Source organism: Drosophila ficusphila, unplaced genomic scaffold, assembly GCF_018152265.1.
Source record: "Drosophila ficusphila isolate 14025-0441.05 unplaced genomic scaffold, ASM1815226v1 contig_414, whole genome shotgun sequence".
Taxonomy (NCBI): domain Eukaryota; kingdom Metazoa; phylum Arthropoda; class Insecta; order Diptera; family Drosophilidae; genus Drosophila; species Drosophila ficusphila.
Window position 1 is genome coordinate 4,934,720 of NW_025064328.1, and position 56,198 is coordinate 4,990,917.

Here is a 56,198-nt window from a genome sequence, read left to right on the forward strand (position 1 = left end):
TTTTGTTGCTTAAGTAAACTTGAAAAGTTTCAAGACATAAAAGTTTGTTGTGAAAGTCACACGAAAGTTGAATGCAATAAATCTGCACGTTGCTGCCACCAAAGCGAACCGAAAAAGGCATCTCTCTAAAATTGTGCAATGCGCTGGCTGTTCGTCGTCGCTCTCTGTTCGCTGCTCCCGGGCCAAATCCGTTAAAACCCGTTAGCATTTGCCCACCAAAAAGTGCAGAAAAAAAATAATAAAAACGGACAAAAAACCATAAAAAAGAATTCACTGAGAGCTGGGCAGGCAAAAAAAAAAAAGAAGAGATGAAAATGGCAAAGGGATGAGGAAAACTTTCAGCGCATTCTTGGCTGATAAATGGCCAGCGAAATCTTGAAACACAGGCGCAGATTTTCAGCAGTCCGAATACGAGTACTATATGGTATATATAATACATTCCGTGCCACGTCGCCGGCAGAACTGCAATGCAGGATGGCTCTTGACCACTTCAGAATGCCAAATGGCCAGCGGTGTTGGCCGTGTGTATGTGCTAATTATTATTAAGGCCAGGCCAGAATGGCCCAGGTGCGTGGGAATTGAGAATTGCCCGGCGAGATTCTGTTGTGCCAGCAAGCGGGAAACCGGGCTGCTTATTAAAAGTTATCCGGCACACATGTTAGCGGCAACTGCAACTGCCACAAACTTGGGGCGCTGCAAGGCAATCAAAAGTTGGCAACACTGCCGTTATATGGCTGACAATTGAGTCGGGGCATTTAAGCAGCCACCATGGAATGGCTTTAATTTTCACGGGCCATAACGATGGCGGTAACCCAGTTAGAAAGCCAAAAGTGTCCTTGTGCCACATGCAAAATAAAAAGAAAATAAAGCCCGGCTAACGTACGACTGCAAAATCTTGGCCGTAACTAGTGAAAGAGTGGATTCGTTGGGGCAGGCTTAAAATGCAGTCGAGCCCCAACACCCCCGAAACTTCCCCTCGTCCCCAGTCAGGACTCCTTTATGCCAGGACTCTCTTTTTATCATTATGTGGCAGTTGCGGCTTAATTGCAATGAAAGCGCACGGCTTCCTTCAGCAATTTGCGGTGCGGCCGAGACTTAATCACATGAACGACACGGCGCCACATAAACTTAATCTCAGCGAAAGGTGAGCGATGCAGGACGAAACAGGAAGGACCTTTTTTCCCTCCCTGGCCTCCCATTATAAATGCCATGCCGAGCACATATTTCCCTTGATTATTATTTTCACCATCGATGCACGATGCAGGATGCACTTTTCCCCTCCGTTTTTCTACGAGAGTTTCTGCCGCAAGCTTAAAGCTCGCTTCTTCAACTAATTAGCCTCGTTTAAGTTACAGTTTTCAAAAGTTAAACACGCTCACAGACGCAATTAGCAAGCTTACCGAGTTTATGAAAGTTTTGCCAACACTCCTGCCGCCTTTTTGCAGCTAATTAATTTGCCTCGCCGACAGGCGCTTCACGTTGACGCGAAAAGTGATTGTGACAGTGACAGTGCCAGTGAGAGTGGCAGTCGGTCACAGTGAAGCGGTCACGGGGTAAATGTGCTGCCGAATTATGCATTATACACAGAAATTAAAAACACAGCTCTTGCATTGATAATTTTTATGCGGTCCGCCCGTAATTGGAAAAGTTTTCCCATTTTAATTAAAACATTTGACTTAATGCAAAATGCAGCACAACAAAAACGACGAACAGCAGCACGACCACCACGAAAACGAAAACAGCCAAACAATGGGAAAAGTTGCGCCTGGCGAAAATGTGCTGGACATTTTGAATGACTTTGCTTGGCTGGCCAAGTGCAACGCATCGCTCATACGCCCTGTGTGCGCTTGCCCGCCCGATGGTTAATTATGAATTGCCTGTAAGAGCGGAGTGCGCCAACAGTGGCAACCATAAACATTTAACACATTGCTCATACGCAACACATAACACTAGCAACACTCGCAACACTCACATTACCCATACGCCCTGTGTGACACTCAATATGTTTGCCATCAGGAGGAAAACAGATCTCTGCTCGACTTCAGCTATGTTGGCCACATTCCGGCTTTCGGATTCCGCTCGCAGCTTATGCGATTTAGCCGACAAGACAAATAGTTCCATGTAATTTGCTTGTATGTCAAACGACTCGCATATGTCAAATGTCAAACGCTGTCCCACAGCCATTTTTCTCCATCTCGGCCCGGCTTTTCCCCCCCTTCCCCCATTTCTCCTTGCCTCGTTTTGGGTGCCGACATGTGCGAGTTTTGCTGGCGAAGTTTTGCAAACAATAAATTACTATTACAATGACAATTCCACCCGCAGTTCGCAGTCGAGCATTTTTCACGCTTCGGTTACATTTCCGCTTTCGCTGCGAAACATATTTCACTCCTCGCCACTTGCAGCACTGATCAATGCGAGATCACGTTCAGATTCTTTGGCATTAGCTGGCTAAGGCCAGTGCAAAAAGAGCTGGCTGAAAACAAAAACAGAGTCCAGCCAGCTGGCTGGATTAACACTTGAGTTCCTGCCACTGAAACAAAAAAAAAAAAAAAAAGAAACGAGGAAAAATCCAAGGCAAATAAAGCAGCAGCCCAGACACATCGACTTGCGCTAGACTGGGCAAAGAAAATATTGTTCCTGGACCCCTGAACTCCATCCATCCTGTGGATAATGCCGAAATGTCAAAGCTTAAAGTCGGACCGGAGTTGAGTCTGTGGGCCTCCGGTAATGCTGTGTTTTCTGGCCGGGCTGTGTTTTAATCAGTCAGCAGACGTCAGAAGTAATTAAGTGAGGCTGGAGGAGCAGGAGCTGCTAGTTGCTAATTGAATGAGCTTACCTCGGACTGGTTCCTGCTGGCCCGGCGTTTATTTGATTTATTAATTTGGACCCGGCTCCACTGCCACAATCGATTACCCAAAACGAACTCGGACCTTCTCCTTCGATTGCGGTCTTCCTCAGCCGAAAGGAAAGGAAGTTTGCGTCAGCTTTTATTTACGCAAACCGAAACATATTAAAAATTTACGGCTCGTTTACTGCGATTTGTTCAATTAAGTCGATACGTTTCCGGAACTTCCCCCTCCTCCGAAAGCCGGAATCTGGAAGCCCGGAATCCCAGAATCCCGGAATCCAGCCCTCCGTCAAAGTTGGATGGCGATGGCAACTTCAGTGTGCTTCGTCTGCTTCTCTCTTGGCTGCCACTTTTAATTTTCTTCAAGTTTATTTGCCGCTTTCCTGTGATTGCTTCATCCCTTTCATTCTGTAAGTCTTCCCCCTCATTTTGCGAGTCCCCGCGCCAAAGCTTTCCTTTTTAATTTTTATTGAATTGGCTCTTGTTACTGCTTAGACTTTGGATTGAAATTAAACGAGCGTGGTTTATGGCTGCAGTCGGCGGGAAGGAGTGAAATTTAATCAAGTTATGCACTGCTCTGCTGCCGGGGTGGCTGCCAACAAAGAAAACAAGTCTCAAGTGGCCGGCCATTGTTTAAGCCAAGGCGAAACTTTGCCAACTCGAAACTTAATTAAAAAACAAAAAAAAAAAATAAAATAAAAAACATAACGAACAGAATGAGTCGTCGTCGCACATTCGCCGGCCTCTTGGATCATTCCCTTGGGCCAATATACATCCGCTGGATAAGCACATATTTGGTGGCACTGAGCCTGCTGCACTGCTGCACAAAGCTAATGAAAGCCGCGACCGCGAAATTGCGCGTAACTTGGCATAATATTGACCAATATGGCTAATTGTGTATACGCCACGTTGTGCTCGACTGCTCGACTGCTCGACTACTCGAGTGCTCGAAGTGCGGCAAACTGACTGCCGACCGCAAACAGGCAAACAGGCAAACACACGTGAGCCAAAGCCGCCGCACAAAGTGAAGCCGTGCACATCAACGTAATAATTGTAATAATACAAATGCCGACACTTGCGGCCAACAAGCGAGTCCTGGCAAGGAGCCAGGTCAACAAGGATGTACGTGTATGCAGCGAGTACACAAGTGCAACATCTCCATCGCCATCATCTCCATCATCAGCATCATCGTCATCGCCGGAGGTTGCAAATTCGGAGATGGAAGCTCAGAGTTCGGAGGTCGGAGGTCGCCAGTCCTGCGCTTGATAATGCTGTTGCGTCAGGAAACTTGAAATGAATTTGCATAAACTTCGGGCCTCGTTGCGAGTCCCAAATTGAAATATGCCAGCCTGCCAAAACAAAAGCCTGGCGAACGGCAGCAGGTGAACTAAGGCATCCCCATCCTCATACCCATCCCCATCCTTCATCCTTCGTTCTTCGTCCTTTTGGTCTGTCGACAAGGGTTAAGAAATAGGTTTTAGGGTTGCCACGTTGGCAAGCTGACTTTATTTGCAATATGGAAATATTTTTCATTACCTTGTCTTCCATCTGAAGCTCCGCTTTTTCCTCCCTTTTTCATGTCAATCGCTGGCTGTCAAGACGCTGGAACTCGTATCTGCACTGCTTGTGGTTCTGCATGCGGATGCGGATGCGGATGGGGATGGGGATGCGGATGTGGATGCGGAGGGAGGAGCACTGCGACGCTTGTCTTGGCATATTTTATGGCAATATTTTTGATATTCCCTGTTAGTCGCTCAGCCACTTATATGCCAATTTTGCAGCCAAACTCGGGTGAAGTGAAGCGTTTTTGGGCTTTAACTTTGGCAAACAAAGAACTGATTTTAATGGAAGTTTAATCTACTCTCAAAGCTGAACAGCACTTTAAAAAAATTCTAAAAATGTTTATTGCCCTTTAAATATTTGAGAAGATTTTATAAATTAATTTAAAAAATATTTTGGATCATTTTTAGTAGCTACTCAAAACGACTCCCTAAAAATGTTTTAAAATGAAAAGTAATAAACTAGTTTTCAATTCACAACTAAGGGGATTACCATCCCGATATATATATCAACTGAAAATGATATTTCCCAATTTAAATGCATTTTCCTTTTGGTACCCACCATATGGGTTAACACCTCTCTTCAGATTGCGGCACTTGAAACTAGCGTGACCATATGCCAACCCATCGATCCCAGTTAATAGGCACTCGACCCGAACTGGCTGCACTTGAAGTGCCCATTCTGTTTACTCTCGCCTTTTCACTTCCAACAGATGCGGATGTATGCGGGTATGTTGATGTGCGGATATGCGGATGTGCGGATGTACGGATATACGGATATATGTCGAGAGCTCAACACTAAGAGCGAAAGTCACGGGAGCTGGTCGAACAATTGAGCAATTGGCGATGAAGTCATTTGCAGAGCATATATGCACTAAACTCCGAACCTCAGATACGTGTGGCATTAGCGTTGGGCGTTGAGCGTTGAGCGTTGAGTCGCAGTTGGCCAGATTGTGCTTATGCCACTCGCTTAAATTGAATTGCCACGGCGCTGAGCCAGCGACTTTTAATGCGTTCCATGCAAATAGAGGCGCTCGCTGGCTCCTTCAGCGCCAACTGCCGCGCACGGACAACAATTACGCGCATTATCCTTTCGACTGGACTCGGACACGGACACGGACACGAATCCGGACCTGGATCCGGATCCGGACGATAACACGGCATTTGCTTAAACAAGCATAAATGCGAAACGCTAAAAGGACACTAAAAGCGGAACGGAAACTAAACGTTTGATTTTTTTGATTCGAAAAAGGAATGCTCTAAAAAATGATATATTTCACTTTTCATTAAGGAATTTTAAAAATATTAGATTAATTTTTACTATTCATTGTTAGGACTTTAATTTAATAAAGATAATTTAAATGCAACATTTCGCAAATCAGAATAGCATAATCTAAATGGATTGCAAAAATGTAACTTTTGTTTTTTTTTTCAACTAACAACCTTTAAGATTAAATACATTTTGGACTACGGGTAGCATTAGTATTAATTTTTCTAATCTTCCCACCATCTTCTACTTAAAGTACCTACAACCCTCTGTTAGAGTATCAAAAGTGTTCTGCAATTTTAATTTGGCTAAGTAGCAGCCAGTGACAGGCAGCGCCACCAGGATGCGAATACCTTGTTAGCCGGACAATATCCGGATTCGACCTGGAGATACCCTGCATTCCCCAGGGAATCCGCTGCCCTTGGACCCAAATCGGTGGCCCAGAATGACCGAACTTCACATAGCCCTGCTACCCTGCGGAGCCAGAAAAAAACGCTAATTTAATTTTAACTTTGTGCATCCTTTTCCCGGACCTTCTGTCGCTCCTTCTCCGCCATTCCGTCGTATATTTAGCTCCCCTCTCCCTGAAGCTTGTGTTTGATTTCGCTGTCAGCGTCTTTGGCACACTTTTGCAGCGCATTAGAGAGCTCAACTTTTGGGCGAGCGAAGGACGAAAAGTTAAAGCCGGGAATGGAGACGCGGCGGCAAAAAAGAAATCTCGCAGCGGACGCGAAAGAGTAAAAGTAAAATATTTGTCCTGCCACGGCCATTGCAAGTGAACAGCGCTGATTGCGGCACTAAAACGAAACGGGCTCTTGGCGATAAGAGTTCCGCCAGTACCACCTCCCCACTCCTCCTCACTCCTTGCTTCACACTCTCCACTCCCAAGTTAATCGGTCCGAAGTTTGGCGGCCATCTCCACCCAGCATCTAATGTGCTCTGGCCAAAGTTTTGGGCACGGCTCAAAAGGCAGTTGGCACCTCGGACCGCTTTCAGTTATTTACGCAACGACGCCTGAACCTGACAATCAGCAGCAATTTGCCGCAGCTCCTGAAATCCGCACTGGCATCCACATCCACATCCGCATCCTCAACCGAATCCGCTTTCGCATCCCAATTCGTATTCAGAAAGCATCCGATAAGCATAACAGTTGTCGTCGTGCCGCCGGCTCGCACCTTTTGGCAGGATTTTCGGGGTTGCTTCGAAGGACCCCAGTGATGAGCAACAAAAAAGGACTTCAAATTACTTATAACACAAAGTAGGGCAATCTAATTTGATTTTATTTATTTTAGTTTATTGAAAGGATAATAGCACTTGCTGTCGCTTGTTTTCTTTCCAAAGAGTTTTTTTAAACAACAATTAAGATTTAATTATGCAGTTGATTTATTATCAGCCTGCAGAAACAATTATTGCTAAATTACCAACAAAAAATTGTTTCATCTAGATTTAAATATTTAAGTGAAATATTTTTTTGCAGAGTCCTTTAAAAAAGCAAACAATATGCCGACAAATTGTCACCTCTGGTGGATTCTGTTTTTTTTAGTGGGTGGTTGGGCGACTTGATGGCGGTGAGCTGCTGCCAACAAATCGTCGCCAGCTGGCGGCGACAATAAAACGTTTTACAATGTAACCAAGGCGACGACAAGGAGCAGGATCCGTGTGGCCATGTGTGGGCAACAATGTGCAACAAAGTTCATAATTGTTTATGGCTACGGCTTCGATTTGATTTTTATGTCTTCAAGGGTTTGAGGTCAGTGATTGAGTGTCGGTCCAGCGATAATGGGAGGTTGTACACTCGTATGCCACATACCCTTTTTAAGTCATGAAACGGTTTCATTTCCGAGGTCTCCAGCCTTTAACATATTTAATAAAGCTCCCTTACGTAACACATTAAAAAAAACGGACAAAACATTTAATTAAAATCACAAAACCGCTTAGTGTTTTTAGGTCAATTTAAATTAAACTCTTTTTTGTAGCTTACATATTTGCTGCATAGAAAAAATTAGTTCATTTACACAACATAAATTATTTTGGCTTACATGTAAAATCTATTATCAGTTAAAAATATTAAAAAAGTCCTGCATGCGTTTAAATTAGAAAAAAGTTAAAGTTAATACCACCAACCATTAGCATTTGTGTATGTAGCATTTTCGGGGTCTTACATTTTCAAACCTTAATTCCCTTCAACTTCTTGTTTGTTCTTATTTGACTTAATGGCACATGGGCATTGGGGATGAAATTTCAGACTATATTAATCCCCATCCTGCTGGCTCCACCACCATCCTGTTAGCTTCATTATATTGAAACTTTGACGTCGTTATTTTGCATAATTTACAGCACGCTTGAATGCAGCAAGTATATTTCTATAACTACGCAGGGGTTTTGGGCGGGGGGAAAATGTGAAGAAAATGCTGGGGAAAAACTGTGCGTGTCGGTTGTCAACGTTACCTTGGCACATGCGAAACGTGAACTTCGAGACATCGAGTTAATGATTCGCATTTGTTCGCCCCCGATTTCGCTACGCCCGTAATGAAGTTGATTTATTGCATTACAAGACGGCATTCCGGGCCCTTCGATTTCCTCAGCTTGGAAAACCCGAGGAGGAGCATTGAACCCTGCGAAGGAAATAAAGACGAAAATAGATGCATTGTGGCTGTAGGAGGAGGGGAGCCAGCTGAACTGCATCTGTTCCTCTAGTTCCGCTGGATCGAAGCATTTCCTAGACACCTATAAATAGAAGGTACTGCTCCCCACCTCCGAAGTGAGACACGCGTCGACTAAATTTAGAATATGGAGAAGTGGGGCTGTGTCAGCCACCCGAAAACGGAAAAGTCTGGAGCTGCAACTTTAGTTTCCCGAGAAGCGCGATGGAGTGCAGAGCTGTTTCAATTCTTCCCACCTACTCACAAGCCTGGTTCGTAGTGCTCTATGTCCCGGGAAATTTCAAATATTCAATTCAGTTTCAACAGCGGTACTTCCCTGCCTCGAAAACCTTCCCTCTGTCGGACCCTCTTCGATTACGGACCTCTTAACGATCCAGTAATTATACTCATAACACTAGCTGTGGTTGTGGGATCATTTTGCCTGCTCAGCGGGTTTATTTTGCTCTGTGTGGTCTCGAAAGCCTGGCAGGACGAGACCTCTGAGGCTATTTTGCTGATGGGTGAGTGGAAGTACTGTAACTTAGCCTCCAGTTAGTTAATATTTCCTTTCCTAGCGATTGGATTCTTCATAACTGCCCTATCTTGTGTGTCCTGGAAATTGACGAGAGCCCAAAGAATCACTCAGCTGGTGGACGTCCTCAGCGTTGAGACACAAACGATCTAAAGTGACAATACTTCTTTAAACCATGTTACCAATTCCAAAGTGCCGGCAAGATAAGCAAAAAAGTACAAAAATAAAAACTAGTTTTTAAAAATGATAGTGTAATTAACAATGTATTGATTTTCAAAGTGTAAGTATATGCATTTTATTATCAGTTTTAAGTGATACAAAAAATTGTGACGTATTTTAATATAAAATAAATACAAAAAGATATAGTGCCACTGATCTTGAAAAAAGTTAGTCCTGCTTTTTGATCCGCTAGATCTCAATGTTCTGGGTAATCCAGGGCACAAATCGAGTGACATCCGAATAGATGGCAGTGGATCCAGTACCGCAGTTCTTGGGTCCTTTGCTGACGATCCCCGTCTGCACGAATCGCTGTTGTCCCTGGTACAAATACGAGTAGAGAAGAGGTCCTCCGGAGTCTCCTTGGCAGCTGTCCTGGACGAAGGCACTCACACACAGCTGGTTGTCCATTAGAGTTCGTCCCGGGGCACATTCACTGAGACTTTTGCGGATAACATCTGCTTCCTTCGGCACATCGGATGGCAGGGAGTTGTCTGTGATTCCCCAACCGGTTACCTTCTGATGCTGGTTCTTGTTTCCCCAAATGCTCCTCTTCACTTCCTCGTAGATTGGCAAGCAGATCGGTTTGACGAAGCCTGCGATGGATACATTTTAGCAATAATATTGGATAGTGAATGCTGAACTCACTTGTGATCGTCACAGATCGATCCAGTCGAAGTAGAGCTATATCGTAGAAAAGTGTGAAAGCATGAAAGCCTTCGTGAACTATAAACTTCTCCACCGGAACATCTTGGTAAGGAGGCAGGCAGGTTTCTATCGAGCCATAGGTATCGCAGTCCTGCTCCGTGGAGATCCTGTGTTCCCCCAGGCGAACTGAAAGCCTAAGAAAGGAATAAAGTTTGTGAATATTCATTTGCAGTTACATTGTTTTATATTTAAAACAGAATAACTTACAAGTTTGGCCTTATGCAGTGGGCGGCTGTCAGTACGTAACCTGCAAAACAAGGAAATCATTTTATATTTTACCAAAGAATTAATGATCAAAGCGTTACTTACGCGAAGTAATTAGTGTACCACCGCACAGGAAAGAGGTCCTTTGAGACACGTCGGTGATATTGTATTTGAGCAGAGCCATCCAAGGTCTAGATCCCATTTTGATCTCCCTTCCTCCCGTCACCTTGGAATCGCCGAACTCTCCACATATAGGATCATAAGCCTTCAATAGCTCCCATCCCGCATCATTGTTAAATTCCTCGCAGCACACAACTTTCTGTGGAGCACTAAGTTATCACTCCATAATCACTAAAATTAAAATTACCTACTTGATTGTTTGCAGAACAAAGAGAGTTTGCCATTATTTCATGATCCCTTTCAGAGAGCTGCTTCTTCGCCTTCAGTCTTGTAATAACCTCCGCGATATACGGACATTTTTTGTAGTGTATGCATTTCCCTGGTTTCTCTTCAAAGGTGGTGCAGTAGGTGGGATCTGTCGAGGAAGAGGGTTACTGTAGGGTAAACCTTACCTACTATCACTTACAGGGCCTCTCCGTTCCATTTCCCGAAATATCTGCCAGTCCCAGCTTCAATCCCACAATCAGGCAAAAAGCCAGAAGCAATGATTGCATATCCGTCATTGCTCCACCCAAACCAGATTGCATCTGAACTTACAAAGACGTCTGGCCAGCTTCTTGATGTTCTATATGCTATATGCTCTGTTTCGATTGTTGTGTTGTCAATTGAAAATAAGAATGTATTTACAGCAATGAATATATTAATATACAATAATAAGTAAAAACGAATGGAGTAAATACTTAGCAAGATGCAAAATAAATGAAAACGTTATCATCCCTGTTAAATTATTACAGATCGATTGCACTTTGACATGCAAATAAAAACCAAAACAAGTTTAAAGAAAATAGTCAAGCAATCAATCAATCAATATTCTATAGACAGCTATTAAGCTGATAAGATTAATACTTCGTTATTAATGCTTTGACATTCAGTTTCAAACAAGATTTTAATGGAATAAGGAACAATATTCTGAGAATGCCATATAGGAAGATATTTTATGCGTTGCAACTTATACAGTACTCATAAGTTTTTCTCAGTGTACATTTTCTTTGGATGATTTTTTTTTTTTGTGCTGCAAATTATGCATTCTAGGTAACTAGAGCTAATTCTGTCCCGTTCACACAAAAATCCCTTGCATCTTTGGCGGGAAAGCAGCAGCTGCTTTTGCCTACCTGAGAATATTACTTCCTCACTCGTCAGTCAGTCGTGAAGAAGACCTCATCGAAGGATGCCGCACTTGCAGAATATACAGCTGGATTTTCCATTGAATCCCTTCCATATTCCAAAATCTCTTTCTGCGAATACCATTTCCCTCTATCGAAAGATCTCGCACAAAATGTGGCGCTGCTGCACTCAACTCTGCCAAAGTCCCAAGTTCCGGCGATATGTAAGGTGAGTCCAGAAGAAATCAACTTGAGAGGGGTTCCGACTTAAGCCGATTATTGCAGGTTTCTCGAGTCGAGTCTGTGCCAGATCTGAAGAGCAATGAGCTAACAAATTACGCAGCTGCCCCATCTTAAAAAACTGATTACATTCGCTTTGCAATCGTCGCACGTAGATCATCCCGAAAAAGTGTTAGCTGAATTCATTAAGGCCCAGTTCAGAGAGCCAGTCAACGATCCCGGCGGCCGGGGCGTTATTCGATTTGTTCCGACTCCCCGAGTGCAGTAACACATTCTTTTGTGGCAATGTAAAGACCGGGGCATTACCAAGCCGGCCACTGGGAAACTACCTGAGTCGCCTTGGGGAAAATACGTCGTTTGGAGCTGCAATAAATTCCCGGCGCTATCGGCTCGAGAGCTCAGTCTCATTTCAAAACCAGACGCGGTAGCACTGCTAATTGTTTACGCCTCGAGTCGCACAAATCAAGCAACAGAACATGGAGAACTTCCGATTCGTTGGCCCCTTCGTCAGAGCTCTGATCGCCGGCAGCCTGATGATCCTGATGTCCGTGATAGCCCGGGAGGATAACTACTCCGGATCCCACTATATCCATCCCAGACACGCCATGCAGTGATTTAGCCAAACTCTCCGGACTCAGAGTTAGATTTACCCTAGTCCGCTGCGATCGAGTAAACAGAACAACCGGTTGTGTTTATTGCCGGTTCGACGACACAGCGTAAAAACACTGCAAAAATAACGCCAATCGCATTCTCATCGAAAGCAGCATAATGAAAAGTTATTACTTCAACTCAACCCCTCGATTCTTAGTGTACTCTGTATATATTAATTAAGTTTTAACCCCTACAAATAAACTATATAAATATTATTGTATCAAAAAATGAGAGTTTCGAAAATATTGAGGTGCCTTTGGCTATATTGCCAATTCACGGCTGACGGCTGACTCAAATGCCATATGTTCTCGAATCGGGAGGGGCTCGCAAAAAACGATTAGCAAGTTTGCCGCCCTCCCCTCAAACGGGTTGCAAAATCAAGCGATCAGCGGTTGTTTATAAAAAATACATTTATTATAAGCACGTGTAATCGAACATGACTTCGTCACAATAATTTCTTTTTTACCCGTGACCCGATTTGGAAGCTGACCTTTGCTAATAATCGCAATTGGGTTTTGTTTGTTGGCACAAGTGTGGGTCTAGCGCTTTGTTTTTCCTGCTAACTGTTTTGCAGTAGATTAACTTTTTTGATTTTTGTTAAACTCGACTTTAATTGACTATACTGAGATCAGTTTAACAGGGTTTATGCCACTGATAACTCGAAGACTTATAATTATATGCGTACTGGTTTATGGAGTTTTTTTTAATTAAAAAAAATTATTTTAAAATTAAAATACATACATAAAATATATATGAAAATGTATTCAATTTATTTTTGCTTTCATAGACGTAAGCCATCAGCTCATTTTACTTTTCAACATTCTACATTTTACATGCACTAATCTAGGTTCTCAACCAACTTCAGACATGTAACAACGAACATAATAAACTGTTATAATATTGTTATACATTTTCTGTTTATATATTTTTTGTTTCAAAACGAGACCGAAACTCTTATCAGTTTTAATCTGTTGAGAAATGTGTTCTTTTATGAATCACATGACGTACAATTTTTGAAATGAAAACAAAGTTTTGTAGCATTTAAGCAAAATGTTTAGAGAATTAATCTTCTTCATTCTTGGATTGGAGATTGCTAGTCTGTATTTCAAAAAAGCGATAAGCTTTTAGTTATAATTAAAAAATGAACTAAGGCGAAGTAGATTGCTTGCTTTCATTTTTGGTTTTTCCTTATGTTTGCAAAAACAAGAAAATAGAAAAAAGAAAAACGTAGACATCCATTTCGCACCCATTGGAGTATAATTTGTTCACTGGCAGACAGACATGCCTACAAAGGCTTATAAAAACCGGATACATAGTCAATCCATACACTCGGCTCCGAAAGACTCTGGGTTTCCTCAACGTGTCCATACAGGTGAACCACTCTTTTAATCCAGTCACCGTAGCCCACGACATCCGTGAGAATGCTTGCCTTCTCGCACTCGCTGTTCATCCCGCTGGCGATTCCCAGTTGGACGGAGCGCTTACGCCGGTTGTGCCACATTAGCCGAACCTGAGCAGCACCTAAATCGCCTTCACAAAGGCCACCCTTGTCGTATTCTTTTCCGGCGCAGATCTCGTCGAAGGTGAGGCCCCTGCCGTATATATTGGAGCACTCCTCCTTCGGAAGGCGTTGGAGTTTCAGCTCCTTGAGAACGTCGCCCCAACTGGTGGCCGTAAGCCAAGTGAGCTGAGCCACCCTATTCTGCATAGCGGTGTTCACAAAAACGCAAATTGGGCTGACATGATCTGAAGACAGGAGATGAATTAGGGGAAAGTTTCCCAACTCGGAATCTCACTACCCACTTTCGTACTCCACCCTTTCAGCGAGGCGCAAGAGTCCGATATTGTCGGTGTGCTGATCCGGATCGTACTGATCATGTTTGAAGGCCATGTCCACTTGGTACTCCTTGGTGGCTCCTTGGCAAGAGCGTCCCACACAGTCCTCCTTGGTCCTTCTGTTATACTCGCCCAACCGAACGATTCTGGAAGAAATAAACTATCAGTTTTACAAACCAACTGCATGATACATTACTTTCTCTATTTTAAACTAAATCAAATTAACTTACATGTTCAGGTCATCGGGAATGCAGTGGGCAGTGGTCAAGACGAACCCTAAAAAGATATTAGTTACTATCTCTCTCACAAATCCTAATTAGCCAACGTACAGTGATTGATTAGCGATCCGGAGCACTGGAATTCAGTGGGTGTGTACAAGTAAGCCATGTATGGATGAGTAGCTATTTTCGCATTTTCGGCGTTATCCATTCTTCCAACAATAGGGGAAAAATCTCCGCATTCTTCCTCCAGGAGCCACTGAGCTCCTTGGCAGCGGAGCAAAAGGCTGGCAACTACCAAAATCCCCGCGATTAAGCTTCTCATTTCGCGACGACTCTTCGGTTGGCACTGACGATGGAAGGCCTCGATCGCCAGCTTAAGTCTTTTATGCGAGCTCTTATCGCTATTATTATTCTGCTGAACAATTATTTGAGGGGACTTCCAATAATTCTGCGTATCTGAATGCGTAGGAAATTTCCCGGTTTCGTACACCACATAAAAAATTAACATAGGAGTAAATGTTTATTGCCGCAAATTCAAGAGGATAGTTAGTACAGTGGGGAGTAAATCTAGTCGGGAGTAAGTTCAGTAACAAAGTTTAATGATTGATTAGTGTAAAAATAACATTTCATTAATTATGTTAAGTTATATGTAACAGAAAAAACGTTAATTTCTGTACGGAAATTTTTATTTAGCAACTTTATTAAACAGTGAGGAATAAAATGGTTTCAACGATAATATATGTATTTATTTACTGCACTTATCCCATATAAACCAATTTCTCCGCTGCTCCCAGGGTGTATAGGCTTGGACCACATCCTGGATCCATTCACCGTAGCTCACGACATCCGTAAGGATGCTCACATCTTTGCAGCCTTCTTTCGTGTAGCTGGCGATTCCAAGCTGGAAGTAGCGCACCTTATCTTCGTACACCAACTGTCGGAACTGTGGACCTCCGGAGTCGCCATTGCAGAGATTACTGTTCGTGTTGCCGACACAGATCTGTTCGGGAGTCAAGTTCTGGGCAAACTCCCTGATGCAATCTTCCTTCGGTCGGCGGTTGATCTTCAGTTCCTGGAGAACGCGGCTCGTCAGGCTGCCCTCTTCTCCGGAAGTCCGTCCCCAGCCGGCGGCCATGAACCAGGTCATCCCGTCCACAGTCGACTTCATTTGGCTGGACGTGAAAATGCAGATGGGCTGTATGTGAGCTTGAATAAAAACAAAGTTAATTAAATAATATTTCCCAAAAGGGTGCTCACTTGACCCACCATGGAACTCCACCTTCCTCGCAAGCCTCAGTAATCCGATGTCGAACACCTGGTTTATTTTATTGTAGTACTTGTGTTGGAAGGACATGTCCACATTGTACTCCTCGTAGTTCTGGCACCTGTCATTCCAGCAGTCCACTGGGCTGTCCCTGTCGTGCTCGCCCAGGCGAACAACACTAAAAGAACAACCATTAGTTAATACACTATAAGTTATATTTTTCAAGCGGCATACTTACTAAGTCAATGGATCATGTTCGAAGCAATGTGCGGCAGTCAGAACAAACCCTAAAATGTAGGTATTTATTATTAGTTAATAATTTTAAATAATAAATATGTAAAATTCAAACAAACAGTGACTGATGAGGGATCCAGCGCAAATGAAGTGGGTTTTCGTGCTCACGAGGGCCATCCAGGGATATTTGCCAAGTTTCGCAGTGGTGCCATCCACGATTCTAAAGGATATCTTGGGTACACCTGTGCAATTCTGTTCTAAGAGCTGGGCTTGACAACCCGGGACTTGGAACGAAAAGAATCCGATCACTGCGATCGCAGCCAAGACAGCCTTCATCGCACCACAAGTCATTTTAACGAACTGATGATTAAAAGTCTAATGCTCAGAGTTAAAGCTTCTTATCTTGGCTTTTTTGGGTTTTTTTTTATTTAAATGAGTATGCCAAAATGCTAAAAAATATACATATTTTCGATCGTGTTAGTGGGTTTTCCAGTTCAGCATTCATTATGGAATAACTTTTATAAGTGCTTTTATTCTATAGCTAACAAATCACATATGTGCCCATATGAACTCCATAATCAAGTCAAAAATTCTTGGCGATGAATACGCGTACGTACGTATGTGCTATCGGTACAAATATACTAAATTTTTTTGTTTCCTAGCGTTTTGCATAACCTTATCTTTTTTTATTCCATTTTTGGACGGGTATAAAAACCTCCGTTTGCCATTTATGTTTTTAAGAGAAATATGTAAGAATTCATTAAGTTAAAATAAAATTTTAAAATATTTTTTTATTTCACATAAAACCTAGTTTAAGCGAAGATCTGTTCGGAAAACTGACTTGCAAGATAGCTGGATGTGGGATTATAAAGTGTAAAAACCGACACGACACTCGCAATCCACACCTGGAGTTCAGTTACGTTGGTGTATGCTTGGGCTCCCTGGCACTCCATGTTGTCCGCGGTCGCGATGCCGATCAGCTGAGCAGCTGATTCTTGGTTCGTGTTTCTATAGTTTTGGATAAGCGCCGAGCCGGTGATTCCATCGCAGGACCCTGAGTTAAAGGGATGGCCAGCACAGAACTGGTTGTAAACGTTCAGTTCCTGGCAGTATTGCGAATTAGGCCTGATTCTTATGGGGCGGAGCTCCATTGCGATGTACTCATCCTTGATCTGGTTCCAGGCACTTCCAATGAAGTCATAGACCGACCTCTGTTGCGAACCCAGGATGATGCAGACCGGAGATATATGATCTGTGCAAATATATGCATAATATATGTGTATACATATTTATTCCTTATAACTACAAACCTTTGAGATCTACTTGTTTGGTAAGTTTCAGAAGGCCAATGTCGTTGCCCGGAATGCCTTTGTTAAAGTACCGATACCTAAGAGAAAAGCGCACCATATGATCCTCGGGAAACTCGCCCCTATCCCGTCCGAATTGTCCCAATCGAACTTTTCTAAAAAAAATAGGAAATATTAAATATCGCCCTACTCGAAAATATAATAAGATTAACAAGTAAAATGTAAATAAGTTTAAATTTGAATGAGTTAAAATAAGAACAATTGAATCCAAATACTTTTAGGAAATTAGCAATTAAGAGTTCATCCAAGTAAGTTTTATGTTTCATTTACGTTTCATATTTTATTACGATAGTGTACTCACACAGTCTTGTTAGCTTTGATACAGCTTGCAGTAGTCAGAACAAACACTGGAAAATAACAAAGCCTGATGTTAGATATTGCATAAACCTCTTCGCGCATATAGTACATACGATTTGTGATCAGGGTTCCGGCGCAAAAGATAGTTCCGTTCTCGTGCAAAAGAGCTGTCCAGGGACCCAGAGTTTCCGTGGGATTTCCCCGCATCCCTCCGCATTTCTCAAAAAGCAAATCTGCCGACCCAGCTTCTGAATATAAAATAAGCAAGCTGGCGAGCACGGCCACAGAATTTATGTTCTTCATTTCGATTGAGGCGACGAGTTCATACTGAAATTATTTATGCCGCGAGCCATAGCCAATCTCATTTCAATCCTTATCAAATATTTAAAGCTCGCAAAGAGCGGCGATAAGTTTCAGTTTAAGTGACTCATTAGTTGTTATTTATGGCATTTCTTTAAAACCTTCAAAAAAAATCTTTTTTGTTCGAAGAATTTAAATGAACTGTGTTTATTTGATGCCCGGATTGATAATATTAATGTCAGACAAGAATTGAGGTTATTAATTTCCATTTATCCGCATCTTCTGCCTGATCCAATCGATGTAGTTCGGCACATAAGTGTAGGCTCCCGGACTCATGCAATAGTCGGGTCCGAAACTCACGATGCCCAGCTGGAGGTATCGATTGACTCCGTCGAAGTTCACTTTGGCCACCAGCGGACCACCGGAGTCTCCCTTACAGGAGTCCGTTCCCTCGAAGCCCGCGCAAATCTGGTTGTTGGTCATTGGCATGTTGACCGCCCTGCGACAGTAGCTGTTGTCCATTCGAGTTAGCATCGTGGTCTGAAGCTTGGTCGGGTAGTGACGCTGGTTGAACCTGCCCCATCCGAAGGCCTGGAACTCTCGCAAGTTGGCGGTAGTCGCTGGGCTAAGGGCCAAACAGACCGGCTGAATATGCGCTGTGAATGAAAAGCCATCGAATTGATTATCTCTGCAGTTCTCAAAATACCTGAGGGTTATTTCAATTTGAAAATAATTATGTACTCAAAAATGCTTTTATAAACTACACAGCCTTACAGCCTATATTTTTGCCTCCCTGGCTTTTCTTTTGCCAACATTACTTACCATCAAACTCGATGGTTCTGCTCAGTTTCAGCAAAGCGATATCGTGGGCAAGGGTTGAATTACTGAAAAGTCGGTGCATTATGGCGAGTGAGATATCGTAAACCTGAGAGGGGGGAGAGCAACTCATTCCCTGACAATCGGGATTCGTGGTCACGTCGTGTTCTCCCAGCCGCACCTTTCTAATTGCAGAGAAGCAAAGTGATAATCTTTGGGACTCAATTTGTGATGAGGTTACCTACATCTGATTCACTATGCAATGGGCGGCCGTTAGAACGTATCCTGAAATAGAAAGCCAGTAAGAATTTACCCACAAATGCGTTAATTAAAGGAGTTATGGATTTCTCACTTGAACTGATGATCGATCCTCCACAATGAAGATAAGAGTTCACATACAAGTAGGCCATAAACGGAGCCGATCGGAGTACGGCTTCCCTACCGTTGGTGATCCTCGAGCTCACCGAAGGCGGGTAGGATACCCCGCATAACGGGTTCAGGAAATAGCCATCCAGCGCATGCAGATGGAGTATCAGAAAGAGTCCAATAAGAGTCCAAGCCGAGGTGGTCCCCATCTCGCGTGACGAACACGTTGCTACTGAACTCTGTGCAATTGGTTGTGCTGTTTAGTAAGCTCCACACCGAGCTTATCAGCCCAGAAATTCTTGTAAACAGCAGTTCTCAGGAAACCCTCCATGAAATGATCACTGATATGGAGGTGCTTTGGTCCATTGGTTTTTATTACAATCTATAATGTATGATTATAGGTACTTATTATCCGAATGCGCGTATAACATATCGAATCCAATCAATGTAGTTTGGCACGTATGTGTAGACCCCCGGACTGTGGCACCGATCCTCGCCGTAGCTAACGATGCCCACCTGCAGGTGGCGGGCCACTCCGTCGTATACCACCTTGACCACCAGGGGTCCTCCGGAGTCGCCGGAGCAGGTGTCCGTTCCCTGGAAGCCGACGCACAGCTGGTTTTGCGTAACCGGCAGTGGGAGCACCGAGCGGCAGTAGCCATGTTCGTAGTTGGTTAGTCTCGTGGTCTGGAGCACATTGGAGGAGTAGTTGGTGTCGGTTCTGCCCCATCCGTAGGCCTGGAACTCGGTCACGTGGGGCGCTGCCGCCGGATTAAGGAGCAGGCAGATTGGCTGGATGTGAACTGGGGAGTAAGCAAGTTAGCTATATTCGATACTTGACAGATAACCTTGCAAATATCGTAGTAGAAAACCCACTGTTAAAAACAATATTCCTGTTCAGCTTGAGCAGAGCAATGTCGTGGACTAGGTTCCTAGAAAAGGATCGATGCTTTGTGGCCTTTTGAATCTCGAAGTCCTCGACGGGCGGACTGCAACTTATCCCCTGACAGTCGGGATTCGTTCTTCTATCGTGCTCCCCCAGACGCACCTTTCTGCATTCCAGAAACGAAAGTTAGCCTCAAAGTGGTTTCTCTTGAGTGTAGGATACTTACAAATGTGATCTGATGCAGTGAGCAGCTGTCAATACGTGCCCTGAAAATAAAAAGCAATTAGAAAATTCTATAGATACAGTAAGAAATTTTATACGAACTCTGACTGATAATCGTTCCGCCACAATAAAGTTTGGATTGGTAGAACAAATACGCCATAAATGGCGCCGATTTAATTACGGCTTCCCTTCCGCCAAAAATTCTGGAGGAGAAAAGTGACTCATAGGATATTCCGCAGGTTGGGAACAGAAATAAGGCTAAGTAGGCCTGCTTTTGAATAATGCAGATAACCAAAACGAAAAGCCAAGCCGAGGAAATCCTCATTTCGCGGGACGGTTGAATGGTTACTGAACTCAGGGCCATTGTCGATGCTTGTTAAATGAGACTCAAGCGACCTTATCAGAAATTAATTTCTATGGAATCAATCACGATGTTAATCCACTGTAAGAAATTTGTTTCAGGTTTAAAAAACTGTTTTAGCTCTAATTGTTTTGAAGATTTAGACGTTCATACTGAAAGGTGGAGACGCCTTTCGACGTAATAGTGGGCGTGGCACAAAAATGTAACAAACTTGCGCTGCGACAAATAACAAGAATCTACATTTTTGATCACAACATTGTAGCTTTTCTTCGGACGGCAGACAGACAGACATTGATGATCCTAATGAATATTATGTATGTTTAAGTTATTGTCAAAATTTATTTCGTTTTATTCCGACTGAGGTAATTATGATCTGCTCTTGAAATCCTCTCTTTGTTAAAAGTGAAGGAGATAACACAAATTTTTTAAAATTATTTAAAGACCACAATCGGAAGAATGTTTTTAATATTTCAACAGAAAACTGAACAACAAAGATTTACGGTTTCCTGATAAATCTTTATCCCACAATTATTTCGATTAGTTTTAATTATTGCATTACTGGTGCTATGATATCCTTCGTCATCTGCACAACATTGGCGATCCAATCGACATAGCTGATCACATTTGTATACACTCCGATGCCGATGCATTCCACACTGCCGAAGCTGACCACTCCGATCTGAACAGTTCGGTTTCGACCCTCATACTTCACAATCCGAGTAAGAGGACCTCCGGAATCCCCATTGCACGTATCTCCGGCTTCACTTCCCGCACAGAACTGTTTATGGTTCAGTTCCACCTGAAGGTCATTTCTGCATTGCCTCTTATCAATCCGCTGAAGCTTCACGGTTTGGAGAGCACCCCGAGTCCTGTTCGAATTGGTATCACCCCATCCAAAGGCTTCGAACCACTGAAGTTCCTCGATGCGGCTCTCCAAAGATTTGTCCAAAATAATGCATATGGGATAGATGCGACCAGCTAAAAAACGAACATAATAACAAATCCATGGGAGTGAATATGTTAACCTTACGTCTGTACGTCACAATGCGATCCAGGCGGAGGAGAGCGATGTCGCTTTGCTGTTTCGTTAGGCTGAATTTACTGTGCTTAATGGCCATGTCCACGTTGTACTCCTCGGCTCTCGGAAGGCAGACCCCGTCGACGCAGTCCATACTGGTGGTTTCATCGTACTCCCCAAGGCGCACCTTTCTACTCAAATCAAACAGGTCGAAGGTAAAGTTTTCAATGGGTTATCCATGTACTTACACGGCGATTCCTTGAGTGATGCAGTGTGCTGCTGTAAGGACGAACCCTGTCGAAGAAACCTATTGTTAACCAGCTGTTGGAAGATGCCACAAGTACTCACGGTTCGTGATTAGGGTGCCTCCGCAAAGCAGCCGAGTCGAGGAGTGGATATAAGCAAGCCAAGGAGTAATAGGCGCGTTCATGCCACCAGATATTCGGTAAGAAACTTTCCTTTGCATAGTGCCACAGTGTGGCTCCAATAAGGTGGAACTGACTGGAGCGCAGAGGACTCCGACGGCGAGTGCTGCGATCGCTAGAAAAAGACCCCTCATCTGAACGAATCGAGAGCGAACTAAACGAGAGCTCCGCCGAACATCACATTATACGCTACCTTATCTCAAAATGAACAGTCGTACTATATAAAGCCAAGAGACATACAATTGTGGTGTATGCCCCACCATAAAAACGAAAAAAAAATCTTTTCAAAAATTTTAAAATTAAAAACACGCATCAATTAATTTTTAATGTTTTGGTATGTTTCGCCCTTTTGTCAAAAACCTACAAAACTCAAATTATTATAAATGTATCTACTTTAAAATTTTGTAATCAAATAGTACTGATAAAAAATTTAATAAATCATTTCAGGGTCACCTGAATTATTAATTTGACATTAATGCTCAAAAATTCGTAGAAAAATATTAAACATTACCACTGATTATAATCTTTATTCTATTCTTAAGTTAAAAACATCATACAGTATTTATTCTCATTCCAGGGCTTTTAAAAATATAATTTCCTTTCATAAAACAATGATTTGGTGATATTTTTCCACCCAAAGTCTGGTAAATAATTCATTTGTGAAACAGGTATCGATACAGAGGGCGGGTTTGGACTCCCGGAAGAGGGTGGCTGACAGGCTGGCCGAAAAACAGGGTCAAACACCCGACCAGGAGCCATGGCAACGTGGCCAGGACAAGGGTTTTGGGGCGGGTGTGGCTCGGCTTTGTTTACAAGCAGCCCAGGCACAAAGTGTCGGGATTCGAGCGAGGAGAGCTGCCAAAATGGGCACGCGGAACGTGATGATCACGGACTTGGACCAGCCAGATCCCGAGCAGCAGCAGCCCAAGCGGAACAGGAAGGTCCTGCAGACGCTCTCAGGGAACTTTAGTCGCCGCTCGCGAAGCGTTGAGGTGGAGGCGAAGCAACGCCAGGACAACTCGGCCACGGGGCACAAGGATCGCAGGAAGGAACGCTCCTTCAACACGCTGGTAAGCACAATCAATCTGGCCAATAGATAACCCAATCATTAAATATACACTTTAGCTGCAGGCCAAGGAGCAGCAGCTGGAGCAGCTCGTCCAGCGATTGGCCACTCTGCATCGCTACAACGAGCAGTTCGCCAAGGAGAACGAGCAACTGCGTCAGGACAGTGGCCAGCTGGAGCGACGGCTCTCGGAGGCGGAGCAGCAGGTGGCCAACTGCTCGCGCTGCCAGCAGCTTGGCCAGCGCCTGGACACCGTTCTCGGCCAGAATCGATCGCTGGAAGCCGACGTGGACATGCTGAAGACGCTCGTCTTCCGGCTGAATGTGCAGATCGAAAGCTACCAGGATCAAAGGCGCCATGGCGAGGAGCCTGCAACGGGGGAGCATCAACCAAAGCCAGGACACCATCCGCATCGTATCCACCCTTACCCACCCATACGCTGGGTCCACTCCTGCAGGCCTACGACGAATCTCTGAGGGATAAGGATGCACTCCTGGCTCAGTTCAACACGGAGTTCGAGCACTTCACCGGGGAACTGAAGCGAGCTCTGGAGGAGAACACAAAGCTGGTAAGCAAGCCGCCTGGGAACCATCTATTTCCTCTTCAATCCACCCTTTTTAACCTAATCCCCTCCAGCTGCAGTCGCAGGAGCAGCTGCGTCGCGATCTCGGCGGCTGGCGCGAGGAGCGCGTGTGCCTGCAGGCCCAGTTGGGTGTGTGCCGCTCCAAGGCGGAGGCCCAGACCCGCAAGACCGACCTGGCCAAGGAAAAGCTGGTGGAGGTGATGCACTGCTACGAGCAGCGCACCCAAACGCTCCTCCTGGACATGGACCACCTGCAGGCGGCCTACGCCCGCACCAAATCGGAACTGGCCGCCCTCAAAAGTGCAGCATCAGCAGCTGCAGCTCCACCTGCGGTTCCAGTTGCAGCTCCCGCTCCTGCCGCCGAATCGGAGGCAGTGCACCAGTGCAAGGCGCTGCTCGAGCAGCTGAGGCAGGAGCACGCCAGGGAGCGGTCCGCCCTGCAGGATCAGCTTCAGGCCACCACGGCACGGGCGGCGTCCCTCATCCGCAGCACGGAGAAGGCCAAGCATGGCAGGGATCGGCTGAAGGCCCGCCTTCGGATGGCCCTCCAGTGGGCGCAGAAACTGGAGGCGGGGCAGGCGGAGGTGCGAGAGACCTACGAGGCAGTCCGTCGACTGGAGGTGCTGGTGCAGCACAAGGAGTCGCAGCTGCGCGGATTGCACGCCCGAAACGCCGAGGAGCTGGACAAGCTGCGCCACAAGCTGCAGCAGAAGGACGAGACCATTCGAACGCTCCTCAGGGGGAAGATGGAACGGAGACCGGCGGTGGACTAACCACTCACCACTAACCACTAATAAATTAATTAAATTAATAAATAGAAATAATTAACAATTAAAAATATATAATTTCAATACAAAATACATTAATAACTTAGTGTAGAAAGCTTTTGAAGCACAGCAGTCCGGGATCAGCCGGACTCGACCTGTTCGGCGAGCGTCTCGTCCGCCGTCGCTCCCGCTCCCGAACCGGAACCAGAACCAGTACCAGAACCAGAGCCCGAACCGGAACCGGAGCCAGCGCAGACCACGCAGGCCTTGGGCACCGTCTGCTCTATGTACATGGTGATCCTGTCGCGCACCTCCGGCACCACGGAGCACATCAGCTGCTCGTACCGCTGGCCACCCAGCTGCGCCTGCAGCGACTGCAGCTGCCACTTGAGATACTCGGTGAGCGGTATCTTGTAGACGGGATCCTTCAGCACCAGCTGACGGTGGCGGTCGTCGTGGTAGGTCTTCGCCGGATATCCCTTGGCGTGGAAGTCCTCGCTGACGCCACCGCCACCGCCGCCGCTGCCCAGCTGCTGCTGCAGTTCGTCCAGTTCGTGCTCGTCGTGGATGACCAACGAGTCGTAGAAGCGGGGCGTCGTCTTCGACGCTCCCTCCTCGGCGGCGGCATACTGCTTGTCCATCACCTCGCCCAGGGTCTCGTCCACCAGCTGCAGGATGTGCGGCAGGCGGGCGAGCAGCAGTTCGTTGCTGCCGAAGATCGAGGCGAAGGCCAGGCAGAAGAGCTTCCGCTTCTCGGCGTGCGTGTCCGGTACCATGGGGAACATCTCGATCCACACGTCCAGGATGCGGGCCAGGGCGTCCGCCTGCGGCAGCTGCTGCACCACCGACATGAACACGGACTGGTCGATCAGCAGGGTGCGGGCCACGATGGTGAGGTACCAGCCCATGGTCATGGGGTACTCCTGCTTGAGGCACACCTGCTGGAAGACGAAGGGCAGTGCGGGACGCACCAGCCGCAGTCCCATCGCCGCGTCCGTCTTCAGGCAAGTCTCGAAGATGCGCAGCATGGCGATGATGCCCTCCACGCGGATGTCCTCGAAGGATCGCACGCAGTACGCCACGAATCCCTCACCGTAGCGACTGAGATAGGCCTGGGCGTCCAGCAGGATGTAGGCGTGGATCAGCTGCAGCACAGTGCGCAGGTTCTCCGACGACATCTCGATGATGGGCAGCAGGTGGTCGCACAGCGCCAGAAGCTCCGGGGTCAGCGCCGTCGAGTTCCCGATCACCGCCAGCCAGAGCATAATCCCGTCCTCGATGAGGTAGACGTGCGAGTGTTGCTGTTGATGGAAATCATACTACTTAGTGTGGATTCATTGCAATTAAAAACAAAAGAACTTCTTAATGATATATTGCTATAGTAGCTGTGACTCAACTTGCTTATATACATTTAAAACATTCTCTTGAAAATACATATGTCGTATGTGATAACGCCAACCACTTGGTATTGGGAAAAAACCCATTTAATAAAAGCTAAACCGTCGGTCAGCCAAGACCAAAATTAAAGATGAAGTCTGTGTGGATTGCGGGAATTGCCTGCCTTTTATATCTGCCCCATGCTTTGCACGCACAGTTTTTGGAGTCCAATTGCGGGACGGGCAAGCTAACCTCAAACCGAATCTCTAATGGAGAAAATGCAGAGATCGGAACGACCCCATGGATGGCTTACTTGCACCAAAACTCGACGCTTGTTTGTGCCGGAACGCTTATCACTCATAGTTCGTAGTTGCTTGAAGTGTACTTAGGTATACATATGTCTTTTACTGAAAATCATTCTGATTCTTCTAGGATTTGTGCTGACTGCAGCGCACTGTACGTCCACAGTGTAAGTATTTCTATAGCTTTAAGAGTCTCGCAATCTATATACAGATTATTCAATGCAGAACTGTTCGCCTCGGGGAGTACGATACATCAACAGCAAACGACTGCACCATTCAAGGTTGCATCCCTGCGTATGAGGATTATGAGCCCGAAATGGCAATTCGACATATTCTCTACGAGGAAAGCCAATGGGGTTATCCCATGACATATGACATAATGTTGATTAAACTAAAAAAATACGTCTTGTTTAAAGGTAGGACTAAACAGTTTTTAAACTCGTATAATAAATAATTTATCAGTTCCAACAAAAGTTCTAAGTATCTAATCAACAAAATAATGCACAGTCCTTCTTGCTGTGAAAAAATCTAATAAAGAACAAAGTATTACTTAATTTTTGACATTTTTCACATTTAGATCACATCAAGCCAATCTGTCTGCTGCGAGATCCATCGCAGGCTGCGTTTACCCCCAGATTCGAGGCCACAGGATGGGGAAGAACTGACCGGGATGAAGTCGCCAAGGTGCTGCAGACGGTGGTCCTCACCAAGCTCGATCCAAGTGAGTGCCTGAAATCCCTGGGCGTTACTTTGAAATGGGGTCAGTTCTGCGCGGGTGACAGCAGAGGAGACACCTGCAATGGAGACTCGGGCGGACCGCTGGTCCACAAAATGTCAGATGGCCGAAGGACCCTCTCCATTCAGTTCGGAATCGTGAGCTATGGTCACCGGTCTTGTCGAGGCGTAGGAGTCTACACAGACGTCTTCAGCTTAACCAACTGGATTTTTAGAGTAGTTCGCTTTTATGGAAAATAAACTGCAAACTCAACTAAAAATTGCCATTTCACTTATAAAAACATTTATCTACAGCCTTAAAAATTCAAACCGAATTCCCTACTTAATCAGTAATCTATGGCCACTGCTCACCTGGAGGTCCGTGCTCAACTCGATGACGCTGTAGAGGAAGGGCTTCATGGGCTCTGGGACATCCCGGATCGTTCGGACTAGTTGCTCCAGCGTTCCAATGATGGCGCAGCGCAACAGGTCGTACTCCTCGCTCTCGCGCCACAGGAGCGGCAAGTAGGCAATGAACTGCAGCGCCTGCGGTTCAATATATTCGCTCATCTTCTCCACCAGCAGGGTCATCGTTCCCAGGACCACGATCTTGGTGTCGCACTCGCCGGCCTCGTGGAGCAGCAGGAACAGAGCCTCAAACAGCGAGGGGAAGTACGGGTGAAAGGCCTCGGGCATGAACTCAAAGTCGTCGATTAGCAGATTCAAGGTTCTTGCGGCGGCTAACCGCGTTGGCATGTCCTCCTGCGGCCGGAGAAGATGCAAGCACGCCTCGTAGGCCAGCGGACGCAGCTCCCGGGGCAGCTGGACGCCCACCCAGTGGCCCACAAGCCAGATGATGCGACGCCGCAAGATGCGAAAGTTCGGAGCCTCCACGCGCAACTCCGCCAGCAACTGTGATGTCAGCCAAGCGCCAAAGTCCAGCTTATTGAAGAAGTGAAAGGCCGCCTGGCCCACGGCATTGTAGATGGCGTCCTTCAGCAGGATGGCCTTCAGATCGGACTCCGGGGTGAGCTGCAGCTGCTGAGCGCGTCTCACGAAGCGCAGCACCTCCTGGATCATCACCTGCGAGTGCTGCGTGAAGCAGGTAAAGTAGAGGGTCTCCACACTAGGCCTCAGCGCGTACTTCCAGGCATCGCCGCCGCCGTCGTCCTGGTCATAACCCTCCGGATCCTGCTGCCACTCCTCTAGCTCCTGCTGCGTAAGCAGAAAGTAGTGTGTCACGATCTTCTCACAAATGTACGTGACCCTCTCCGCCGTGAAGAACTTGGCGTGGCTCTGGGCCGCGCTGGCCAGCAACTCATCCTCTATGGAAGCTCCCGCCTCGGGCGTGGCACTGATGCTATCATTGCCGCTCAGCATGATGCCCTTCAGCATGTTCAGTGCCTGGATGGCAAAGTTGCTGAAGTTGATCCGATCGCCGGCGTCAAAGATGAGGGCGGTGCCCTCGTGGAACACATAATGGAAGCTGAACTCCAGGGCCACCGGAACGAACCTCGCAAAGGAGACCGAATGCCGCTCCATCAGTTCGTTGAGGGTCTTCATCATCTTGATCACAAAGCGCTCCAGTTCGGTGAGTATTGTCGCAATGCCGGGCGTGGCCGATCCCATCCTTAGTTCATAGCGCAGTTCGAGGCACTGGCGCAAGCGCTGGAAAAGCTGCTCGACGAAGTTCATGTGGTCCGTAGACTTGTACGGCTTGGCGCAGCCGTAGACCACCAGCTTGCGCAGGGATCTCATCACCACATAGGCACGCTGCAGGGCATTGAGTGCCAGAGCTTCCTCCTTGCGGACGAGTTGCAGAAAGCGGGTTGTTAGCGGTGCCCAGATGTCCCAGGCCAAGTAGCCGAAGATCTGTGAGCCCAGCTCCTCGAAGGCCCGTTGCTCGGCCATCAGTCGCCTGGAGGCTAGCGCCTTCAAGACGTAGTGCAAGGCAATGAGGATACGCTGCTGCAGAGCCGACTCTCCGTCCGTGGAGCAGGCTTGCAGCTGCTTCATCAGCGTGGGTAGCAGTTCTGGCCAGAAACGCGGGTAATCCGTGCGAGCCAGCCGGCCCAACAACACGGCTATCTGCAGCGCGACCTGAGGCACCTCTTCCGCGTCGTAGTGGCGCAACAGAACCTCCCGAATCTGCTGCTTCTGCTCTGCTGGCAGCTCCTGACGTGAATTGGGCCGCCAGTAGCGCTCGACGCCGTTCTTCAGGTATACGGCCGCCATCCAGCGGACCTTCACCTCGGAATCTTCCGTGCTGGACGCCCCTCCATGCTGGCCATCACCACAACCTCTCCTCCGCATGCTCAGCCGAGCAATCGTGGGAAAGAAGCCCGGCTGCTGTTCCCATTCGCGAAGTTGGGCCTCCGCTTTTTGGACGATCTCGTGGCTCGGATTGGTGGCCGCCTGCAGTGTCTGAGCCACCAGCTGCTCTACGGAGGCGCCTGCTCCTGGGCCTACTGCTCCTGCTCCAGCTCCCGTTGCCATTGCCATCTCACAACGCCTTCGCTTGCGACGCTTGCGAGGGAGGTGCGAAAATTATTGGCAAATTTCTGCGGCGCGTGCTGCTTCTTACTTGAATATTAGTGTGACCGGCCGTTGCCGATTACAAATCACATCCGGCTGGGTAAAAATACTATAATCAAATTTTTTTTTATTACATCTTAATTTTTTTTGGGCTTCTGTTATTGTTTTTTACGATGTGTTTTACAAAGATTAATAAAAGTTTATAAAATAACATTTTAAGGTATTGATTTCTGCTTCCATAAATTTATTTTTTTTTAGTTGAAATGGGCTTTCAACATTTGGGCTGTACAAATTTTTAATTAAAATATCTTTTCGAAATTTAAAATAAATAAATTCGTTAAAAATGAAATATCTATATTTAAGCTTCAATCCAAAAGAGCATATTTTCTTTAACAAAACAAAAGGAATAAAATTAGCAAACTGTTAAGAGCTACAAAATTCCCAAAACCTTAAGTTGTATGTGATATTGAGATAACGAAATAATTTTTGTTTTTAATATATTTTCCAGGAACCATTATCAACAGTTTTATTGCCTTTATTGTTGTTGGCCTCGGGAGGCTTTACTGCTTTAATAAATTCTTTATCCAATCCATGTAGCCAAAAACATTGGTGTAAACAAGTTGAGAGCTTCCGCGGATTTCAAAACTGGCCAGTCCGACAAGAGTGAAAACCTTGCTGTTTCCATAGGGAAGCCTCCTAAATAGGGGACTCCCACTACTTACGTAGTTAAGGTAAGGATTGGACAACTTCATGCAGATTTGGTTTGAATCAATGTTTTTGTTATCCTTGCGGTAGCAGTTGCTGGAATCGCTCCGTGGAATTACCATTGCCTTGTTTCTATCCCATCCGATGGTCATGAGACTTTGCGCCAGATCAGCGTTATTTTCAAACCGCTCCTGCTCTGCCTTGTTGGTCAATGAGGGCAGACAAATCGGCTTTTTGTGATCTACAAAAAAAGGAAGAGCCTCTTATTATCATAAGAAAAAGATTTTAACTTGTCATACTTACCGGTAAACTCCACTTTCCTTTCCAATTCGAGCAGAGCAATGTCGTTCGCAATCTGGTTATCGAATTTAGAATGCCTGTGCACAGACTTCACTTTGTAGACCTCTTCGGTACCTTTACCCGGATCCCCCAAACGAACATGCCTGAATTTGAAGGAAAATTTCATGGTTCGTCTCGAAGTGAAATAAAAGTACTTACAATGGAGCAGTTTCCAAAAGGAACTCGGCAGTCGTCAGCACAAAACCTGAAAGGTAAGCGAACTTAAGGCGATTTCACAGGAAAGCAATTGCAGGGACATACTATCGGTTATCAGGGCGCCGTAGGACAACGAATAGTTGTCCATGTATACCCGCGCGAACCAAGGAAAAGTAGATGGGCCCAACATATCTTTGGTGGGCGTTGCTCCCTTGGTATCCAAGCATCCCTTATCCAGCAGGTCCAGCGTGGGAAGTACCACTGTGATGTCCGACGCCATCGTTTTTTCGATCCAGTCGGCAAAGCTCACTACGTCGGTGTACACACCTAGTCCGGCACACTGTGGAGTTCCGTAGCTAATGATTCCCAGCTGGGTTTTTCGCAATACACCACCGTAGGTAACGTTTGCGTACAACGGTCCTCCAGAATCTCCTTTGCAGGTATCCGTATGGTTTCCCGTGCCAGCACAGATCTGTGAGTCGGTCAAATCCCTATAGGAAAGGACGGCGCAATCATTGCTTTCGAGTCGGTTGACTTCGGCTTTTCTAATCACATCACTTAAGGTGTTATTCTCCGTTCTTCCCCAACCGACAGCCGTGAATTTTGTGATGATCTGGGTGTCCAATCTCTTGCGGCTGTCTGATATAATGCAAATAGGTCGAATGTGCTGTTTGTAGGTCACGGTCTTATGCAGCTTGAGCAGAGCTATATCATTCACTTGGGTTTCTACCAAAAACTTCTCTTTTGGGATGTAGAATTTCACCACAGTGTAGTCTTCGGGAAGAAAGAATTTCGCTTCCGATGTTCGGTTATATTCTCCCAACCTAGCATAGCTTTTAAAGAAATGTTGTGTAAAACTGTGTCCTAAAATTCTACGAAATAATGGGAGTACTTACAGTTCAGTGAATTTTTCTTTACAATCGTCTGTTTTGCAAATACAATGCTGAGCCGTCAACACGAAACCTTGAGAAATAAGCTTTTTAGACGTCTATCTTTCTTTGTTCTGTATTGAATACCAACGATTGCTAATAAGCGTTCCACCGCAGATAAATGAGGATGCGTTTTTAATCATGACCAGCCATGGGTTTTCCAAAACTTCCGCGGGTCTTCCGTGAACCATTTTAGGTACGGGCAGGGAAGCCTCCACACCACAATCTTCATCTAGAAGAAAGGAGGATCCCTGATTTATAAAAAGTAATCCTATAATCCAAACTGCCGATGACATCATCAAGCGAAAATAAACAAGCGGCTGAAAAAATCAAAGGAAAGATTAAATATTTTTTAATCTAGAATGCAATAAAAGAATTTAATTTATTATAATAAGCTTAATAGTTTCAGAGGTCAAAAGATAAGAAATGCATACTGTTCTTAGTAAAAAACAATAAACTTAGCTTTTTGTCTGCGATGAGAAACTCGAATTAAATTAATCTCTTTATAAAAATGGAAATAAAATGTTTAAAAAAACTCCCAGGAACTGAATTAGATGAGTTACCGAAAACAACGTTTTGCAACTGATAAGCTTTTGCAAATTTTTCCAAAAAATAAATTATTTACAATTACATATCACAAATCGTAAAAATAAAATATTAAAATAGTTTTTGTAATTCTACAATTCAACTTTTTTTTAAATGTTAAGAGCTAATAAGTTTAATCTGACGGAACAACCCACTTGCTTTTCAAAAACGTTGAGAAGAACTGAAAACTAGAGACGGTTATCTTGCATCTCGGTATATATCGCCTAATGAGACTGTTAATGTTTAGTGTTTTTGTCTGTTACATAAAAATACCGAAACACGCAGTGCTGTTAATGGCCTTCCAGTGCTGTTGCGCGCAGAGGGTCATGTGATAGAGACCAGCTGACCCGAAAGTTTTTCCAGACTCAGGTTTTATTTTCGCTGTCCACATCTCGCTGCGTGTAAAAACACAAAAATAAATCCACCGAAATGGCTCTGCACTCGGCAATCAAGGGGAAACTGATTAGCGTAATTGGCGACGAGGACACCTGCGTGGGATTCCTGCTTGGAGGCGTGGGCGAGATCAACAAAAATCGCCACCCGAACTTCATGGTAGTCGACAAAAACACGGCCGTCAGCGAGCTGGAGGACTGTTTCAAGCGATTCTTGAAGCGGGATGACATCGACATTATCCTCATTAACCAGAACTGCGCGGAACTCATCCGCCATGTAATCGATGCCCACACGTCACCGGTGCCAGCGGTTCTCGAGATTCCCTCGAAGGATCACCCATACGATGCCAGCAAGGACTCCATATTGCGTCGCGCCCGTGGAATGTTTAATCCTGAGGATCTAGTGCGCTAATTCCCAAAACAATGTTTTGTATTGCTGCAAACCGTCAGAGTATTGCTAAAAACCGCTGTAAACAACTATCTACAGATTCTGCGCTTCGCCTTTGTTCTTATTGTGTATTTAAAGACATTTATTAAATGGTTTTCGTTGTATAAATAGATAAGTATCAAGTTGTTTAAAATCATATATTGGAAATCCAATTGAGTACTGGGCTGGAGTTTTTCCAACGGTTGGTCTTTCCAGGGATGTCAGGTAACAGCGGAGATACAGAAAGCACTCCCTTAAACGAAAATGTAATAATATTTACGGCTTATGCCAACAAATATATATTAACTAATAACAAATAGACCAAGTTCCTTTATTTTCGAAATTTAACATTTTAAAAGTCTGACTTAGAAATTAAGTTAACAGAGCAATTACAGCGTGCTGTTAATTTTGTTATCATTCATTTCAAGTGCTGTTAGCGCAATCAGCTGATGAAGAACAAAATATTTTCTCGCTAGCAACGTAAACAGAAAAGATATCTTTCTGAGAATTGGCCACGAAACTGATCAATCGGCATTAGTCACCTGTCCGCTGCACGCACACTATGCTGAAGGCCGTTATCCTGATCGGTGGCCCACAGAAGGGCACCCGCTTCCGGCCACTTTCATTGGACACGCCCAAGCCGCTCTTCCCGCTGGCCGGTCGTCCCTTGATTGCCCACCATATCGAGGCCTGTGCCCAGCTGCCCGACCTCCGGGAGATCCTGATCATCGGGTTTTATCCGCAGACCCAAATGGAGGGGTTCGTGGGCGATATGCAAGCCTTATATAGCAGCAGCAACATCAACATCAGGTGGGTTTAAATCAAATAGACGGAAGAATTTTTCTTAAAAAAACTTCTATGTTGGGTGAATTGGAGTTACCAAAGGTAACCGAAACTTTTACATAACCAAAACGATCGCCGATCCCATATTACACACCCTTACAAACATTAATGTTTGCTATCTTAAAATTGAGCAGAACTGGAAACTTTAATATGACGTGTCGCTGATTCCAGGTACCTTCAGGAGTTCACCGCCTTGGGAACTGCTGGTGGAATGTACCACTTCCGGGATCAGATTAGAGCTGGCAACCCACGAGCCTTCTTCGTCCTCAACGGAGATGTCTGTGCTGATTTTCCGCTGCAAGAACTTTGCGAGTTCCACGAACGGCGGCCATCGAGTGCCCTGGTGACCATCATGTCCACGGAGGCAACGCGTCAGCAATCGCTGCACTACGGATGCTTGGTTTTCGATAAGAACAGCGGAGCTGTCTCCCACTATGTGGAGAAGCCCAGCTCATATGTGTCGACCTTCATAAACTGCGGCGTTTATGTCTGCTCCATGGATATATTCACCGTGCTGGCACAGATTTTCCACTCGAGAGGGCAGGAATATGGATGCCAGGGATTCTGCAATGGTAACGGAAACGGAAATGGCCGAGAGCAGGGGCACATCAAGTGGGAGCAGGAGGTTCTTACTCCGCTGGCGGGCACCGATAAGCTGTTCGCAATGCCAGTGCCCAATTGGTGGTCCCAGCTGAAGACCGCTGGATCCGCAATCTATGCCAATCGCCATTACCTGGGGCTGTACAAGAAAACGCATCCGGAGAGACTGGCCAACGTGGGAACCAAACACGGAGAAGGCGACGGCAGCTTGATCTGCACAGTATTACCGGATGTCTATGTGCACCCCAGTGCCACAGTTCATCACAGTGCAGTGGTAAGTAAAATAAATATTTGTTTATGTGGACTTCAGTAAACCTTTTAACTTTACTTCCAGCTGGGACCCAATGTGGCCATAGGACCTGGAGTGACAATTGGACCTGGTGTGCGCATCCGCGAATCGATTGTTCTGGAGCAGGCCCAGATCCTGGATCACACACTCGTCCTGCACTCGATCGTGGGCAGAGGTTCCAGCATTGGAGCTTGGGCTCGGGTCGAGGGCACACCCAGTGACCCGGACCCCAATAAGCCATTCGCCAAAATGGAAAACCCACCGCTCTTCAACAACGAGGGTAAACTAAATCCCTCGATTACCATACTGGGTAAGTATTGTAAAGCACTGCTACGTTTTAATTTGCATAACCAACCTCTATTTGCAGGCTGTTTCGTACAGGTGCCCGCTGAGAAAATCTTGCTGAACAGCATCGTACTGCCGCACAAGGAGCTCAGTCGAAGCTTCAAGAACGAAATCATCTTGTGAGGATGATTATCTACTTACATCTTCTCTTCTTATTTCTATGCCATTTTATATATTTTTACTGTGCAATATTCCTAAAGTCAATCTATTAAATGTACCCTTGCCCTTGCAATTTATAAGATCTTCTAAGGTTTTTGTTGATTGGTTAGCCAAAATCATAGCATACTTCTTGGCAATAGAGTGTCGGGTAAGACATTTTAAATTTGTTAGGTAAACTTTGATAGAACATTATGATGCAGAAAATCTTGTGATATTATAAAAGCTTGGGATAATATTTTTTATATAAGCCGGTCAAACGTTTTTTAAGTACAAATTACAATTTGATAAATGCCTAATATAAATTGTATACAATTGTTTTGCCCAGAAATGTTATCTTGAAAAGCGGGTTAATATTTCGATAACGATATGTTTATTCGGACGTGACACGGAATTTTCACAGGTAAGCGACCCACGCACACCGACACTTGCGCTCTCTCCGAGGTCTTCTCTCTCTGTCTTTTTTAACCTCTCGTTCTCTGTCGCTCGTTTAGACCAAACGCGTTTTGTTGCTCGGTTGTAGCCAGAAAGTCGCCGTCGCCTGTTGCTTCGTTTCTCGCCCGCTCCTAAAACAGTGATATTTTAACATTAGTCGCTACTTAAAAACAGTTAATAGCTGGCTATGATGATTCTGGCCAAAAGGAAAAATAAACAGGTAAGCAGTCTATTCTACGTGGGCATTCTCCGTTTTCCGTTGGTAATTGAGCAAGCGAAGAAGAAGAAGAGGATGAAGAAGAAGAGCAAAGCAAACAGTGTACAGGTGTAAGTGTGCTCGAGGGTGAGTGTGTTGGTGGAGCGGCGCAGGTAACTTCTGTGTGTGAAAGGGAGTGAGAAAGAGTAAGAGCGCCTGTCATGCTCACTGAGCGTAACTGTCTTGCGCAGCGTGGGAAACTAATAAGGAGAGAGGAGATTAACTCTCTGCATTAAGCCAAGCTTTAACTGCGGAGTACGTCGCCGCGTTGCCAACTATCGCAGAGCCTATTGGCAAACACACACCTGGCTATGTTGTTGTTTTTGTTAGTATGTGCGTGCTGGAATCTTGTTTGGCCTGCTCTCTCGCTCTCGCTCGCTCCCTCTCCGCAAGCGCAGCGCACTCACCTTAATTTACCTTCTTGCCTGAGTTTCACAGCGGCGATCAGTTGTTTTTTCAACTTAAAACCTAGCGGACGCGCGGCGGCGGTTAAAAGAGTTAACAAAAATATCCAGCACACACACACACTCGATCGCACGCACACTCGCACCAAAAACCAAACTAGAAAAAAGACAACAAGTCAAAGTGGTAGAAGCAACAGGTCAAGAAGAAGAATCAGACTTGTTTGTTGGCTTTTAATTAATGTAGTTAACTATTCAAAAGACCAGACAAAAACAACGCGGGCGTTGAATCAAACATTACTGTATTGAGAAATATTTCTGTGTGTGAGAGAAAAGAAAGTGCAATAAAAACCAAAAATTGTGAAAAGCCAACAAGTGCAATGTATACAACGTGTTGAACGGAAAAAAATACATAAAACAAGAAAACAGTAAAAACAGTTAACTCGCCGCGGAGCGAGCGAAAGAGAGTGGGTAAGAAGGAGAAGAAGAAGCAGTGAAAGAAGAGCAAGAGGAAGCTGTAGATATCATTTACCAACAACCTGTCGCATCCCAACAACAACGAGTGCGAAAGAGATAAAAAGCGCAAGAGAGGGGGAGGGAGAAAACCGATTGAGAACCACTTGTTGTTGCTGTAAGTCGAACAATCTAATAAACATACCGAAATGAATGAACATCAACAAAACCAACAAGAAAAAATACAGTAAGGCTGTGCGCTAAACAAAGTGAAAACAAATTTACAGTTAACAGAGATCAAAACTAAGTTACCAAGAGAAAGAGAGCCAGAAGGCTTATAATACCCTTTCTTGAAAAAAAATTACATAACGATATTTTAAAAATTACATTTTTCTTTTTTTTATCTTCGTGTACCTTTTTTTTTTTTAAAGAAAAGAAAGTAATGAAAAATATTTTATTAAAATAATAAATCTAAAAATAACTATCAATCAACTTACTGTTTTAGGGGTAAGGGGTTTTTTTGAAAATTCCAGTCACTTAATTTAAATTTAAAGATAAGATATGAAATTGAAACTCATGCTGGTTAGTAGAAATTATTGTGCTCAAAAACAAAATATCAAGTCGTGAACTTGACTTTATGTAACGTCTTTATCATCATAGTATGCGCAGTGTATTTAAGGTTTGACAGATGTTGATCTTGATTTTTTATTTGCGAGAACCATAAAAACAACAACGTTGCACTCGTTGGTTGCGTGAGCTCCAGTTAAAAAGGAAAAAAGATAAAAATCCAGATAGAGTAAGAGCCATTTTCCTTTTTCTCTGCATTTTCTACCACTTTTTTGTGTCTGAATAACTTTGGCAATTGGCATTTCTCGCCAGCAATTTTGCGCAATCATAAGTTTCCTGTTGCCCCAACAACAAACTAACGGCACACGCCAGCAACAACAATATATATTTGCAAGCGAGGAACAATGCATAAAACAAAAACCGTAAAAAAGAAACTTGCGCAATTCATAATTTAATAAGCAAGTCCGAAAAAAAAAACAAATAACCAACAAGTAAAATCTGCTCACTTTCTGGTTTACCAATCAGCAGGTAGCAATTCATTAATTGCATTAGTTGTTGCCCCGTTGTCGGGGTATTAGCTCTTTTTATTGCACTCCTGCTGCGCCTGTCACTAATTCGAATTTAATCACAACTTGATTGTTTTGTCTTACAAGAAAAAACAATCTTCAACTTCAGGTTGGCCTTTATTGATGAAATTCAGATAATCTTTCAGTACAGTCAAAAAGATTGGAAAGTAGCCGACCGATTCTTCAACAAAGTTTACATCTGCCTTTCAATATTTTAACATTTTTTTTCATGAAAATAAAAATAAATGAATTTTGCGACTTAATAATTTAAAATACTTGCTTCATCCTCGGCCAGTTAAAAATAGAAAAGTTTCACTGTAGCTTACCTATTAGTTTAAGTCTGTATTTTGGTTTCTTATTTTTAATGACCATTGGCCCCAACGCTTTCCCATTGTCTTTTCGGTCATTCTCTATTTTAACTTAATTGGGCCCAGACTTGCGCACCGTTATTCATTAATGAAGAGAGTACCTTTTCCATTTCCTTGTGCCACTGAGTTCCCAACGAAAGGGAAAACTTATCAATGCGTGTCTGCCCTTTTGATATAACAGTATCACTCTATCGCTACCACTGCAATCAATTAAAATCTCATAAAGCAACTCATAAACCCACGACTTATGATATGCCACTCTATAAGGTTGAGGTAAATCAAAAGGTTTTAATGGGCTCTAAGGGCTTAAAGGCACGGAACAGGAAATAGGGCACTTTGGGCTTTAGTTTATATTTTAACAGTGAACTTACAAGCTTTCTGTTTACCTAACCCCGAAGTTCAAAAGTGGTGTCAAAAGTAACAATCTGGCGAACCCGTTTATACCTTTAAGGTAAAGCTCTTGGAGCCAGAGTTAGTTCTTTTGGGACGCAAGAAATCGTGGGAACCTGTATTGATGAAGATTTCCTGCTAACGGAAAAAAACGAGTTAAAGGGCAGTGCAAGATGCAAAAAAAAAGTTGATTGTTAAAAACCCGTAAAAAGTTAACGTCATAAATTGCACAATAACCGAGATATGACCGCAATCGCTCATTACCACACGGTCGCTCTTCGGGATGATGAATCCCCCCGAACAAGTCATGCGTGGACTATAAAAACAGAGATTTACTTTACAGTCAAACTTCTATAAGTCAAACATCCACAAATTTAAAAAACCTTTTTTAAACAAATTGATTATATCTTATGATATTTTTTAACTTAGAAGTAAACTAGTCGTCCTATAACTTTTAAACCTCTTAAAGACTATAAGGAACTTAGCTCGCTAAGAGATAAATGTGTTAAAATTTTTTAAAGCTAATTCACACTCTGTTCATATGTGAAAAAATCTAAAGAGGTGGATACTGTATACTGTATACAGTCCAGCTTCCGTTCCGATCTGTTCAGATCCGACCCGAGGACCACTTAAAGTGGCTCAATTACGACGACTGGCCTTTTTGCACGTATGCATTATTTTAAATTTTAATTACAACAAAGAGCAGTCGTAACAACTACAAAGAGCGATTTGCGCCTGCGCGCCCGATTAACCCATGAGCGCCATTTGGGTTGAACTCTGAGGGTCTTGTGTTTTCATTAAGAGTAAAACTTTTCACATTAAAAATGCTCATAAAATTGCACTGTAATTTTGTCGTCCGTCCTCCGTTTGCTTTTTCGCTTTTCGTTGCCCCTGCGCGAAATTAAATTTCAAATCGCCAGCCGGGGGTTAATACTTTAATTTCAATTTGACCCGCTTGACGTCAGCGGTCTTAGAAGCAAAATTCCGAGCCAATTACAAATGCAGCTGAAAAGCGGCAATGCGGCAACGCGGCGGGAAAAACTGGCAACGTCACATGGGTTAAGTGAGGGACAGACGATGGATTGCATATGCAAAATGTCGCGATGTTAAGCGTTTTGCCAAGTTTCGCGCGATTCGCCGGACTTTGACTTTCTTTTCGATTTTTTTAGTACGAGCTTACAGTTCGTACAGTATACTAAATATCTTTATAGTGGGCTTTGCTTTGGCAAACTTTGACTCTGCCACAAACCGATTCGCTTTGTTTGACATTTCTTGAACGCACTCGTAATTAGCGCTCGCTTAATGTGCAGCCCAAAGTCCAAGTGTGCAGTTTGTTGTTTTTGTGCCGATTATGTAATCACTGGTTCCCCTCTTCTCTTCTTCTTTTTCAGGCTCAGCCGCTGGCGGAGTAGCCCTGAGATGCAGATCATCCCAAGCTAAGCTGGAATGAGGCTTCAGGCTAAGGAGCAGAATCACTAGCAATAGACATAGTCAAGGGATCCAGCCAACCATCTTTAGCACAATCATCACAGAAATAGGTTAGCAAAATGCAGGTTCCCGAACACGTTGTTTCACTGTACATCGCCACGTGTGGCCAGAACGGATCCGGGCTGGGATCGGATGAGAAGGAGATCATATTGCTGGTCTTTGTCCTCTTGGAGGTCTCCACTGGACAGGTAAGTCAAAATCTTTTTAGATTTTAAATAGTAATTCTTTTCAGTCAGAGTTGTTAATACATAAATAATAATTGATTGGTATTCTTATAAAATTATTTTATGTTTCAAAATTCAATAATCAGTTTCTTCTATCTCTTAAATTTTATTGATGAGATGTTTTCACTATGAGGAAGTGTAAAAGCAAAAATGTCTGGGGGAAACTCGGTTGGCACCGCCCACTGGCCACCATTTTGTTTGGTCGCTCGGCTCTCATCTACAGTCATTAATTAAAATGAATGCTGTGCGATAACAGACCGCTCGCACACACAAAGAAACTCACACTGCACTTTCAACTGTGGAATGGCGATCGTTGATTATGTTACAGCTCTCGATTTTGATTCGCCAAAAGTAGGCGATGCTAAACGAGAGTTTTTATTGGAGCCATTTTGAAAATACCCAAGAGTTTAATAGATTCAAGAACTGATGGATTCAATTCCTGGTGAAAGTTCAAAATACTAGAAAAATATCTGACATTTCATTTTAGTAAGCTGAATTCACTAAAAATCTAATTAGTGGGTATGCTTTCTACCAGCATATATACTTAATAAGTGCGAGATAAGAATGTCAAGATTGTTCTCCGTTTATATTTATGTTTTTTTGTTTTGGAAGATCCCTCCCAAATGGAGGAGTGCGGAAAAAAGGAGGGTTGTGCACATTGTATATGGATATTTGCATATTTTGAGTTTGCCAAGCGATTGACACTAATTGTTTGGAAAAAATCTCTAAACATCCGAGGTGGCTAAGGGCAGGCCAACAACCGAGACCTGCAGCTTAGTCAAAAGCCCTCGTGGGAGCCTGCTCCATGGCATTGCGAAATTCCCCCAACAAACTAAAGCCTGCCATTAAAATTTATTTGTCAAGCGCCCAAGCAAGTTTTCCAAGAAAGCACACAGAAGATTTTCTTTTCGGAAATGATGTAATGCTGTGGGAATGTCAACCCTTTAGACGTATTTTTAATGACCACATTTTAAGAGTTTTTTAAATAAATTATACCTAAAAATTTAACTATGAAATTGTTAACTTCAGTAATTGCAAAACGTACGCTTATAGTTATAATTGATTTGTTTTCGACTTTAAAAAACTGGTAAAACTCATTGCATTGAATCGCTATTCGATTTTCCCATTTCAATGCATTTTGTGGGGACCCAATAATGACGCTTTCGGTACGCAATTTTATTTGCCCAGTACTCCATAGTTTCGAGTGCACACAAAAACCCGTATCGCATCGTATCGTATATGGGGGTTACGTGGGCGCTTCGATTCCGGCGGAGGCTGCGTGTTTAGAGGCACCGACTTGAAGATATAGCTAATATATATATATATAGTACTGTCAACGTTGTTTTCGCACCGGCTAGAACTGATGAAGGAAATTGCCGGCCATTAGATAGCTCTGTGTGTACCTTCGGGTCGGGGCTCTTGAGGCTATTTGCTGGCATTAGCTTAGCCGGGGCTACCCGATGTGTTTGCCTGACATTGTCGCTATTTTATGACGAGCACGCAACATTTTAGTAAGTGCAGCTGCTACGCCCTGGCCGTCCAGCCCGTTCGAAAGCCCTCCTCCGCGCTGATCTTAAGTGGCATTTAATGGCGACATTGGGGGACCGAAATAACGAACGCTTCTATTTCTGTTTTGGTTTCCTAAAGCCCTGACCCGGTGTCAGAGCAGACAGCTTCTGTCTGCCGCGGATGCCAAATTATTGTGAATTAATTACCCGATGTTAAACTCTGGCTTCCAGCTAAGTGGCTTTCGCAAAACGTTTCGGCTTTGGGGCCAATTTTTATGCTAATCTTTGTGGTGAGTCCCCGCCGCAGATCATTGGTATTATTATATCGCTTTTCTCTTAATATGTTTTTTTTTGTTTTTGGCCAGGTCAAGGGGTCAGCAGACGAGCGAATTTCTCCAAAATCCTACTTCCCTTTCTCCGCCAGTTTTGGTTCAGTGTTCGGTCCCTAATGAGCTATACGAGTCTAGGCCACACTTCTGAATAAAATATACTTTATATACCTTTATGCTCGCTCGGTGCATATCTGAATACCAAATTCGCTCTGCGAAATAAATGCTAATTTCCGAGCCACATTATGCTCGAACGGTATTCGCACACCAGTGGAAAGTGTCGCTATATCTTAGAAGAAACGTAACTATATAATTATAAGATCTGACAGAGTTTTGAGTATATATTTGGGTAACCTTAAAGTTATTTGAGCTGTGAATATAGTTAGCATATATCAGCAGACCGAGGCGTGATTGCCAAGATGAAATAATCTAAAAATATACGGCTTTATATATTATTTTTTTTTCCCAAAGGGGGAAAGTAGCGCTAGTTATGTGATATAATTAAATAATATGAGCGAAAATGCTTTAGTGTTGCAAAAGTAGATCGTTAAGTACTCCACATGAAAAGAATTACTAGAAACAGAAAGTCATCGCAAAGCCTCATCACGATGATTGCAATATTCCAGCTGATATCAGTTGGAATTGGATTCGGTATTGAAGGCCCTCCTGCCATAGATGTCGACATCGAATTATAATAATAATGGGCAATATGCTGACCGATTCTGACTGTCATTTGCCTGCCTAATGGAGCGACAGTATGTCTTTTTTGGACAGTTGAAGGGGAGTGCGACCAAACTGTCAAATGTGATCGTTTTGATTATATTATACAAACATAGCATTTGCTTGGACACCGTGATAAGAAAATTTATTGGTGGCAGACTTTCGAAAGCGGAAACATCGTTTTCCGTTTCAGGCGATCCATTTTCGTGTCAGTTCGATCTCCAATTGAATTTCTTTGTTATAGTTTTCTTGCTCGAGAGTAATTTACTTGATTTGATACAGCCACACTCGCACACTCGCTGGCTTACATACGCGTATACCGATGCAGTAATTGGCATGTTAATTACAGGCTAGTTATGACTCGTATGGCAACAATTAAAGTTAATTAACATTCGAAAACAAACTGCAAAAAGTCGCGAGGCGGTTAAGCCTGCTCTTAATCTCTCTCACTTTGCAGCTCTACTTGAACCAATTAGAACTCTTAGCTGGCTGAACTTTAATTAATCAATCGCTGTTCGTTCCTATTCAGCTGATATCGGTGGGCTTCCTATTGGTAATGGGAATAAATGCTCCCCCCTGTGTTGAGATCCCCATAATAAGGGGCGATCTTAACCCCCGAGTGAGGCCCACATTCTTGTCCGTTGAATTTAACATGACCGCAACTCATGCATATTTCATTTCCTTGCAGCCGTACACCCATATCCCCATTTCCTTTTCCCATTTTTTTTTTTTACCTCCGAATCCAGTATTGTTCTGACATTCAAAGCCTATGCAAATCGATTTCGGACGCCGGCAGAAATCGGAAAACAAAGAAAAGCACAATTTTAGTTTTCTTTCTAAAGCCTACGCTGTTTAGATTTGCATAGGGCCCAACTACCTGCAGAGTGCCTCGATTCCGATTCCGATTCGGATTAAGACTTCTTTGCATATCCGCTGACGCAAGCCGTATTCTTTGTTCCCCTGGGATTGCGTTTGTGGTTTTCGGACAGAGAAAATCCGGAGGTTTTCCATAAGACCAGAAATAAAGAGGGTTACATTAGAAAATTCCGAAAACTAATCTGAATTGCGCTCTGAATTGCAGGTGTTCCCCTTAATCAGATGATAGTAATATGAAAAGTTGTTCTTATTTTTGTTCCAGGTGATAAGACTGGGAACAGTAAGGGTTATTGTTTTTCGAACCCCTAAAGTAGCTTTTAAAATGTATTATAATGTAAACATTTTGTCTAAGAATACATTTTATAGTAGAAGATTGGATTTTAAATACACCTACAACCAAATTATAGCCAAGATAATAACACCCTTTGATAGCTCTTACCTGCAACTCAACCTTATATTGCCCCTATCATTATTGCCGACACTTATCATTTTCAAGGTACACTAATGACTGTCTCTCCTCAAACTCAACTCAATTTCAGATCGTGGGCACCAAACAAATACTCGTGCGGCCGGATGGCTACTTCATCAAGGATCGCACCATCTCGAGCTCCTCGGACAACTCGAGTGCCACCAACAACACGGCCAGTTCCCCGCCCCTGGCCATCGGGGACACCAATAACGGCAACGGAGCAGGCAGTGGCAACGGGAGCAGTCTGGAGAACGGATCCGAGCTGATTCTACCCATCGCAGAGGCCCAGGCGGCGGGGAAACCATTGAGCGAGGCCATCGAAGAGGTGCGTACGAGAATAATCCAATCTGATCCGTGCGGTAATCAGAGCACGTTGTTCGGCTTGTTTGGATTCCAGCCGGTTATCGGCTGATTGCGATAAGATTACGACCTGCACTATGCCACTAGTGAATGCACACGTTTCTTTTTTCGGGGGAGGGTTTCGGATGGGTCTATTTATGGAGCACACCCTCTAAAAAAATGAGTCGTTGTTGGTCCTTGCCCCGACTTTTATGTGGCGTGATGCGTCGCTTCTTATCAGTGGGCATCAAGTTTCCACACAGTAAAAAATAATACACAACTCTTCAGTGTACTTCTGGTTTTATAAACAGTTTCTAGAATATTTAAAGTGATTCACACATTTAACGTTATCAATAATCGCCAATTGAAGATTTCGGATTGCATAATCTCAGATGACCTTTGGCCCAGCACAGATTTCAAGCGCACTGGGCACTATAACCTCCGTCGCTTATCTAAACCATTGATAAGGAAAACACTCCAGGCAAGCCCCCAGTTCCATTTAGACACAAGAACGGGAAAACGCAGCGAAGCAAACAAAACACATATTATTGGCTGCTGATGCAGATAAAAGATCTGGATATGAATGTGGAGGGGAAAGTTATGAAATGTTTGGAGTGTTGAATCATCAGAAATGTAGGCACTTCAAACATTTAGTACCCTCTGAACCTGAAAGATGAACCCATAACTGTGCTAATTTTAATCTGATTTACGAGTGGTATACCTCGTTGAATTCGCTATTTCATCTATTTCTATTTCTATGAATCTGCATCATTAGTTTATTCTTCATTTTATCATTATTTATTATGCATCATTAACTGCATCATGAGTTTATTTTCTAGATTATGAAATCTGCAATAAGTTAATAGCGCTCATCAGAACAGAAAAGTTTTAAAAGGTTATCAAGTCTTAATAATATAATATAATATAATGTAATATAATAAGACTTTGAAGTTGATTTTGAAATAGTTGCACTGAGCAAGTTTGCTACTAATGCTCATTGAATAGAGCTGTAACACCCGACTAGAGAATTCTATCACAGACTTGATGAGTTCTCCTAACCTTCTTTATACCAGATCCCATTGGTCAGGGCAATTACTTAGCGCGGCTTAAAGGTGCATCTGGGAACCTTTGTTCCCCGGCGAGATTCGCGCGTGACGCACTGAGAATCCGGCACAGGTCTGGCATACTAATTGGCCAAGTCAATAGGGCCAATAAAGCCATTGGCCGGAGCAGCTGAATGCATTCGAAAGGGGAGCTGCAGAGTGTGGCCTGGGATTAGTGATGTCATCTGGATTATACTCCTTTGCTCTGCGGCGATTTCGAGCGGGTAATGCGACATTAAGCCGCGTGTTATATTTACTCACCATGACACGGCTGAAAACTGTTCACTTAATTGGCAATAATTGCCGGCCACTAAACGGGTTTGAGCCAGTGGCATTGGGGCGCGGAATGGGGAATGTGCCACTATCGGTGACCCGCGGCAACTACTTTTCCTCTCCAACCCAGTGGAATGTTTGGGGTATTTTCCCCTGCACTAGAATTAACCTTTGGCTCCCCAGATCTCTCTGTCTGTTGCTCTCACTGTCTGCGCAAGTGCCAAGTGCTAATTGCCATTCAGTACTAATGATTCCGCGTCTCCGCCCTTTCAGTTCGATGCCTACCTGCGATCTCTGTCGCTCCACGACGCCGACATCAAGCTGGTGACCGATGGCCAGCTGCCCCTGAGGCAGTGCCTCCACCGGGAGGCCAGTGCCAAGGATGTGGAGCTCCCAGCGTACTACAACCGCTTCAGCGATCTGCGCAAGGAGTTCCTGCGCTACAAGTCCGGCGATCTTGCCCGCGCCCTCGTTCCCGTCAAGGATGTCAAGAAGATGCTGCAGGCTCCGGCGCTCCCAATGCCGCAATCCATCGCCGAAATGCTGGCAGGTGAGTTGGAATTGGCTAAAAAGCGAGCTTATTAAATGGAATATTTCGACTTAATTAAAATAATCTTTATTTGAACTGGTTATGTTAAGTAAACAGACTCAGACTCAATTTAATGCAAATATCTATTATGTTTAACAAGAAACAAATTAATATTCTTGTTAATAATAAGTAGACACAGACACAGCACAGAAAGCAGTGTAAAAAGTTATTAAAAGTATTTGTTATCTCAAACGAAGATCAATTTCAATCTTAAATGGTTAAACATTTTAATAAGAAACTCAAAGTAGAATTTTTAAATTTAAAAGTAATAACTTTTGGTTTACAATCCATTTCCAGTTTCAAAATTTAAATACGAAGATTCCTATTTCTGATAATGTTAAATAAGTTAATTTTTATATTACTTGGATTTATTTTGAACTTAAATAAATGTACAACTTTATTTACTTGCTTTCTATTATCCCGCCAGAACTCAACGTCTCATCGGTGGAAGACAACGACTTTTACATACGCGAATCTCGCGAGATGGTCACTGTGATCCAGACCCTGCTGCAGGCAGGTAAGTTCTAATAACCCAATTTATTCTCTCTGAATTTCTGACCAACCTCTACCTTTTTTTGAACAGGTCACAAATTTGCTGCAAACGAGGTGGTCAACCTGGTACTGGAACCTGGAATTTGGTGAGTTTTGGCAGTGGTTTCTGCCCTCAAACTGTTCGAACTAGTTCCCACGAAAAGCGAGTCGACTCAAGCCCCTTCTCAGCTGATCCAAGCACTATTTCGAGTGGGAAACACACTCACTCAGAATTCGAAACTGGAAACTCAGTTCGATCGGCGGGCCCACAAAGAAATCACTCAAGAACCCAGACTTTTGTGGAAGACGAAGGCCCCAACAAATCGCAGCTGGGAGCGTCGCTCTCGTCAGTCTTCGTTTGGATTGGAAGGCGATAAGAGCTGAGTCGTTCGGTCGTAGAGTCTCGCCATATAGCCAAAGTATTTCCAGGGGATCGGTGCTCGACCGATCTGGGATCGTGCGGTATCGGGTGGCATCGTAACATCGCCACGGATCAGAGGCAACGTGAATGCACGGCTCTTGTTATCGCGGAATCGCCTAGGAAAATTTCACTCACCTACGGCTCCTGAAGCTCCAAGTCGAAGTCGAAATCTGTTTTTTTTTCGGGCCCAATCACTATAAAATATTCAATTAGCCAGCTGGCAGAGGTACCTAAACCCTAACCCGCTTTGTTTGTTTGTAGAACTCCTTCGAAAAAACTCTGATTATTCATGTTTTTATTTGTTCGCGCAACTCGTTTGGTTTTATTTTCATTTTCATTTCATTTTTTTTTTTTTTTTTTTCTGGCCCATTTATGCATGACATTCCGTTTCAAGTTGCGCGAGTGTGAGTTTTGCGGGAGAGTCAGCAGAAATGTTTATGCGACTTGGTAGTCGTCAAGAACTTTGGTTGCACATTGCGGAACGTGACTGCGACGCCTTTTCTCCTTTTCCAAGAAGAGCTTCTCAGAGTTGCATAACCCGCTTTTGGGATAGGTTTCTCCCAAAGGTTTCTCCAGAATTACCAACATAGTTTCTCAAAAACCCTTTCTTTACAGCTCCATTGACGACGAGGTCGACGGGAATTGCATTGTGCGGGCCAGAGGACTTCCCTGGCAGAGCAGCGACCAGGACATCGCCAAGTTCTTCCGCGGACTCAACGTAGCCAAGTGAGTAGTGATTGTGTGTGGGGTCTTACTTAAGCCTCAAAAGCGGCAGCCCATCGATAAGCCGGTTCAGAGGTCGCCCCTTTTGAGATTGCGCCCGACCCACTTTATCGTCTGTCCACCCCCGCTAACCCACCACCCAACTAACTCTCTTGCCTTCTCCCCATTCATGAACTCCAGGGGCGGCGTGGCCCTCTGCCTCTCTCCGCTGGGTCGTCGCAACGGCGAGGCTCTCATCCGCTTCGTCAGCCAGGAGCATCGCGACATGGCGCTCAAGCGGCACAAGAACCACATCGGCGCCCGCTACATCGAGGTGTATCGCGCCTCCGGCGAGGACTTCCTGGCCATCGCCGGCGGAGCCTCCAACGAGGCGCAGGCCTTCCTCTCCAAGGGCGCCCAGGTGATCATTCGGATGCGGGGATTGCCCTACGATGCCACAGCCAAGCAAGTGGTGAGTACTTTGGTGGAGTTCAGGAAGCTCTGCAGTTCTAAGAGTTACTTAAAATAATTGTCAAAGAAATTCTTTTCAAATCTTATGAGAACACAAACAAAAACAGCCATTAATCTTGTTTTGAATACACTGCAAATCATGGGATTTTATTTATCAATATATAGTACTTTTAATATTACTACATTTTAAAAAAATATTTGATTAAATAAGAATCATAAATATAATAGTTACCAGCTAAAAAACTCTTTACTTTGTAAAACTATAGAAAAGTATTACATTGTTCAGAAAATATTGTTGATTCCTGGAAGTATGATTATTTATTAGTTTGTAATTATTTAGTTTGTTATTAACGAGTTAGTTAGTTGTAATGATAATAATCATAGGATTCTTAATCATCTCTGGGAATTGCAATTATGAATTTTAAATGATTCAGTTGGCAATTGACTTTCAACCGTAATATCTTTGGTTTACAATTTCACTAAGAAGAACAGATTTCTCATTTATTAATTGAATCCGAAACTAATTGAATATGTTCTATCTGTTCAGCTGGACTTTTTCACCACCGGCGATACGCCGCCGTGTCACGTCCTCGACGGAAGCGAAGGCGTTCTCTTCGTGAAGAAGCCGGACGGACGGGCCACCGGCGACGCCTTCGTGTTGTTCGCCCACGAAACGGATGCTCCGAAGGCGCTGGGACGGCACCGCGAGTCCATCGGGCAGCGGTACATCGAGCTCTTCCGCTCGACGACCGCCGAGGTGCAGCAGGTGCTCAACCGGTCGATGGACCCCAAGAACTACGAGTCGAGCGGCGGCCACAGCCAGCCGCCACTGATCGCCCAGCTGCCGTCGATGCAGCTGCCGCTGCTGCCGCAGGTGGGTGCCCACAGCCTCGCCCACGGCCTCGGTGCCAGTCCAGCTAACCTGCTAAACCCCTCCCTCCCCCCGCCTCCCGCTCTCCCTCTACCCACACAGCACCTCATCACCTCGGGCACCACCAAGAACTGCATCCGGCTGCGCGGACTGCCCTACGAGGCGATGGTCGAGCACATCCTGCACTTCCTCGACGACTTTGCCAAGCACATCATCTACCAGGGCGTGCACATGGTGATCAATGCTCAGGTGGGTACTTATAATTCTAACTGGTTTAGATCTCTAATTGAAATACTCAATCCATTGCAGGGTCAACCCAGTGGAGAGGCCTTCATCCAAATGGATTTGGAGGAGTCGGCGCGTCTGTGTGCGCAGCGGAAGCACAACCAGTTCATGGTCTTTGGAAAGAAGTTCCGGTACATCGAGGTGTTCCAGTGCTGCGGCGACGACATGAACATGGTCCTCAATGGCGGTCTGGCCTCGCCGGTGGCCCAGCCGCCGCCCCCACATCATGGCCACGCCCACAAGCAGCCCTCGCTGCTGGCCGCCACCACGGGTATGTTCAGTACGGCGGGTCAGTCGCCGACGACCGTTGCCGCCGGCACAGCTCAATCGCCGCTCGGCGGCTCACATACACACTCACACCCGCACACACATGCGCATGCGCACACCCCGGGCCACGCCCATGCGGTTGCAGCCGCCGCCGCCGCCCACCACGGACTGTCCGCCTCGACGGCCATGTTGCCGGGTCTCTCGGCCGCTTCCGTTTCCGGTCTGGCCTCCTTCATGGCCGCCGGCCAGCCTTCTTCGGCGCCCGCTGCCACCGCCCACTCCGCTGCCTCGCTGCAGAATGCAGCCGTCACCTTGACTCCCCAGGGTTACGCCCTCAATCCCTTTTCGCTGCCACCACCGGGATCTTCTGCCGCTGCTGCGGCAGCTTCCACACCCGCTTTGCTGGCCCAACAGCAGGCGCAGTTCATTGCGCAGCAGAGCCTCTTGGTGCGCCAACAGGCGGCGGCTGCTGCTCTGGCCGCCGAACAGCAGCAACAGCAGCAGCAGCAACTGTACGCTAGTGCGATGCTGCAGCAGCATCCGCTGTACCTGCAACAGCAGCAGCAGCAGCAGCTCTACGCGAGCGCCATGTTGCAGCAGGGACAGCCGCAATTCGTGCTCATGCAGCGGCCGTCGACCGCCTACTTGCCGCCCTTTCCGCTCGGCTACATGTCCGCCGCGGGGGCGGCAACGGGCGTGGGCGTGGCGCCAGGAACTGCCGCCGCCGCCGCCGCAGCTGGAGCGGCAGCAGCAGCGGCCACGTCCGCCGGCGGCGGCAACTCCTCGCTGAGTCAGTCGATGAAGCGATCGTACGAGAATGCCTTTCAACAGGAGGCAGCTGGAGCGGCAGCGGCAGCCAGTGCGGCCAAAAGGGCCTTGAACCGACAGACCAGCAGTGTCTATTCGTACTACAATCCGAATATATAGTAACCGACATATAGACCATATATATTCCGGGCAGATAAGGCCCGGGTTTTAACCTGAAATAAGAGCTCCCAAAACTCCAGCACTTCGGGCACATTCCGCGAGTGGGTGGGGTGTTCATATATAATACCAACATTAAGGCGCACAGACAATCATACATATATATCATGTATCATCATGGCCACAAACACACACACACTCAAACACACACACTCACTTGCATACCAGACATTCTCTAGATATAGAGCTTAATTATTACCGACTTGGAACGTAGACTTAAGTACTTTTCTTGTATGGAGTACTCGTAGTAGTCTAAGCATACTTGTCTATGGTCTAAGCGAATAATACTTACTATATATACTTAATATATATACACACGCGGGCACACACACACATACCCACAAGCACTGCTCACCCATATATATATACGCATAAGTACACCGGCTAACAGAGGGAATTTATAAGAAAAAGGATCTTGAGTCCTGATCACTTGTGTTCTACTAAGCATTCCACATCTTTGGATCCTACTTTTAAATGTTCTTTTACGCTTGGTGTGTGTGTGCGTGCGTGTGTGGTACGCAAGGGGGAGTATATATCCTGGATGAGGTATATATAGTCCCTTTACGATCCCCCGATTCGAAGGCAATCAACAGAGGCTAACGTGGTTCATGGAGCGAGCGATAGAAGGAGAGATCTTGTGGGTGGTTCGGTGGCCACCACGCCCATTTAAGTGCAATCTAATTTTAGTGTTAACCCTTTGGAACCCTTTTTTTATAAAGAGCCACCCCCGCCCATGGGCCATCCTCCCCCTACTCCTCCTCCCTCCATGAACCAAGTCAGGTGTTGGCTCAAGCGCAAATTTAAGCTGAATTTGAAATCGAACCCCCGAAACGAAATCAAAATCGAAATCGAAATCGAAACCGAAGTCGAGAATTACGGGCTAACACGAGTTAAGCGAATATCACGAAACCATGTTTTGTAAGACAAGCGTCTTTGGAATAACCGTCGATGGGTGGAGTTGTGTGCCTATCGATTTATATAAACATACATACCTACATTTAAAAACACGCTAGCTGTAAGATTGTGCGACTTGTAAAATGGGTTTGCATATTAATTCTACCGGCGATCTTTTCCCGTGTCTCTCTCCATGGCCGCTAACAATCAAATCAATTATTAATATAATCTCATCGTCTGACTTGCAATATCGTACACCCTATAAATACAAATAGTGACTAGATCTAATGGTGTAGCTCTTAAGTGTGCGTAACTGGTGTTAGTCGCAATCCGGGGTAATTCTCTCTACTCCACTCTATCACTCTCTATATCTATATCTCTCGATATCGAAGTGCCTTTTACTGTTTGTGTGTTCTCTGTCATCACTAATTTAGTCGGGATCAGCTAGATCAATGGTCTAAAGCTTGTTGTAAGTCGGGGCGCTTAAGTGTCTATATAGATATAGTGTGTCTAGTCTGCATAATCGGATGATAACTGGTTACTGGTGACTCGGGCTTATATCCCTGCAAAATGCTTGTTGGCTTTAAGTCGCTCTTAACTAAATTATATAATTTATATATTTCTGCAATGTAAGTTATGGAACTTTTACCGAGATAAAAACGATTTTCAAGAAGCATTTTGCAAAATGTGTACACACATAAGAGCTTTTGTCAGCGTCTTCCGGAAGGACCTTTCCACCCCCCCCAAAATCCCTAAAAAAATAAAACCCAAGCTCCTTGAATCCACCTCTCTCTTCTCCTGCTGCGTCTAACACTGAGTTCCGTTCGACTTGGGAGAATCGAGCTTTGCCGGGGAAAGGCATGGGAAAGATAGTCTGCGCCTAGCCTAATCCTTAGTCTAATTTAACCAATAGTCTTATGTAGAACGGCAATCGAGTGGCTTCCGAGCGGGTTCTATGGCCACTTTAAACAAACAAAAAAAAAACAACACACATAATCAATAATATCTACTTAACTAGTTCGTACGCACAGCAGTTTTTAAATGTTTTTTGGAAACTTTACGATTTTTGATATTCCATTCTTTTTTACCACTAGATGTTAGTAAACAACAATCTTTGATTAATTTTTTACATCAATAAAATACGACATACCGCCTAAACTAAGCCCGCTCTCTCTCTCTCTCTCTCTCTCTATCTGTCTCTTTCCTACACTGTCGGCATCTCTTTCGCTCTATTGTGTGTGTTACCCGACGAGTAGAGGATCGAATCGAAAGACCTACTAACAAAACAACACGATATCATAATGGGTTCCCTACTAACATCGAATATCCCGAATCGAGAAGAGAGTCGCTGAACCCCAGAATATCCCTATCCCGAATCCTTATAGCCCACACTATATCCCGCCACTCACACACCTATATATGTACATGTAACTGGGGTATCGGGCTTGGGCTTTAGCTTTACACTAGATCGCGATTTCAGCGCCTCGTCGTTGGGCCAAAAAGCTGGGAGTGGATATCCGGAATCGGCATTTTGGAGTTTGTTTGGTTTCTGTTTCCGTCACTGTTCTAGCCACATATAATAAATACTCTCGTAACTCTAAGTGGAATGTCCATCATGATCGTACTAGTCATAGTCGCATCCTGTATGTAACTCGACGCAGTCTGTTCCCTCAAGAGCAAACTCTATAATCAATTACGGCCTCCCGAGGTCTGGTGCTTGGATTAAACAAACAATACAATCGAAACAAAAAAAATATTATAAATCAAAATCAAAATTAAAACCAAAACGATCGGCTAAAAACATGTTCAAAATTTGTACTCGTACTTGTGCGCAACTGTTTCATGGTCTCTGGGTGAGGTGGTAAGATACTCGTTCCAATATACCAACTATATATGTCTCTCCTACCATTTGCAATGTCTAAACGGTGAGTGATTTGAATACAATTTTGCCCCTGCTAACCGACTAACTAACTGGCCAATTATAATACCTACGGAGTTAAGATCACTAACTAACCCCAGTAACCCCAACAATGACGGATTGAATCGCGAACTAGAAGAATCACTGCGAGATCTGAGAAGATCAGCGGGTTTATACCTGATAAAACCCACGCATATATACCTGTATATCTTGTATATGTCTGCTGAAACCCTTTCCTTCCCAGTTTCAACAAAAGCAAAAGCCATACTCACAACACTTAATACTTACCAGTTCCCAGAATGAAAACTCCCCTTTTTTATGTTGGAGTGCCCCTGCCGGCTATGAGATTTCCGCGGAATAACACTTTTTATTTACTTTTTACCTAGGTGCCGCTGTGCTGGGCGCCCACTTTGGCGGACCTTTCCCAGCCTATGGAGCTGCCCCACCACCGCCGCCGCCGCACACGCCCCTGCTGGCCACGCCCCGATCGCACCACCATCCGCACCACCACCCGGCGTCCGCCTTCTACCCGCCGCCCCTCGTCTACTGGCCCTACCCGAGTCCGCCCGTCTCGCCCACCACCTACTACAGCCAGCCGGGGGCGCACTCGCCCTCGCAGCCACTGGTAAGAACCGCAGTCCACTCCCCAGAGTGAGTCATATATACCCACCGCTTTGGAGGGAAATTGGGGTGACAAGAGATAGATAAAACTACGGTTTGTTTGTAGGGTAAATGTAAAAAAAAAAGGTGTTTTATTTTAAGGGGATTTCACTATAAATTCACTTGATATAAATGCTAGACCACAAAACGGGGATTTGGAATAGTATAGAAATGCATTTGTTTATTATTTGTGTTTATTAATATGGTAAACATATGGAAAACATATTAATAACCACTACAAATGCATTAATATATTAATATATTTATATGAGCAAGTTTATGAAGCTTTTTTGTGTTGTTTAATTTGTGGTAAAAAAAATCTTCATTATATAGCTCTGTAGTTATACCACATTTCAATATTCTTTGAGATAGTTGAATTTGTAAATGGATGAATTAATGCATTATGTATTATCTATTTAATTATGGCATACTTACTGATTGCTAATTACATTTTGCAGTACCCCCTGGACTTCTTTCCGCCTTCGCCGCTTTCGCCGCCCAGCGTGGCCATTCCGCACACGAGCACTGGCCTGATACTCACGCCCACCAAGGCGGCCGTGTCCTTTGTGCCGCCCAAGCAGTTCTCGCCCACGACAAGCGGAACCGGAAGTGCCAACTCCACTTCCGGCAAGCAGAGCCTCCAGCAGCAGCAGATGCCAGCTGCTCTGCCAGCGATCGCTTTGAATGGCACGACGGAGAGTGCCACGCCTGCAGGTGCAACGCCCACGACCACGCCCTCAAAGTCTCAGGAGGCGGTGGCAACGTCATCACAAACGCTGCTCAGCATAGACACCAACCACGCCACGCCCACGGCCGCTGCAGCGCCTCCGCTGAAGACGGGCAGCCAGGGGGCGGCGGGACCGGCTGCCACGCCCATCGTGAGCAACTCCTGCGTGGAGCTTTACATTTCGTAGAACTCCAAAAGAAAAGCCGAGCTTTTTTCTCTTGCCAATCGAAGAAAACTATCCGTTAGTCTAGTTAAGAACCCCACGCCCACCCGCTAGCCGAGACGCACACCGTGGAGTGGTGAGTTTTAAGGGCGGCGAATTGAACTCGATGTTCGAAATTTGAAAATGGCACGAGGAATACAAATGGAATCTCGCCGCCGCCTCATGAATTTCTATATGAATTAATCAGTAGTGCTAAGTAGTTAGTCTGCCCAGTGCAACTCATTCGATGTTCTATTTATTCCGCTGCTGCGTTGCATTCTATCCAAATATACACATTAGCCAATTAGCAAAGAAACGAGAAGCAAATACGACAAATTTATCCCTAGTCAATAGTCAAATTATTTATACAATTATCTATTTGTAGAATGCATGTTAAAGTTATCGAAAGCGCCAATCAGTCAGCGATTATCCATGTTTTATCCCCTAGGCTAGACCATCAAATATTGTTATTATCCTTGTGCACGCCCAGAGAAAAACCCGTAGCAAAAAACAAAAAAAAAAAAACTATAAAGAAACGCCCTTGCAATCTGTTTTGTTTGTTAGCGCCCATTCGCAATGAAAAGATATTATCGTTTGTTCAAATGATTTATACAAATAAATTTTATTTTAAATGCCAAAACGATTGTGTGTTTGATTAATAGGTATCGTGTGTGTTAGCCGCTTAACATTAATTCCGGATCCGGATGCAATTACGAATCAATTAATGCCACTATCGATGGACGGCAGGTGCAAGACGACATCATAAATAATACCGGCTATGGACACTGATAAATCGCTGACAAATGGCGTTACAAACGGACGAAAGTCCCACCGACCCGTTTAAAGGACACGGTCGTTGTGAACCATCATCCGGTCGCACCGTACCATTACCACATGGCCGTATCTCGCATTTAAAATAGATTAAAACTCAGGTGGCAGGTGAACGGGTTAGTTCTATGCAGCGACGGCATCATCATTTGCTGCATCTGCCATCCGCATCCTGGTACTTCCTCCGCGTCCTTTGCCTCTCCAGCTTCC

The 56,198-nt window shown here is 44.8% G+C and overlaps 16 protein-coding genes across 22 annotated transcripts; 8 read left to right on the forward strand and 8 right to left on the reverse strand.

Moving 5' to 3' along the window:
- The first annotated feature begins 8,505 nt into the window (after positions 1-8,505).
- Positions 8,506-9,097, forward strand: LOC108087614. The gene is made up of 3 exons (XM_017185056.1): positions 8,506-8,588; positions 8,644-8,837; positions 8,892-9,097. Exons 1-3 carry the CDS (start codon positions 8,542-8,544, stop codon positions 8,999-9,001), a joined length of 351 nt encoding a protein of 116 aa, XP_017040545.1. The 5' UTR covers positions 8,506-8,541; the 3' UTR covers positions 9,002-9,097.
- A 21-nt stretch (positions 9,098-9,118) lies between these two features.
- LOC108087612 (serine protease grass-like) lies at positions 9,119-10,660 on the reverse strand. Its single transcript, XM_017185055.1, has 6 exons — positions 10,563-10,660; positions 10,348-10,511; positions 10,082-10,295; positions 9,980-10,019; positions 9,713-9,906; positions 9,119-9,660 (listed from the first exon to the last, which is right to left on the reverse strand). The coding sequence occupies exons 1-6, from the start codon at positions 10,657-10,659 to the stop codon at positions 9,257-9,259; spliced, it is 1,113 nt and encodes a 370-aa protein (XP_017040544.1). The 5' UTR covers position 10,660; the 3' UTR covers positions 9,119-9,256.
- Positions 10,661-11,306: 646 nt separating this feature from the next.
- Positions 11,307-11,646, forward strand: LOC122320106. The gene is made up of 2 exons (XM_043208214.1): positions 11,307-11,488; positions 11,545-11,646. The coding sequence occupies exons 1-2, from the start codon at positions 11,325-11,327 to the stop codon at positions 11,573-11,575; spliced, it is 195 nt and encodes a 64-aa protein (XP_043064149.1). The 5' UTR covers positions 11,307-11,324; the 3' UTR covers positions 11,576-11,646.
- Positions 11,647-11,975: 329 nt separating this feature from the next.
- Positions 11,976-12,378, forward strand: LOC108087619. Its single transcript, XM_017185061.2, has one exon. It carries the CDS (start codon positions 11,976-11,978, stop codon positions 12,111-12,113), a length of 138 nt encoding a protein of 45 aa, XP_017040550.1. The 3' UTR covers positions 12,114-12,378.
- A 1,006-nt stretch (positions 12,379-13,384) lies between these two features.
- On the reverse strand, positions 13,385-14,534 carry LOC108087622 (serine protease grass-like). The gene is made up of 4 exons (XM_017185064.1): positions 14,316-14,534; positions 14,217-14,262; positions 13,954-14,132; positions 13,385-13,896 (listed from the first exon to the last, which is right to left on the reverse strand). Exons 1-4 carry the CDS (start codon positions 14,527-14,529, stop codon positions 13,436-13,438), a joined length of 900 nt encoding a protein of 299 aa, XP_017040553.1. The 5' UTR covers positions 14,530-14,534; the 3' UTR covers positions 13,385-13,435.
- Positions 14,535-14,899: 365 nt separating this feature from the next.
- LOC108087617 (chymotrypsin-like protease CTRL-1) lies at positions 14,900-16,056 on the reverse strand. Its single transcript, XM_017185059.2, has 4 exons — positions 15,825-16,056; positions 15,710-15,758; positions 15,474-15,649; positions 14,900-15,413 (listed from the first exon to the last, which is right to left on the reverse strand). Exons 1-4 carry the CDS (start codon positions 16,054-16,056, stop codon positions 14,953-14,955), a joined length of 918 nt encoding a protein of 305 aa, XP_017040548.1. The 3' UTR covers positions 14,900-14,952.
- Positions 16,057-16,517: 461 nt separating this feature from the next.
- Positions 16,518-17,677, reverse strand: LOC108087618 (coagulation factor X). The gene is made up of 4 exons (XM_017185060.2): positions 17,483-17,677; positions 17,374-17,419; positions 17,016-17,167; positions 16,518-16,957 (listed from the first exon to the last, which is right to left on the reverse strand). The coding sequence occupies exons 1-4, from the start codon at positions 17,670-17,672 to the stop codon at positions 16,518-16,520; spliced, it is 828 nt and encodes a 275-aa protein (XP_017040549.1). The 5' UTR covers positions 17,673-17,677.
- A 217-nt stretch (positions 17,678-17,894) lies between these two features.
- LOC108087642 (transmembrane protease serine 9-like) lies at positions 17,895-20,302 on the reverse strand. The gene is made up of 8 exons (XM_017185106.2): positions 20,062-20,302; positions 19,964-20,003; positions 19,728-19,903; positions 19,269-19,654; positions 18,838-19,090; positions 18,731-18,770; positions 18,492-18,670; positions 17,895-18,325 (listed from the first exon to the last, which is right to left on the reverse strand). The coding sequence occupies exons 1-8, from the start codon at positions 20,282-20,284 to the stop codon at positions 17,928-17,930; spliced, it is 1,695 nt and encodes a 564-aa protein (XP_017040595.2). The 5' UTR covers positions 20,285-20,302; the 3' UTR covers positions 17,895-17,927.
- Positions 20,303-20,622: 320 nt separating this feature from the next.
- On the reverse strand, positions 20,623-21,897 carry LOC108087641 (serine protease grass). Its single transcript, XM_017185105.2, has 4 exons — positions 21,687-21,897; positions 21,587-21,632; positions 21,351-21,529; positions 20,623-21,298 (listed from the first exon to the last, which is right to left on the reverse strand). The coding sequence occupies exons 1-4, from the start codon at positions 21,895-21,897 to the stop codon at positions 20,868-20,870; spliced, it is 867 nt and encodes a 288-aa protein (XP_017040594.1). The 3' UTR covers positions 20,623-20,867.
- Positions 21,898-22,589: 692 nt separating this feature from the next.
- Positions 22,590-24,244, forward strand: LOC108087639 (protein Cep89 homolog). Its single transcript, XM_017185103.2, is given in 4 exon segments — positions 22,590-22,833; positions 22,889-23,204; positions 23,207-23,397; positions 23,466-24,244. Coding segments are annotated over 4 exon segments (1,434 nt in total). The 5' UTR covers positions 22,590-22,626; the 3' UTR covers positions 24,186-24,244.
- LOC108087635 (importin-11) lies at positions 24,237-29,179 on the reverse strand. The gene is made up of 2 exons (XM_017185092.1): positions 26,945-29,179; positions 24,237-25,480 (listed from the first exon to the last, which is right to left on the reverse strand). The coding sequence occupies exons 1-2, from the start codon at positions 29,072-29,074 to the stop codon at positions 24,320-24,322; spliced, it is 3,291 nt and encodes a 1,096-aa protein (XP_017040581.1). The 5' UTR covers positions 29,075-29,179; the 3' UTR covers positions 24,237-24,319.
- On the forward strand, positions 25,495-26,926 carry LOC108087643 (spaetzle-processing enzyme). The gene is made up of 4 exons (XM_017185107.1): positions 25,495-25,918; positions 25,989-26,025; positions 26,084-26,274; positions 26,436-26,926. Exons 1-4 carry the CDS (start codon positions 25,708-25,710, stop codon positions 26,831-26,833), a joined length of 837 nt encoding a protein of 278 aa, XP_017040596.1. The 5' UTR covers positions 25,495-25,707; the 3' UTR covers positions 26,834-26,926.
- A 408-nt stretch (positions 29,180-29,587) lies between the features above and the next one.
- Positions 29,588-31,997, reverse strand: LOC108087638 (transmembrane protease serine 9). The gene is made up of 7 exons (XM_017185101.1): positions 31,977-31,997; positions 31,328-31,556; positions 31,204-31,270; positions 30,413-31,140; positions 30,311-30,356; positions 30,116-30,255; positions 29,588-30,053 (listed from the first exon to the last, which is right to left on the reverse strand). The coding sequence occupies exons 2-7, from the start codon at positions 31,533-31,535 to the stop codon at positions 29,668-29,670; spliced, it is 1,575 nt and encodes a 524-aa protein (XP_017040590.1). The 5' UTR covers positions 31,536-31,556; positions 31,977-31,997; the 3' UTR covers positions 29,588-29,667.
- A 160-nt stretch (positions 31,998-32,157) lies between these two features.
- On the forward strand, positions 32,158-32,776 carry LOC108087645 (V-type proton ATPase subunit F 1). The gene has a single exon (XM_017185109.2). The coding sequence runs from the start codon at positions 32,251-32,253 to the stop codon at positions 32,623-32,625; it is 375 nt and encodes a 124-aa protein (XP_017040598.1). The 5' UTR covers positions 32,158-32,250; the 3' UTR covers positions 32,626-32,776.
- Positions 32,777-33,070: 294 nt separating this feature from the next.
- LOC108087640 (mannose-1-phosphate guanyltransferase alpha) lies at positions 33,071-34,949 on the forward strand. Its single transcript, XM_017185104.2, has 4 exons — positions 33,071-33,450; positions 33,655-34,357; positions 34,418-34,682; positions 34,740-34,949. Exons 1-4 carry the CDS (start codon positions 33,203-33,205, stop codon positions 34,838-34,840), a joined length of 1,317 nt encoding a protein of 438 aa, XP_017040593.1. The 5' UTR covers positions 33,071-33,202; the 3' UTR covers positions 34,841-34,949.
- Positions 34,950-35,284: 335 nt separating this feature from the next.
- LOC108087636 (RNA-binding protein fusilli) lies at positions 35,285-55,800 on the forward strand. 7 transcript variants are annotated; one of them, XM_017185099.2, is made up of 13 exons: positions 35,988-36,596; positions 39,701-39,985; positions 43,994-44,248; positions 45,912-46,188; positions 46,655-46,744; positions 46,811-46,865; positions 47,795-47,905; positions 48,083-48,353; positions 48,900-49,226; positions 49,326-49,472; positions 49,533-49,779; positions 53,958-54,196; positions 54,690-55,800. In XM_017185099.2, exons 2-13 carry the CDS (start codon positions 39,857-39,859, stop codon positions 55,143-55,145), a joined length of 2,604 nt encoding a protein of 867 aa, XP_017040588.1. In that variant the 5' UTR covers positions 35,988-36,596; positions 39,701-39,856; the 3' UTR covers positions 55,146-55,800. The 7 variants fall into 7 exon arrangements, with proteins under 7 accessions (XP_017040583.1, XP_017040584.1, XP_017040582.1 ...); XM_017185098.2 differs by having other exon boundaries at positions 35,986-36,596; positions 48,900-49,472; XM_017185096.2 differs by lacking the exons at positions 53,958-54,196; positions 54,690-55,800 and having other exon boundaries at positions 35,982-36,596; positions 49,533-52,815.
- The last annotated feature ends 398 nt before the right edge of the window (positions 55,801-56,198 follow it).

Coding starts and splice junctions, on each gene's coding strand:
- LOC108087614 (XM_017185056.1), top strand. CDS start 8,542: ATGGAGTGCAGAGCTGTTTCAATTCTTCCCACCTACTCACAAGCCTG. Junction 8,589..8,643: donor CCCACCTACTCACAAGCCTG/GTTCGTAGTGCT, acceptor CAGTTTCAACAG/CGGTACTTCCCTGCCTCGAA. Junction 8,838..8,891: donor TGAGGCTATTTTGCTGATGG/GTGAGTGGAAGT, acceptor TTCCTTTCCTAG/CGATTGGATTCTTCATAACT.
- LOC108087612 (XM_017185055.1), bottom strand. CDS start 10,659: ATGACGGATATGCAATCATTGCTTCTGGCTTTTTGCCTGATTGTGGGA. Junction 10,512..10,562: donor AAATGGAACGGAGAGGCCCT/GTAAGTGATAGT, acceptor CTTCCTCGACAG/ATCCCACCTACTGCACCACC. Junction 9,907..9,979: donor CACTGCATAAGGCCAAACTT/GTAAGTTATTCT, acceptor TTCCTTTCTTAG/GCTTTCAGTTCGCCTGGGGG.
- LOC122320106 (XM_043208214.1), top strand. CDS start 11,325: ATGCCGCACTTGCAGAATATACAGCTGGATTTTCCATTGAATCCCTTC. Junction 11,489..11,544: donor AAGTTCCGGCGATATGTAAG/GTGAGTCCAGAA, acceptor CGATTATTGCAG/GTTTCTCGAGTCGAGTCTGT.
- LOC108087619 (XM_017185061.2), top strand. CDS start 11,976: ATGGAGAACTTCCGATTCGTTGGCCCCTTCGTCAGAGCTCTGATCGCC.
- LOC108087622 (XM_017185064.1), bottom strand. CDS start 14,529: ATGAGAAGCTTAATCGCGGGGATTTTGGTAGTTGCCAGCCTTTTGCTC. Junction 14,263..14,315: donor CGGATCGCTAATCAATCACT/GTACGTTGGCTA, acceptor ATATCTTTTTAG/GGTTCGTCTTGACCACTGCC. Junction 14,133..14,216: donor ATTCCCGATGACCTGAACAT/GTAAGTTAATTT, acceptor TATTTCTTCCAG/AATCGTTCGGTTGGGCGAGT.
- LOC108087617 (XM_017185059.2), bottom strand. CDS start 16,056: ATGACTTGTGGTGCGATGAAGGCTGTCTTGGCTGCGATCGCAGTGATC. Junction 15,759..15,824: donor TGGATCCCTCATCAGTCACT/GTTTGTTTGAAT, acceptor CCTACATTTTAG/GGTTTGTTCTGACTGCCGCA. Junction 15,650..15,709: donor GAACATGATCCATTGACTTA/GTAAGTATGCCG, acceptor TTGTTCTTTTAG/TGTTGTTCGCCTGGGCGAGC.
- LOC108087618 (XM_017185060.2), bottom strand. CDS start 17,672: ATGAAGAACATAAATTCTGTGGCCGTGCTCGCCAGCTTGCTTATTTTA. Junction 17,420..17,482: donor CGGAACCCTGATCACAAATC/GTATGTACTATA, acceptor GTTATTTTCCAG/TGTTTGTTCTGACTACTGCA. Junction 17,168..17,373: donor ATCAAAGCTAACAAGACTGT/GTGAGTACACTA, acceptor TATTTTTTTTAG/AAAAGTTCGATTGGGACAAT.
- LOC108087642 (XM_017185106.2), bottom strand. CDS start 20,284: ATGAGGATTTCCTCGGCTTGGCTTTTCGTTTTGGTTATCTGCATTATT. Junction 18,771..18,837: donor AGGATCGATCATCAGTTCAA/GTGAGAAATCCA, acceptor TTTCTATTTCAG/GATACGTTCTAACGGCCGCC. Junction 18,326..18,491: donor CAGAACCATCGAGTTTGATG/GTAAGTAATGTT, acceptor TTTCATTCACAG/CGCATATTCAGCCGGTCTGT.
- LOC108087641 (XM_017185105.2), bottom strand. CDS start 21,897: ATGAGGGGTCTTTTTCTAGCGATCGCAGCACTCGCCGTCGGAGTCCTC. Junction 21,633..21,686: donor AGGCACCCTAATCACGAACC/GTGAGTACTTGT, acceptor TTTCTTCGACAG/GGTTCGTCCTTACAGCAGCA. Junction 21,530..21,586: donor ATCACTCAAGGAATCGCCGT/GTAAGTACATGG, acceptor TGATTTGAGTAG/AAAGGTGCGCCTTGGGGAGT.
- LOC108087643 (XM_017185107.1), top strand. CDS start 25,708: ATGAAGTCTGTGTGGATTGCGGGAATTGCCTGCCTTTTATATCTGCCC. Junction 25,919..25,988: donor CGGAACGCTTATCACTCATA/GTTCGTAGTTGC, acceptor TGATTCTTCTAG/GATTTGTGCTGACTGCAGCG. Junction 26,026..26,083: donor GCGCACTGTACGTCCACAGT/GTAAGTATTTCT, acceptor TATTCAATGCAG/AACTGTTCGCCTCGGGGAGT.
- LOC108087635 (XM_017185092.1), bottom strand. CDS start 29,074: ATGGCAATGGCAACGGGAGCTGGAGCAGGAGCAGTAGGCCCAGGAGCA. Junction 25,481..26,944: donor AGTTGAGCACGGACCTCCAG/GTGAGCAGTGGC, acceptor TTCCATCAACAG/CAACACTCGCACGTCTACCT.
- LOC108087638 (XM_017185101.1), bottom strand. CDS start 31,535: ATGATGTCATCGGCAGTTTGGATTATAGGATTACTTTTTATAAATCAG. Junction 31,271..31,327: donor TGGAACGCTTATTAGCAATC/GTTGGTATTCAA, acceptor TTATTTCTCAAG/GTTTCGTGTTGACGGCTCAG. Junction 30,054..30,115: donor AAGGAAAGTGGAGTTTACCG/GTAAGTATGACA, acceptor CTTTTTTTGTAG/ATCACAAAAAGCCGATTTGT.
- LOC108087645 (XM_017185109.2), top strand. CDS start 32,251: ATGGCTCTGCACTCGGCAATCAAGGGGAAACTGATTAGCGTAATTGGC.
- LOC108087640 (XM_017185104.2), top strand. CDS start 33,203: ATGCTGAAGGCCGTTATCCTGATCGGTGGCCCACAGAAGGGCACCCGC. Junction 34,358..34,417: donor CAGTTCATCACAGTGCAGTG/GTAAGTAAAATA, acceptor CTTTACTTCCAG/CTGGGACCCAATGTGGCCAT. Junction 34,683..34,739: donor TCCCTCGATTACCATACTGG/GTAAGTATTGTA, acceptor CTCTATTTGCAG/GCTGTTTCGTACAGGTGCCC.
- LOC108087636 (XM_017185094.2), top strand. CDS start 39,857: ATGCAGGTTCCCGAACACGTTGTTTCACTGTACATCGCCACGTGTGGC. Junction 46,189..46,654: donor CATCGCCGAAATGCTGGCAG/GTGAGTTGGAAT, acceptor TTATCCCGCCAG/AACTCAACGTCTCATCGGTG. Junction 47,906..48,082: donor CGCGGACTCAACGTAGCCAA/GTGAGTAGTGAT, acceptor CATGAACTCCAG/GGGCGGCGTGGCCCTCTGCC.